A 60,948-nucleotide genomic window follows, 5' to 3' on the forward strand; every position below is an offset into this window, starting at 1 on the left:
TTTCTTTGTGGGTGTCTCAGAAATCCCACCTTTGGAGCAGTTGTCAGGGGTCTCAAGGCTGTGCTGTGCCTCTTGGTCCCATCCCTCTAGCACCTAGCGTTACCGTGCCAGAAGAGGTAAACCTTGTACGTTTCAAACCGTTTATCTCCTTCTGGGAATAATCCACTGACTCCAAACTGAGCCTGGCTTGTTTGTGATGTCCCGTTGTTCAACATAATCTGATTTCATACTTATCGGACCAACATAAGTGAGGTTTTTGGCTAAAAATGTAAAAATGGCTAAATGTTAAATCGCCAAAAAAGTCGTTTTTGCCAGCACAATGCTTTGCGTTACAGCTAGAGAGATGAAACTTTGCACGCTCCATGTGGGTCATGTGCTGAAGGTCTGACTTGAATTTCAGCCTTGTAGCTCCATGCTACCACCCACAACTCCACCTCTGAAGTGGGAGTGGTCAACTTTTTGAAAGTTTTTCCTTCACAGTTTTTTTTGTGAGTGTCTCAGAGATCCCACCTTTGGAGCAGTTGTCAGGGGCCTCAAGGCTGTGCTGTGCCTCTTGGTCCCATCCCTCTAGCACCTAGCGTTACTGTGCCAGAAGAGGTAAACCTTGTATTTTTCAAACCGTTTATCTCCTTCCGGGAATAATCCACTGACTCCAAACTGAGCCTGGCTTGTTTGTGATGTCCCGTTGTTCAACATATTCTGATTTCATACTTATCGGACCAACATAAGTGAGTTTTTTTGGCTAACATAAGTGAGTTTTTTTGGCTAAAAATGGCTAAACGTTAGCAATTCCACTGCTTTGTTATTTTACTATGGGGTGGAGGAGATAATCACGTACAAGAGGTTTCGGTGGGCATGGCTGTCGTTCCTTAAATTGGTGGACATCCAAGTGGTTGAGGGCTTTTGTTGTCCTCAATGCGGGCCTAATCCAAGGTTGGATTATCATCACCATGATCATCATCATCATCATCATCATCATCACTATTGCTATTATTATTATTATTATTAGTAGTAGTAGTAGTAGCTATACTAGTAGCAGCATTACAATTGAACACAACTGAACATATAACAACAGATATGTGCTCCTTGCAGGGCTGTGGTGATGGATGGCTTGGTTATCATCGCCGGTTTGCCAAGCAGCCCCAGGCTACACCGCCCACTCAGGACCAAGGGAAAGACCAAGGGAAAGAAGGAAGATAAGAATTTTTTAACATTGTACTGTATATGTATGCAATCCTTCAACTTTTCTGATATGTATTTACAAATGAACATCAGTCATAGTATGACATATGTCAAGATTATATTATACAAATATAATTATACAAAATAAATGACAGTCATCAATTTTGCTTTTCATTCCAATAGTCATAGTGATCGAATTCTGATCAAGTCCCCACACCTCAGGGAGGCCCTGAAGAGGTATGGGGAAGGTCTAACTGGGCAAGATGAATGGGCTCAACTTCTGGTGGTTGCAGAGAAGGAGGCCCCATTTATTTTGCCCCTTTTGAGGAATATGGCTGAGGAGGGCCACATCATGCGGTAATGGAGTCTCCAGAGTCCGTTGACTTGCCATTTACCGCATTGAAGACCAAATGGCTGACCGGTAAAAACTTCCTTCATGTTTTTGGTAGTACCAATTTCGACAAATTTTCTGCAACTATTGATTTCTGTCTACATTCTTTATATGGGTTTCAGCACCGGATGTTATCATTTATGACAATGCATGCAGGCTGCACAGCTTCAGCCTTAACAGGGATCCAGCTTTCTTCCAGAGCAGCTGGTTCCTCATAGACCGGTTGCACTGGAGGAATCACAAAGGTGAGCAATGTTCTGCAACACAATTTACTGCAATGCATTACACTTGTTGTTCACTTGTTCTTGTCAATGCAAGACAACGATACTATATTTTCTTCAATTGTTTGTGTGTGTGCAGGTTGCAGTGTTGGCTATAATGCTGACAGCTATCCTCAGCTGTCAGGCATAAACACCCAGCAGGCTGAGCAATTTAATGCACGGTTGAAACGGCTGAAGCACCATTTGCCGTACGTGACAAGGCAGCACTTCCTGCAGCATTTACGGCTGTATGTTTGGTACCACTCTAGGGTACGGGCTCAACAAACTGTGAAGTAAGTACGCTGGGGCACAGCGCCTCTCATCCCCCCACCCCAGCAGCAGCATCAGGAGCGGCTCTCACCCCCCACCCCCCTCCCCCATGAGGAGCGGCAGCATCATCAGGAGCGGCACCAGCAGCAGCAGTAGCAGTAGCTGCAGCAGGAGCAGCAGGAGCGGCACCACCAGCACAAACCATCACAGCAATTATGCTCAGTTGTTTCATGATGATGACATTTATCCATATCAACAAATCAACATCACATCTGGCCCACGTCTTAGCACTTCAGCAGGTGATTTTCTCTGGTGGATCAAAGCACGGGCTGGTCGATCAAAGCTGGGCTGCAACTAATGATTAATTTCATTGTTAATTTATGATTGTTAATTTATGATCAATTGATTCATCAATTGTCACAGCTCTACATAGTGGGAGGCGTAGTGGTAGTAATCAAGAGATCAAACAGTGGCTGACAAAACAAACACAAAAATTTAGCACACTAAATAGTTGCTATAATATCATTATTGATTATGTTAAAGCAAGATATGGTAGTCATCACAATATGAAGATAAAGCTCATACAAGATTTTTTTTTTATAGTAAAAAGTAAAAGTTATGACACCATCGCTCAGACCAGTACAAACACCTATACCCCTTGACAAAGAAGGTACAGAGAGAAGTACATACCGGTACATAGTTCCCCAGAAGTGGTTGTGCCTTACCAAATAAAAATGACAAATTCACTGTAATTAATCTGTAATTAATGTTCTGTGTTGCCTTCTTGTGTATAATAAAGTGTATTTTTCCCACCTGCCATCTTTTCTTTGACTTTACACAAAAATATCTATTATATGCTGTAAAAGAAATATAATAATAAGCAGCAGTAGCACCACCACCAGCAGCTGCACTACCAATAGTTAGAATTCTATTGTCACACTTTGCTCATATATACCAGGGATAACACGGGGCAAACGGTTCAAATGCGACATCCACAAAGTACCATCCACACAGCCATTCGGCTGCATTTTCTGACAGTTTTGGATGCACAAAAGTTCATGGATCAAACCAAGCACCTCATAACATCTATATTGTGCTTTTATCTGATATATGCAAGTGTTTTGATATGAAATAAACATGATTTGCATGACATCACCCTGCTGGTCAGTTTTGACCTACGCGACAGCCCTGCAAAGTACCATCCACACAGCCATTCGGCTGCATTTTCTGACAGTTTTGGATGCACAAAAGTTCATGGATCAAACCAAGCACCTCATAACATCTATATTGTACTTTTATCTGATAAATGCAAGTGTTTTGATATGAAATAAACATGATTTGCATGACATCACCCTGCTGGTCAGTTTTGACCTACGCGACAGCCCTGCAAAGTACCATCCACACAGCCATTCGGCTGCATTTTCTGACAGTTTTGGATGCACAAAAGTTCATGGATCAAACCAAGCACCTCATAACATCTATATTGTGCTTTTATCTGATATATGCAAGTGTTTTGATATGAAATAAACATGATTTGCATGACATCACCCTGCTGGTCAGTTTTGACCTACGCGACAGCCCTGCAAAGTACCATCCACACAGCCATTCGGCTGCATTTTCTGACAGTTTTGGATGCACAAAAGTTCATGGATCAAACCAAGCACCTCATAACATCTATATTGTACTTTTATCTGATAAATGCAAGTGTTTTGATATGAAATAAACATGATTTGCATGACATCACCCTGCTGGTCAGTTTTGACCTACGCGACAGCCCTGCAAAGTACCATCCACACAGCCATTCGGCTGCATTTTCTGACAGTTTTGGATGCACAAAAGTTCATGGATCAAACCAAGCACCTCATAACATCTATATTGTGCTTTTATCTGATATATGCAAGTGTTTTGATATGAAATAAACATGATTTGCATGACATCACCCTGCTGGTCAGTTTTGACCTACGCGACAGCCCTGCAAAGTACCATCCACACAGCCATTCGGCTGCATTTTCTGACAGTTTTGGATGCACAAAAGTTCATGGATCAAACCAAGCACCTCATAACATCTATATTGTGCTTTTATCTGATAAATGCAAGTGTTTTGATATGAAATAAACATGATTTGCATGACATCACCCTGCTGGTCAGTTTTGACCTACGCGACAGCCCTGCAAAGTACCATCCACACAGCCATTCGGCTGCATTTTCTGACAGTTTTGGATGCACAAAAGTTCATGGATCAAACCAAGCACCTATAACATCTATATTGTGCTTTTATCTGATATATGCAAGTGTTTTGATATGAAATAAACATGATTTGCATGACATCACCCTGCTGGTCAGTTTTGACCTACGCGGCAGCCCTGCAAGGTACCATCCACACAGCCATTCAGCTGCATTTTCTGACAGTTTTGGATGCACACCAAGTTGGGTTGATGATGCCATCCCAAACCCTCAAAAGCTTCCTCTGCCTTTAAGCCCATGTGAAATGTTTTTTGCCAAAGTTGAAACTATTGCTTTACGTTCTCATCATGTCATGCTCATCCAAATGTAGGCTATGCATGGTCATATTTTGCCCAGTTGAGGAAAAATAAAAATATTCAGAGGGTGAAATAAAATAGCATATGTTGTTCATCCGGATGCAGGGAAGCATCTCCAAGAATTTTTAATGCCCCAGGTACCCCGGTTACCTCAGTAGCGCCCCTCAAAGGTGTAAAAATGTAATATTGTGAGTTGCCAGAATTGTGGAACCACTGGTCAGATTTGTCTGAAATTTGGTATGCTTATTACTTAAGATATGTATTATAAATAATGTTTCTGTCATTTGTGTATCTCATGTGCAAAAATGGGAAAATTACATTTATTTTAACATATTACAAATGTTGCAAGCTTTTGACTTTATAGTCAAGCAGGTGATACATCTTAATAATTCAAGCATGTTTCTCATGTTATGTATAAAAATATTTTTGTAATTTTGAAATTATAGCTATTTCTGTAATTAGACTACGTGCCCCATGACGTGTAGCGTTCATTTCAACGCTGCTTTATAACAATGGCGCCGAATTTGTAGTTCATTAAAACGGTTTTGTATTAAAACATAAACAAAATATTGTTAGGATGCAAAACACTGGCACAGACGACTTTTGCTGGGTATAATATGTATAGAAATAGTTAAAGCAAGTTGGTACATGACTCACGACATTGGCATTCAATGAAAATAAGTATAATTCCACAAAATATCGAAAAACGTGTACTTCTGACCCTTGTTGCTAGGCAACGCCCCGTAGGCCTACCTGCTTGGCTGAAGAATAAGGAGGCTCGTTATCCTAATCTTTGCTGTTCAAAGCAAACATAAATAGATAACAATATAACACTTAAATTGAACAGGTAACAAATGAAGATGTTGGTCAGACTGTAATTAGGACAATAGCAATAGGCTAGGCAATAGGCTAATAAACAAATGCCCATTCAATCAATGATAAATAACAAGTTATAGTGCTTTACTGCTTAATGGACTAAGTGCATGTTGAACAAATGTGCCTTTAGACGCCTTTTAAAAACACTGTAAACTATCACAGGAACAGAGAGCAGTGTGCAACGTATTGCACCCACATGGAACCACTGAGGAAGTCTTGAATTTAGCGTTCATGAGAGTAGGCCTAGTCGACAGAACAAATAATCAGAAGACAGCATGGCGGTTGGGGAAGTACATCTTGATCATTGAATTGAAATAACAAGGAGCAGATCCAGTCAGTGTCCCATAGGCCAAAGTGAGAGATTTAAATGTAAAATGTAATGCTGGCTACTAGGCTACAGGGGGAGTATAGGAGAATAAGCCTAGGAGTGGATATGCATGTCCAATATCCATACCCCATGCATCTTCCTCCTTGCTTGAATGCCATGAACATGTAAAGCCCAAATTCTTTTGCCCGGCTCCTATTTGCAGATTTCTCATCTGCCTTTAACACCATTCAACCTCACATGCTGGCTAAAAAACGTATGGACTATTTCAACCTGGATCATCAGCTAATTCTGTGGATTACAGACTTTCTGACCCAAAGAACACAGACGGTGCTGGTCAACAAGAGGTTCTCTGACATCAGATACACGTCCACTGGCTCACCCCAAGGTTGTGTCCTCTCACCACTACTTTTCATCTTGTACACAGATGACTGTAGAAGCCGCCATGCTGATCGTCACCTAGTGAAGTTTGCTGACGATACTGTTCTCCTTTCCCTGCTACATGGTTCTGTCCAAGATCACGGGCCTGTCCTCAGTGAGTTTGTGGAATGGTGTGATAGCTCATTTTTGGAGCTAAATGTTACAAAGACCAAGGAGATGTTTATTGACTTCACTATGCGTGGAGGGAGCAGGACTGCAACTACAATCCATGGGGAACCAGTGGAAGTTGTACATGAATACAAATATCTGGGCACTATCATTGATGACAAACTGCGTTTTGACTCTAATACAGAGGTGAGTATGAAAAAATGTCAACAGAGGCAGTATTTCTTGAGGAAGCTTTACTCCTTTGGAGTGAACAGGAAGATTCTTAGCATTTTTTACACTTCTTTATTGAAAGTATACTGACCTTTTCATCCATGTGCTGGTTTCACTCCCTCTCAGTCAAAAATAAGAAACACCTCCAGAGCATTGTGAACACATGTTCTAAAATCATTGGCCACCCTCTTCAGTCTCTGACATCACTGCACGACAAGGCAACATTAAGGAAAGCCTACTGCATCCTAGAAGACTCTACCCATGTCCTACACAGGGTTTTTGAATGGCTGCCCTCTGGCAGGCGTCTGCGCTGTCCTCTGGCTAGGACTAACAGGAGGAAGGCCACCTTTACTTTTGAGGCTATTCGCCTTTTGAACTTGAATCCAAGCCCCCTCCAATTCCATCTTCTGGGACTACCCCCCCCCCTACACTCCTGTCTGTCCTATTCTTTCTTTGTCTGTCCTGTCTTATATGTTGTGTTATGTCTTATATGTTGTGTTATGTCTTATATGTCACTATGACTGCATAGAAAAATTGCCCCTCGGGGATAAATAAAGTTTTTTGAATTGAAATTGAATTGAATTGCTGGAACAGTTGGCTACATATAATGTATTTTCACTGTAGGCCTATTAAGACACATTATCTATGTATCTATCTAATTTTAATTATGGTAGCCATAGTACATGTGAGATTACAACAATAATAATGACTGTAGTAATACAAACTAAAATGACTAATGAGTAAATGAATGAATGCCTTTATTGTTATTGCATTGGGTGTTTGTGGTGCTGATGGTGTTTGTGCTGCTGTTGGTGCTGCTCCTGCCACTGACACAGCTGCAGCTGCAGCTGGTACTGCTACTGTTGCTGGTGGTGCCTCAACAAACTGCTGCACATTCTCTGACTAAGGGAAAAGCGCATCGTTGTTAGATATGTATGTACAAATGTCTTTAAACACAATGGTTGCACTTGAAATCATTCATCCTTCTCTTTTTAAGTATTTTCTGTGTTTTTAAGGAATGAAGCAAAACTACAGCAATTTAGACAGCTTGATACAATTGTACATATATACCTGGAGATTGAAATCTGCATTAAAGGCTGGAAGTGGTGATGCTGCTGCTGGTGCCCAGCGCCCTTGCATCATGGGGGTGGGTGGGGGGTCGTTGCTGGTGCTGGTGATGGGGGTGATGGTGGTGCCTCAACAGATTGCTGCAGCTCAACAGATTAAAGGAAAAGCGCATTATTGTTAGATATGTATGTACAAATCTGTTTTAGTCTGTAAAACACACTGGTATGCAAAAGGTTTTAGACAGGTTCATACAATTGTATATATACCTGGAGATTGTAATACAATATATTGTATGAGTGTACCACCTGCCTCAGCTTTTCAGCAGTGAAAGCTTTACGCCCACCAAGGCGGCCTGTGTTGTGGCAGATATTCAGGCCGAGACAAACCCTGACTCAGTGCTGAGATAGAAGGGTGTTAAAGTGTAATCAGATTCAGTAGTCTGCATCATTTTGATCTTTAAATAAGGAAATTGAAAACATAGAATGCCAGTCATACCATGTTCTTTTATCAGACGGCCAATTGCCATCCGGCAATGTGTGCCACTGATATCAGGGTCAACGTACGGCCTCTCACCCCCCAAAGCATCTGTAAGACAGTACGCTCAGTGTCATTAAAAACAAATGTTAAGGTTCCTTTTCTGAACTTCAAGAAAGGATTGACACAAAAACAAACCTTAACACCACTTTCATTTATACATACCACTTGACACACCCCTATTAGTGTATATATAGAGTATATGTTCAGCAGCTCAGCCTTCCTGTCATTGGTCCAAAAGGCCTCAAGATACTTTGGCCCTAAATGAACCGTAATCTAGGGTTAACCCCCCCCCCCCCCCCCCCTTAAAATCCATTATCAATTAGGTTTGTGTTGCCATGTCAATATAATTTGTATCAAAACTCAGGGCCAGATTGTGACCATACTAAAATAATTGTTCTTCCATTGAATGTCATCTTCGATAGATCTAATCTAGAGGCGATTGCTCTAAGACTACAGGGGAAGCGCAGCCTCCTCTAAAATATCACGGGATATCGCATCAAATAACACTATTACATTAGCTTCTAGCCTACTATATTCCAACTAGAACATGCTGAAAAATTGTTCATCTTCATGGCTAGTTTGTTCAGCAGTAGGGTTTTGCCGGTCATTTATCGTGATTTCGCACCCGTAAAAAAATTATACTTTACCTCTCTTTTAAAAGCAGCCTCCCTCCCTTTCTTTCTTCACTGTACCCAATATTAGCGGGTGCACATCTTTACCGTCTAGCTCTCCAAAGTCACCAACTTTAACATTACAGCTACACTGTCAGGCTAAAAAATACCCTGCCACTGATTGAACTCCACAAGGCCCGGCTGGCCCTCCTTCTCTTTTGCACCACCGTCCTCTGTCCCTTCAAACCTTTAATTATGAAGAAAATGATTTAACATTTAACATGAATTGAGACATGTCCCACTGTATATATTCTGAAAGCCTGACCTACTTTCCTGCAGACTTTTGCATATCATACGATCGATCAGTTGTAGGTGTGATTTAACATACAATAGGACATGTCCCACTTTCCTGCAAACTTTGGAGGACATAAATCTATACATGGCTCTATTTTGCATATTGGCGAACGAGGTACACATATGATACGTTTTGAGCTCCAACTCAAAGGCAAAGCAGTTTCAGCCATGCAAACCATATCCATAACCATACCTACCATAACCGTACCTACCGTAGATAGCCTAAATTATATATTTTTTGAACGCCTGTAGTGTGGAGATGTGATTTAAGCTATAATAAGTTATATTCCTCCCTTCTGTGTGATTAATAAAACCATATGCCAGGATGAGATCACTGTTCAGAGTGACGTGACGAGTGCAGGTAGTTTTTAGTGCTTAATAAAACCATATGCCAGAATGAGATTAAGCAAACATAAGGGTGGAATATACTGTAGGTTAGACATGTCTCACCTTGATGAGGCAAAGGAGCAGCACTGCATACGAGAGATCCCTCTTGAACTTCTGCAGGATGTAAAGGTAAAACTGTTAGAAAATATATGCTGGTGGTGTTGCTAGGGTAGATATGGTGGTTGCTATGCAAAATAACATGGTTGCTATGGTGGTTGTTAGGGTAAGCATGTTGGTTGGTATGGTGGTTGCTAGCTTGACATTATTCAAGTGGTTGCTAGGGTAATTAAGATGGTTGCTAGGATGTTGCTAGGGTAATTAAGGTGGTTGCTTGGGTGTTGCTAGGGTACATATGGTGGTTGCAATACCAAATAACAAAGCAGTGGAATTGCTAACGTTTAGCCATTTTTACATTTTTAGCCAAAAAACTCACTTATGTTGATCCGATAAGTATGAAATCAGAATATGTTGAACAACGGGACATCACAAACAAGCCAGGCTCAGTTTGGAGTCGGTGGATTATTCCCGGAAGGAGATAAACGGTTCGAAACGTACACGATTTACCTCTTCTGGCACGGTAACGCTAGGTGGTAGAGGGATGGGACCAAGAGGCACGGCACAGCCTTGAGGCCCCTGACAACTGCTCCAAAGGTGGGATCTCTGAGACACCCACAAAAAAAACTGTGAAGGAAAAACATAAAAAAAGTTGACCACTCCCATTTCAGAGGTGGAGTTTTGGGTGGTAGCATGGAGCTACAAGGCTGAAATTCAAGTCAGACCTTCTGCACATGACCCGCATGGAGTGTGCAAAGTTTCATCCCTCTAGCTGTAACGCAAAGCATTGTGTCTGCAAAAAAATTTTTTTTGACTATTTAAAGGAACACGCCACCCAAAATCAGTAGTAATATATGTTCTTACCTTAACTTTCACGAGTTGAGTCATACCTCTCCCGCGCCGGTAGGTGCACTCAAACGCTCTGTCGCGCGGCACGAATGTGTTAGCATGTTGCTATGCTAGCGGGCTCTGCCGTGGCCGTAGAGAGAGGAACATAGCAGTAATCAAACACCTCCACATTTTCCCTACTTAAATACAGTTGCACGAGTAGTTGATAAAAATGTGTACGTCACACAACATGAAACGTGGCGATTTTCCAAGCGAATAAACAGGAGAACTACAATGTGTGGCGCAATAGCACTTGGGAGTACTTCGACCTAGCGTGGTAATATTATTAACACCTAATTGTAGATCCTATCCACCACAGAGTTTAGAATCCATGCTGGATCGACCCTCAGCCTCTCCCTCCCCTCTGAGCGAGAGAGAGGCACACACACTAGAGATGCGCTGATGGGCTATTATTTCAACCATAACTGCATAGCAAAACTTATCATCCATCAGCACCAAAGTTTGTTGACCAATTTTCAAAACCGCACCCGCCCACCATCCGTTGTTTTAATGTAGGCTAGCCTATATGGGTGATGCAGCGCTGCTGACGTGAGGCTAGAAAGCCCTTGCCTGTTCTAGAAAGACTGATCTAATGCAACAAACTTTGGTGCTGATGGATGATAAGTTTTGCAATGCAGTTATGGTTGAAATAATAGCCCATCAGCGCATCTCTAGTGTGTGTGCCTCTCTCTCGCTCAGAGGAGAGGGAGAGGCTGAGGGTCGATCCAGCATGGATTCTAAACTCTGTGGTGGATAGGATCTACAATTAGGTGTTAATAATATTAATAATGTGGAGGTGTTTGATTACTGCTATGTTCCTCTCTCTACGGCCACGGCAGAGCCCGCTAGCATAGCAACATGCTAACACATTCGCGCCGCGCGACAGAGCGTTTGAGTGCACTTACCGGCGCGGGAGAGGTATGACTCAACTCGTGAAAGTTAAGGTAAGAACATATATTACTACTGATTTTGGGTGGCGTGTTCCTGTAACATGAAGCCATTTTTCAATTTTTAGCCAAAAAACACACATATGTTGGTCAGGTCAGTAATGGCATTGCTATGGTGGTTACTATGGTCATATTATGGTGGTTGCTAGGTTGTTGCTAGGGTAATTTGAATGGTTGCTATGGTGTTGCTAGGGTAGATATGGTGGTTGCTATGCAAAATAACATGGTTGCTATGGTGGTTGTTAGGGTAAGCATGTTGGTTGCTATGGTGGTTGCTAGCTTGACATTATTCAAGTGGTTGCTAGGGTAATTAAGATGGTTGCTAGGGTGTTGCTAGGGTAATTAAGGTGGTTGCTTGGGTGTTGCTAGGGTACATATGGTGGTTGCTATGCAAAATAACAAAGAAGTGGAATTGCTAACGTTTAGCCCTTTTTACATTTTTAGCCAAAAAAAAACTCACTTATGTTGGTCCGATAAGTATGAAATCAGAATATGTTGAACAACGGGACATCACAAACAAGCCAGGCTCAGTTTGGAGTCGGTGGATTATTCCCGTTAGGAGATAAACGGTTCGAAACGTACAAGGTTTACCTCTTCTGGCACGGTAACGCTAGGTGCTAGAGGGATGGGACCAAGAGGCACGGCACAGCCTTGAGGCCCCTGACAACTGCTCCAAAGGTGGGATCTCTGAGACACCCACACAAAAAACTGTGAAGGAAAAACATAAAAAAAGTTGACCACTCCCATTTCAGAGGTGGAGTTTTGGGTGGTAGCATGGAGCTACGAGGCTGAAATTCAAGTCAGACCTTCTGCACATGACCCGCATGGAGTGTGCAAAGTTTCATCCCTCTAGCTGTAACGCAAAGCATTGTGTCTGCAAAAAAATATTTTTTGACTATTTAACATTAAGCCATTTTTCAATTTTTAGCCAAAAAACACACATATGTTGGTCAGGTCAGTAATGGCATTGCTATGGTGGTTACTATGGTCATATTATGGTGGTTGCTAGGTTGTTGCTAGGGTAATTTGAATGGTTGCTATGGTGTTGCTAGGGTAGATATGGTGGTTGCTATGCAAAATAACATGGTTGCTATGGTGGTTGTTAGGGTAAGCATCTTGGTTGCTATAGTGGTTGCTAGCTTGACATTATTCAAGCGGTTCCTATGGTAATTAAGATGGTTGCTAGGGTGTTGCTAGGGTAATTAAGGTGGTTGCTTCGGTGTTGCTAGGGTACATATGGTGGTTGCTATGCAAAATAACAAAGCAGTGGAATTGCTAACGTTTAGCCATTTTTACATTTTTAGCCAAAAAAACTCACTTTTGTTGGTCTGATAAGTATGAAATCAGAATATGTTGAACAACGGGACATCACAAACAAGCCAGGCTCAGTTTGGAGTCGGTGGATTATTCCCGGAAGGAGATAAACTGTTCGAAACGTACAAGGTTTCTCTCTTCTGGCGCGGTAACGCTAGGTGCTAGAGGGATGGGACCAAGACGAACGGCACCGCCTTGAGGCCCCTGACAACTGCTCCAAAGGTGGGATCTCTGAGACACTAACAAAAAAAAAACTGTGAAGGAAAAACTTTAAAAAAGTTGACCACTCCCACTTCAGAGGTGGAGTTTTGGGTGGTAGCATGGAGCTACGAACTGAAATTCAAGTCAGACCTTCTGCACATGACCCACATGGAGTGTGCAAAGTTTCATCCTTCTAGCTGTAACGCAAAGCATTGTGTCTGCAAAAAAAATATTTTTCTATTTTGTATATTGGCGAATGAATGGGGCATTTGATGTTTTGAGCTCCAACACAAAGGCAAAGCAGTTGCAGCCATGAAAACTATGTATTTTCTGAATATGATGTACCATAGTAAATAGGAAGGTGTGACATGTCTTAATTCATATTAATTGACATCTACAGGATAGGTGTAACAGCGTTGATTCCTCTGAGAGAGTGCGTGTGTGTGAGTGAGTGAGTGAGTGAGTGAGTGAGTGTGTGTGTGTGTGTGTGTGTCTAATACTGTACATACCGATTGGCTCTGTATTCTCAAGTCCATGCAGGTCCTTCCCAGTTGAAAATGAAGAGGCCACATTATCTGAAGGAGATCAATAGGAACCTTGCTTTAAATCCCCATCCAAGAGCAATTATGCCTACAGTTAGTGTTCTTTTCAAAAACAGTCAACAACAACCATCAGCCCACCAAAAATACACACAACAATTGCACACACAACAACACATACACCACAGAACAACAACAACAACAACAACAATAGACAGCCACAGCAGGACAACACAAGCGGAACATAACATAATTCTGTGATGTTGTAATACCTCTATAATATTCTAGACGCTATAGTATTTCTATAGTAGTCTTATATATTAATTCTAAGACTGATTTCTGAACACTGGACACTCAGGTTAAAATAATATATACTACTGAACACTCCAGATTAAATCATATGTACTATACCCTTCCTTACATTGCTAACCTCTTCCAACTTACAATCACTGCCAGAGTCGAATGTCCGAAGAATGCCGAGCAATACATTTTGAGAGAAAGAAAATAAAAAATATGAATGTGTTCAATGCAAATGCAAGATGGACATACCAAGGACCACTGGTCAAATTATGTGGGATAGGGATTTGGGGTGGAAAGGAAAACACATCAGAACAGCTTCTTTCTGAAAGGGGAAGAATATTTTTTTCAATAATTCATTCATTTATTTATCTGACCACTGGGCCACAGGAAATCATCATGTGTTCACTAATACATGGATTGCCCTGTAAACAAGACAATTCTTTGGTGCCATGTTATTTTTGTTTCCCCATAACAGCTGGGCATCTCAACAGCTATAACCACAAACTCATGACTAGATGGCTACCTCAGTGCAGTATTGTATCGGCCAGTTGATTTATTTGAAGAAAATATTGTAGTAGGTCCGTGTAACGCTTTGCAGTGCTATGTTCTATTTGCAGAATTCACATTAAAAAATATAAAAAATAGGCTTAAAAATCCGTTATCCATTCTTTAGGACGGCACAGTAAATGGGTTATTGTTGCTTATTTTGATTTTCAATTGAGCAGAGTTACGGTTTTCTGTTCAGAAGTTAAAAATTGAAATGATGCGTCAATTTTCCAATTTCCCTTTTTTGCGCTTGTGGTTGGACTGAACCACGAGCACCGGGGGGAGAACACCATCTTGCTGGGCCAGGCTAGATGGTGGAAGAGAGCGCTGCCTGAAGTTGTTTGTGATTTTGACATTACTTTAGAGATTAATAACTAAAACAAGGCACGTTAAACATAACTTTCAGCCTATGTTGAACATATCTACAGTAGGCCCTAGCCTATATTTGAATACCATGGCCATGCCATACCAAATAATTCCCCAAAGCAGAATGCTTTGCCATCGACGTCAGTCTTGGCTATACCGGGCAGGCTATAGGCCTACCCCAAGCACTGTTTGACATGGCATTTTTGCTTATTTAACGCTTTACACTATAGACTAGGTTTCATTAGGCTAAACGAAGACACAACAGTGAGCCTAATTTATCAGTTTATCCATTTATTAATTTCAACAGCAAATAGCCTACATTGGCCTGTAGGCTAGGGCTCAAGTCCATTGGTAATGCTCATGTAGGTCTTCAAAGCCTCCCAGAACATAGGCTAGAACACGTAGGCCTACTCATAAGTGTCAGGACACAGCAATGTCTCCCTCTGCATCTGAGGTTCTGATCTCGAGCTGACATTATCAATCGCTTGGCACCTTGATGCAAGCTGAACTGTGTTTGATAGCCCTCTATCTCTACATCCGCTGATAAAATGTGATTACAACATGCACCGCGCGCCAATATGTATCAGCCCCCCCCCAAACATTAAAAAAAACCCGGCAAAAATCCAATATTAACTGAATTTTACTTTTGTTTCCAATCCAGTTTCTGTTTTCTTTATCTTGCGTGACTAATGACACATTTAGAAAATAGCAGCAATTATCTATTTGCTGACCAGTTAAAAAAAATTGAAAATTGGATTATTGAACACATTTTTTATTTGGATCAGATGGATGGAGCAAATAGAACAAAGCACTGCAAATCGTTACACGGACCGTAGTAATACTGCAATATTGTTATAATATCCATCTCTTCTAAGGTACTGCAACAGACAATGATAAGATTCAACGTTTGTTTTGAACTGTCCATTTTGATGAAGTTTGCCTATTGCCATTGCCAGCGCTAGCTTATTAGCTTTTTCATTGCGTGCATGTAACATCGATGTGTATAGAATGATCCATTCCATCATTGAAAATGTTTCGTTTTCTTATCAAAGTACACTAGAAAAGAAAATGGAAACATTACCCAATAGCCAACTATCAAGGTGAACAGTAAGTTATATTGACATTAAACGGGACATTGCTTACTTACATCACCGGCGGCATGGTAAGACACGGGGCAGGCAGACTGCTGCCAGCTGTTGTCTTAAAACCTAGGCCTATTGACGTGATCCTTGTTTTCTTATAATTGCAAAACTTGGAAGCGAACAAGGCAGAACAGGAGTTTAACTGACCACGAAAAAAGACATACTTTTGTACCAATTTACCAAGGCTGACCACAACATCCATCCCTATGCATCCATCTGGGCTGCGGCAGCCGAGGAGTGAACAATTATGTCGCAAACTAATGACATCAATATAGGACGTGATGGAAAATTTCTCCGATTTGAACTGGACTTTCGCCACTTTTTAAAAAAAAGTATGTCCGAGAACTTTATAGCAGTCACCTTCCAAACAGTCCACAAATCTCAAACAAACTACTAAATATATCGCGGATGTTTAACAAGGCTCAAATTAAAATATTACAGCTTTACCAGGCTATTATTATTAAAATTAGGCTCGCTCATAGCCTATTAAAGGCACGCTCGCTTATACCAATTAAAAAAACAAAACACTATCGCCAATAAATATTAAATATCCTACAGATGTGCGTGATAGGTCATGTTATCCAACTAAAATAGGGTAGCAGTTTAAACACACATTTTGAAACAGAAACAATAGCAAACACGAGCAAATGAACGGATTTAAGCTAGCCTACTGTAGCCTACCTGTGAAAACCATTGCAAGCTCGAGGAAGCCTATTTCAGGCTATCGCGCATGTGCGAATTATTGACAATTGCGTACATTACTGTACGCATTGGCGTGCACAGGTTTGCGTCCGGAATCATACGCATGGCGAGTGTGATCGGGTTGTATCTAGATGTGTAATCTGTAAAAGGCCACTCCACTGCAAGAATCCTCACTTCTGACGTATCTGAAACTCACCGATTTTCTCTGGGTGAAATGGTATCCCTGTAATTGGTGTGAGCATGACTCTCTCTGACCATGATGAATTTGTTATTGTAATATCCTGAGAGTACGTCATATTTGTAATTAGTCATTAGTTTGTCAACTCAACTTTGTGTGAGTGTGAGGTTTAAAGGGTACAGTGCTGGTGATAACATTACTGCTAGCTGTTGGCAGTGGGTCTGTTGTTATTGTACTTTAGTGCAGTTGTATAGCCTACAACTTACATGAAACTGTGGAACAGGTCTCATTTTGGGGAAGTACTTGAGGAATGTTTAGCCTTTAGTCATTTTGTCCACGACTGGTTGACTGCAGCTGCCTGCACCAACTTTAATAGTCGATTAGTTGATGAAACCCCTTGTGAGGATTGATCAACTGAGTCCTGCTGCTGATACCTCACACTTATTTTTGTATTTTTCAGTAAGGTGTTTGAACCTATTAATGCAGTTGAAAGATACTGCAAGGATCATTCCAGAATCATCAAATACATTGTGTTGGCCTTACTTGGAGCAGGTAGCATATCTTTTACATTCTAAATGGAGGAACCCCCATGTTCAATCCAAATCTCCACAGCTTGTCTAAACAAGTAATGACCATTAAATAACACACCTGACCCAAAAGCATTGTGTGAACCTGATAGATGAGATTCACTGGCCACTTTTTGCATATCTTGAAATCTCTTGACAATTAGGTTGGTTACACTGTGACCCTTTCACCTGGTACAAACCAAAACCTACTAAAAACTTAACACAAAACTTGAAAACGCAAAATTTGTTTGAAAATTAAAAGCAGTTAACTGGTTGATGGACAACCATGTATCACTCAACCAACTTTATAGTCTAACAGAGAATTAAGAACTTGCAAAGACAAAGAACAACAATGTAAGAATTTTTAAAGAACCAAACTTACAGAGTATGATGTAGAAATACTTACTACATAGATTCCTAAATAATTGTTTTTCTCTGAATTTCCTACAGGTTATGTTTCATATTTCATCACAGCATGTGTGATGAACATTAATAGGGCAATTGCCCTTGTAGTTCTCACCAGTTTGGCAGTAGTCTCTAAAGTGTATGACCTTGTAAAAAAGTACAAGGGAGAGGACATTAAGCGATGCTTCAAGCCTGCACACAGGTGTTTCAAGAGCAACCTGAGGTGGATCAAATGGTCAGTGAAATATGTTTAGGATCTTTTTAGTATTCTCTTTGTTATTCACATTCACATCAGAAACAATAATAATAAAAACTTGTTATGCACTTGTATTATAGGCTATTATTGTGTGCCATATATGTTTTCTTTATTACAGGAGGTAGTGTTTTATCTTAAACTTTTTTTTTTTTAAGTATATTTTGTGGGCTTTTTTGCCTTTATTTGGACAGGACAGTGAAGATTGACAGGAAGTAAGTGGGAGAGAGAGAGATGGGGTGGGATCGGGACATGACCGCAGGTCGGATTCGAACCTGGGTCCCCCGTGGGCACTCGGACCCGTACAGGCGCTGTAGCCTGCATGCTTGCTTGAATTTAAAATGAAATGTTCTTCTCATGCTTCAGTTGAAGTAAGGAGATTTTCACTCTGGATTCTGCAGGGTATTCATACTGGTTGTGCTTGGCCTGATCGTGACTTGGCTAGCGGTGGACACCAGCAAGCGACCAGAACAGCTCATATCATTAGGGGGCATCTGTATGTTCGTCCCGGTCTTGTTCCTCACCTCAGCCCACCGAACGGCGGTAAGGGTGGTGTTGTTTACTGTCAGAAGGGTGCTGGTATATAAAAGAAAGGAACACACCCCGTTTCTGCAGTTTACCACATGTTCTTATCTATTAACACATTGTGTAGACTTTGGATTTCTTGTGGACTTTATATCACAAACCTTCATAATGTGTTCACATGTTATAAGCTTCTCACACACATACATATTAAAACCAGATTTATATGTTTATTCTGCAAAATTAGGTGTCATGGCGACCTGTCTTTTGGGGCCTTGGTTTGCAGTTTGCAATTGGCGTGTTTGTGATAAGGACAGAACCAGGTCTCATTGCATTCAAATGGCTTGGAGATCAAGTCCAGGTAATGTTAACCAATGTGAAAAACTAAGCATCTTTAATATTCTGTTGATGTTTTCACTGCTGAACACTGAACTAAATAAAACACAGATTAGTTTTTAAGTTTAATCTTGCTATGGTGAAAGTTTGCATAAATGTGCAATCCTAAAATTGCAATGAAATTTTCAATCACAGCAAGACCAACAATGATCATTGTGACAGTAGTGGTTGTCAGTGAAATAACATTGTACATTACAATTAATTAAATTCTGACTCATCTGTCTCATTTCAGATTTTTTTGAACTACACCAAAGCTGGGTCTGAATTTGTGTTTGGAACAGAGCTCACTCAAGTCTTTGCCTTTCAGGTGAGTCAACACTAATCATTGTCTGGCTGTGTCATAGTATTTTTACAGCTGTCTGCTCCGGGTTTGCTATGTCCTCATGCTGTATGTGTGACTCTGCAGACATTGCCCATTGTGATATTCTTCAGCAGTGTCATGTCTGTTTTCTACTACCTTGGACTAATGCAGTGGCTAATTATGAAGGTAAAAGCCCCTGCCTGTTCACAGACTGGTTTAGAGCATAAGCGACGATTGAATGGAATGTGTAATGGCTAGGAGCTGCAACCACTCTCTCTCTCTCTCTCAGATTTCCTGGGTCATGCAAGTTACAATGGGCACGACAGCAACAGAATCGTTGAGTGTTGCAGGTAACATCTTTATCGGCCAGGTGAGGTGAAAGCACATGTAGTAAAAAAATCAAAATAAAATATATTTTGGTACACATTTGACAAAACATTTCCTCTAGATTTGATAAATTCCTGCCCTAAAACACTGGCTAACTTCTGACAGCTGATACAACATCTAGCATCTTAGCTTTGGCAGCCTATCTATTATAATTTCAATGAGTTACAGTATCTAAAGACTTCTAAAATGTCCCTCGGGATGAATAAAGTATCTATCAATCTATCTATCTAAGACTTAAAACAGGATGGATGGTGTGTTGCTGTTTCGGGAAAAGGCAATCTCCATGAAACAATAACATGCTTGTAAAGAACACCCACATGAGCTGATTCTGGCAGCGATCTGGAGTTGTTGTGGTGCAGATCTGTTGCATGCATGCTCCATCAGAACCAAATCTGTTATACTGTGTTACTTAAAACCTATAGAGGAATCAATATTAAAGTCATTGAATAAACTCGAGGGCACATACATAAGCACTGATGTGAGTCACTGTACATACTGGTGAAACTGATACTCTGTGGCAGGTGGAAGCTCCCCTGCTAATCCGTCCATACATAAAGGACATGACCCAATCAGAGATCCACGCAGTCTTGACAGGAGGCTTTGCCACCATTGCTGGAAGTGTCATGGGAGCATACATCAGTTTTGGGGTGAGGCTTAGTGTTAGAAAGGTTAAGTCATTGTTTTCGAACTTCTTCCTCTACCTCTCTTCCTCTTCCTCTCTTCCTCTTTGCTGGCCAGAGTGGCCACATGAGTAATAATACAAATAAAAGTCTCTTTTGATCTGCCAGATTAGCCTCTATTATCAAATTAGATATGGCTAATAAATCATCAATCAATCAAATTTAAATATTAAATATGGCTCATCTTCTCAGTGTTTATCATTGACTGGTACGCTGCAAGTCAGGCTTGTGATATCTCATCTATGGTCTCTCCATCCAACAGATCGATGCTGCCCACCTGATATCAGCTTCTGTTATGGCTGCTCCCTGTGCCCTAGCCATTTCCAAGCTTTCCTACCCTGAGACGGAAGAGAGCAAATTTAAGAACGGTAAAAATGTGAAAGTGGATGGAGGGTGAGTGAACAGTTCCCTTCCAGTAAATAGTTGAGGCAAGGAATGTTTGTCTTCTGAGTTCTTGTAAGGTCCTTGAAGCTGATATATGATGTTGAGTATATAGCCCACTGCATATTTCTCCTGCCATGCTCATCAGGTTGATTATCTTCATTTTCCCTGTGTTGTTATGCCAATCCTCATGGTTATTCTGAACTTCACTTTTTTTGAAAGGGGGCAGAAAAATATTTTGGAGGCCGCTAGTGGAGGAGCCTCAGCTTCCATTGGACTTGTGGCTAACATAGTCGCTAACCTAATAGCATTCCTTGCAATCCTCGCATTTGTAAATGCAGCTTTGGATTGGTTTGGGGTCTTGGTGGATTATCCAGGACTCACATTTCAGGTTTGTCACGCCTCCATTTCCCATTAACCAGATAACTTAGTCAAGGCTCACCTGCCGACCCTGCTGCAGCAGTCGTTCTTGATCGCAACCCACCACCTCCCCATTCTCCTCCCCGCCGCCTCCCATTCCGTCTCCTTGTGATAGGGGGTGCTCAGAGATCTTGCCGAATGCTGCCAGCATTGCCAGCGTAGCCAGTCTAGCGCGATCCGGCGGAGCACTTCGGGACCCTAGCCAATGACCTTGCCCTGCCAGCGCAGTTCTTGTCCGGCATGATGCTGTGATGCACTTCGCGACCACGAGCGGTAATGCCAGCGCAGAGCCGTCGTGTTCCCGAGAAGCTCGTCAGGACCCTGACTAGTGACCTACACTGTAGACAACCCTGACTAGTGACCTACACTGTAGACAAAGCACTCCCACATTTATTACCTGTAGTGAACGCTGCAGGTAAAAGATTTTCAGGGCACCAGATGGGGGTCAGGATGTCATGTTCAACTTCTAGAATCACTTGAAATAATATCTTAATGAATCAAATTGTTTGAGGTGGAAACTGCATTTGGATTCGAGCATTTCACAACTACACATGTGCAACATGCCTTTTGCTGACTGAGATAATGGACTGTCAGGTTGAACAATTCTGTGGCCTTTAAGTTCTTGGTTGACATCTGTGATTGTGCTCTTTCATGCTTCAGTCCTCCTGTCCTACGTCAGATGTAATAAATGTAGATGTAAGATCAGGGTTCCTACACATTTTCCATTTCAAAATTCCATACTTTTTCCATACTCAAATTTCCAAACTTCACGGTAGATTTTTCTGACCTATATTCTTGACATTGCGGCCACTTCTGGTTTGGGATAACTCGGTAAAAACAAAGGTATGGACAACTGAAGTCAATTAAAAAATTACACTTAATATTCGTCCATTTAGCTGGGTCATTTTTAGGTGTATCTTAGTTGTATCTTATAATATCTTGACGATGGGGACTGACAGTACACAACAGTAGGAATGTTCATTATGACCCGAGTGAAGTGATTAGTACTGCAAATGCACTAGTGTGGAAAAACAAATATTTCTCCATACCTTTGTTTCTTTTTTCCATACTTATCCAGACCTGGAAATTACTAAAATCAAATTCCATACTTTTCCAGGTTTTCCATACTGCGTATGGAACCCTGTAAGATTCTGTGGCTGTATGCTCTCTTCCTTGCCATTTCATTTGGACTTACCAGCTATGGTAGCAAACTAGCTAGAACTAGCTAGAATGCGGGCCAGTGTCTGACCCACATTCAGCACGGTGGTGTCTAGAAGGGATACAGCTAAGGGTTAGGGTTAGAGTTAGGTTACTTCCTGTCCTGATACTGTTTATTATGACCGCCGCTAGCGAAGCGGTCATATAGGGATTGTCAAAGTTTTTTTTTTTTTTTTTTTTTTTTTTTCCCCCCCCCCGTCATCTACTTCCTGAATTTTTGGTCAACGATACCCGGGGCACATGAAATTTGGTGGGTATGTAGCCCCACTAGACTTTTACGGAAAAATTTCGTTTCGCCCCCGGGGGCCACTCCACCCCCGTGCTGGGCCCCCCGAACCGCAAAAAAAGCAGTTTTTCCTAAATAACTACCTGAACCGTATGGTATGTTGGTCTCAAGGGCCCACATCAACCTGGCCCATAATCACTCATTTGTGATTTGCACCCCCCCGGTAAAAAATGAAAATGCAATATTATTCTGCTTTAATCGCCCCTATCTTCAGTTAAGATGTTCAGAACTGCACCAAATTGTATGTGTATGATTGACCTGGCATTCTCTGGGGGTATGCCAAGTTTCGTAGAATTTCATCCATGGGGGGGTCTAAAAAAAATTAGGTTATGTGTACATTTAGTGACTGTACACTCATTGGCCTGTAGATGGCGGTGCACACATATACACATGCACACACACACAGGCACCCACATACTATCGGTATTAGAACGGCCGATACATAATTACAAATTCAGTAGGATTAAAAGAAAGCCATAATAAATATTCATCACCATCATCATGGCTGCATTTCCAGTATTGGCGATAAGTAGTCGTTTGTCCACTAGATGGCGCATCGTTGCAGTGAGACGTAATTTTGTTGGAAGTTAAAAGTGGGTTGAAAAAAACAATGGACGCTTCCTACAAGGACTGTAATTTACCGCAGAGAACGTCTAATAAGGATAGGACGATGTTCACATGAAATGTAATTCCCATTTCTCCTTGAAGCCGACATAAATCTGAGGATGTTTATCGGACATGCTTGGTTTTTACTGCAGGTACGTTAATCTTATAATATCAATAAGGACCTAGGTAATGTTACCGTTAGCGTTGGTTTAGTGATGGAGGCCAATTTGATTGATTGCATTTGTAGAAAACTAGAAATGCGGATATACCAAGCAAATTGATAGCAGCACTGTAATTGTATCTTTCGACTGTCATTTGTTGCACGTGCTACAAAAATCATTCTGTGCAATGGAAGATTTACCAACGTTACTGATACAGTTTTGCCTATACATGCGTGAGACTAAGACGCCTGTTTATTTCGTTTTAAGTGCGTGCAGGGTGTGTGAGAGGGGAATCGATGTGCTTTGATTCATGCTGAGCAATTTACAAAAATGTATGTAGGCCTACTGACAAATAGTTTACATTAGAATACATTATAATTTCGCCCCAATGAGGCTATGTAGAAATGTGTTGCAATTTCAAAACCGCATTACTCAGGAACCACTTATTGCATAGAGGCATGCTTTATATCCTCGTATTCGGTACGGTTTGCTGTTTATTGTGATATTGGGTTTGCCACGTGTTGTGTGAAGGGTTAGTGAAATATTAAAACGAGAGTAATGGGTGTGCACTGTGTGCAAAATGCATATCTGATTAGCCTAAATTGCACGTTGGTTCAATGTTAATTTTCTCGCGAACCATTTATCACAGCAACTGTGGCACTATATCATTGGAAAGCTTAGATTCCGCACGTTCCGCATGTATAGGTTTAGTTTAGTTGAACCTCATCTGCCAGGTATTTGACCTAGGCCTACCAGGTTGACACTTTAGCGTGAAAAATAGCCTACTCAATAATACTCAAAGCATACCTGAAGCCGGGGAATGCGAGGGGAATGCGCCTGGGACGGCTTCTAAAGTAGCATCGCAAATGAGAGAAAATTTAGAAAATTCCACAGACAGGGGGTGCTCTTGAACCCTATCACCGTCTCTGAAAGCATAACCGTGGCTCAACAGGTAGATCTATAGATAGGCTAAACTCATTTTTCAGGCATCTGACCGACCGGGTTGACACTTCAGCGTGAGAAATCGGGGGTGTGGCGTGTGAGTGTGTGAAACTAATCAAATGCGTGTGTCTCACGGCCAATGCGTGAGAGTTGGCACCTATGGTGAAGTATCCAAACAATGACACCTTCATTTCATTATGGTTGCTTTAGCAACACACCTTACAGTTTTTCTCAGTCGCTTTGGTGCTATTCTCACATCACTATTAACATTTGCACAGCAGTTAGTGCATTTCTCAAAACAATTAGTACAAACTGCAAAACCTAGTGGATGACCTGCAAAAGCACGTCACTTGCTTAAAATGGATAGTCCATTCCTCAAAAGCAGGTATTCATGTCAATGAAACTGTCAGTGTCATCAAAATGAGAAGTCTTGACACCATCGTTTATGAACAAGATAGTCAAATGGCTTTGTCATGTTTTCATTATGACAGTTCTCTCAGTGTTTTCCAATGCAAAAAAAAGGTCAGAACTCGGTGACACTACCTGGACATGCTCAAGACAGCACTATACAGTACTTGTACAGCCATTTGAAAACTACAGTAAAGTTACACATTGCTGTAGTTAGGGGAGTAAGTGAGTACAAGACACTGAATACGTACATTTTTACTGTATCTTTGCAATTCTACAGTATTGTGATAGAATTTGATAACTAGTTCACCAATTTTGTATGTAATGACTCAAGCAATGAAATGAAGACTATTAGTTTTATTGGGAACGACTATTCAGTATCCATAAGTATAGTTAATTTTGACTGACATGACATAAACAAATGATAATGTTAAAAAACAGCAGAGAATTGTATGAAAGCAACTGATACATGTCCAAAAGCATTTGCAATTTGTTCAGAGGAAGGAGAAATTGCTACTATGATGTGCACAAATGACTAAATGTTGTGGAGGTTGAACTAATAGTTATGAGAATTTTCATTCTGATCTGAAAAAAGCACCAAAGCGACTGAGAAAAACTGTAAGCTACTGTGTAGTGGGTCCCATTTAGAAGTGGCTACTTCATTCGCTTTTTCCTTAACTCATGGATCTGCATGAATTTTATTACAACTTTTCGCCACAATATGGCAGTTTAAGTCCGCTTGATACTGTAAGGCGTAAGCCATTGGTTTCCAAAGGAGATTTTATTTGTGTCGCCAGCATAGCCTATTGACAATTTATGTTGTAAATAGGCCTATACCTTATAAGCCTACCTGTAGCTTAGGGAAGCTAACAGCTTTCTATTAGGATCTAGTTTGTTAGTTACAGTTTTGTCATAACTCCCTGATGCATTTTTGCATTTAGAATAGCCAGAGCGTGGATATCTAAATCGGAAAATTAAACAATATCGGGTGCCATGGACTAGGCTGGGTGAACCCAGCCTGATCTGCCCGCTATTTATTTTTTGATTTCTTAAAAGATTGAGCTTGGTCTGGTGAAAGCCAGACTAGCCATGGACCTCAGTTACACAATGCAAGGGAACATGAATCAGCCTATATTTGCACGAACAATAACGGACAACAGTTCTTCAACTTTGGCCCGTTAAAATGTGTATGAACAGTCTAGCGACGCATTTCATCAAGGCCCATTTGGACATGTCAGTTATTTGCACCACTGGTTACATGTCGTTTCAGACTACTGTTACTTAATTTGTGCATTAACAATAACGTTTCAGACTACTGTTACTTAATTTGTGCATTGACAATGAAGTATTACATGAACTAAAGATGACTAAAATCTTATGTAGAAGAAGAAACATTCACAAAAAATCCATCCATCAAAAAATGACCTTTGTTTTTGATAGCTGTTGAAAATTATGCTGATACCTTTTGCTTTTCCCAAATACAATGTAGCCTACAGGTGTAAATGACCTTTCATCAATCAGTTGCAATGGATGAACTGTGATGAACTGCCCTACTTGTGAATGTTTAGAGATTTTAAAGGTTTTATAACAATGCTACATCTTCTTTGGCTATTCTACAATCTATTCAACTTTTCAGCACCAGTAGGCTACTTTCTGTGCAGCCGCACACACACACTCAGGCATGCCAAACAAGCATACACAAAAGTTTCAAGAGTGGGGGATGGAGTAAAATATGGAGGCAAATTGAAGTGTGATTTATTTTCGCAGAACGGCTGTACAGGACTGAGCGGCGGTCATATTTTCTAGTTTCTATGGAGATTTCACTGGAGATTTCACTATCTGTTACGTGACTTCCGTTGTTAGCTGTATCCCATCTAGCCACGACCATTCAGCACCCCTTTCATGCTCTCCACAGTTAATCTGTTCCTACGTCTTCATGCCTGTGGCCTTCATGATGGGTATACCTATAGAAGATGCCTACGTGGTGGCCGAGCTCCTTGGTACCAAGCTCTTCCTCAACGAATTCATTGCTTATGAGAAACTCTCTGTGTTGAAGAGCAACAGGCTCAATGGCTTGACTGCTGAAACCATCTCTATGAGTAACCACCATTTTTTCCTACGCTTTGGAACTGGTCTCATGTTTAAAAGATCTCCCTGAACCCGTCAGTTTCTGTAAGGACAGATGTTAGGGGTTTATTGAAGAGCTGTGCCATCAGCTCTCTGAAATGATTGATAGCTTCTGGCAGTACTTCATAGATTGTTTTTTTAACTAGCATTTACACTACTTCATTTGGGGGGCAGTCATGGCCTACTGGTTAGGGCTTCGGGCTTGTGACAGGAGGATTGCCGTATCGATCCCCGACCAGTAGGAACGGCTGAAGTGCCCTTGAGCAAGGCACCTAACCCCTCACTGCTCACCGAGCGCCGCTGTAGCAGGCAGCTCACTGCTCCGGGTTAGTGTGTGCTTCACCTCACAGTGTGATCACTGTGTGTGTTTCACTAATTCACGGATTGGGTTAAATGCAGAGACCAAATTTCCCTCACGGGATCAAAAGAGTATCTATACTACTATACTATACTATAAGCTGCTTTCAGATATAACATCCGGAGTACAGTATATGCGGAGCTTTGTCAAATGGAGGTCCGACCCTTCGGATGAATCAGATATGATGCTGACATTATACGTCATATGTGGCCATTTCATACTCTATGGAAGCTGCACTATTGGCAGCAATGTCACTTGCGTTTGTTTCGCCATTTCCCTCTTTGCGCACCCTTCTCACCACTGACCAGTTTGCATGCCTGCACCTTGTATCCAAAGCTATGATGTTTTGCAAATTAATAGATATGATTTGCCACAGAAAGATTCTCTTGTCGAGATGCAGGAAGAGTGCTGGACATTGAAAGAGTGGATCTTCAATTATTTGTGTAACTAATCATTATTCTGCCAAACAGTCTATGTTGGCCATAATGTGCAATCTTTCTATGTCGTTACAGGTCAGGTCAGAAATGATTTGCACCTATGTACTGTGTGGCTTTGCCAACTTCAGTTCAGTTGGGATGATCATCGGGGCCTTGTGTGAGTATCACTGTAGAAGTCATTTTGGCTCCCACACTCCAGTGTCTATATATGAATTCTGATTCTGATGTAATGATAAAGGATTTACGGAGTTAACGTGTTTCACTGCAGCATCCATCTGTCCTTCAAGAAAGAATGACATTTCCAGGCTTGTGATGAGAGCTCTCCTAACTGGTACCTGTGTGTCTCTCATCAATGCATGTATTGCAGGTAAGAATTGCTCCATGTACGTGTATGTAACTGTCATAAGTTTGACTCACAACGCATGGCTCTGATAAAACCAAAAGTTCATAGTGTGTTCACTAAGATAAGATGGCCATACTGATAAGATAGCCATACTCACCTGCACCATAAGTTACTTTAGGCTAGAAGGTTCATCTTAAAGAATCTTGAAAATGCACAAGATTTGTAGCCTACAAATCTAGACGCACCCTAGCGGCAGTGAATGTAATTTGCAGCCAGGGTAGTCAAGCAACTCTCCGTTGGAAAAATGAAATGCTGGAAAAATGAAACTTCTATCAGGCCAATCACATCGTGTATAGAGTCGGCAACGGTTCCGTGTGAATTTCTTGCTACTTGAAAACAAAGAAGATGGATGCTGCTGCTGGAATCGCGACTCGAGTTAAGCTTTTTTTAAATTGGCAAAATTTTGATCAACTAGCTCCGCTGGTGGGAAAATGCATGGGACTCATGAGTTGTAGCGCTATCCTATTGCGTGCAGAGGAAATTTGAAAGACAACCGTTTAACCCGCCCCTCGGATTGAGCAGTGCCTATGGTAAGTTCCCAGACCCTACATCTTGATGTGGGTCTGGCTCGTCATGCTACAAGATTTGAGTGCTTAGCCCTTAACTCTTATATATGGATGGCTGTAAAAATACACTTACTTTGTGCCAGACAATGATTTTGCAGCGTTATCTTATCCAGGACTCCTCTTTGTACCTCCTCTGGACTGTGTGGAGTATTTAAAGACCTCTGTTTTTGAGAGCACTGACCCCAACATCGAACACTGCTGTTCTGACCTTTCAAATAGGTGAGTTTACCTGAGAACATGGTAGGGGGGCCTTGACCTAGATACAAGGTCTGGCCATGTCTACCCTTTAACCTGTAAGGTCACTTACCCCTCATCTCTTAACAACCATAATTGCAGTGCGGTGATCCACGGGACTGTGACATTTGAGGGTATCTGGAGTCAGGTGACAAACGCCACCATCTACTTTAAAAAATGCTGTAGTCTCTACAATGGGACCATGTGCTAGTAAACTATTTAAAGGTGTTTTTCACTTTCACTGAATTTACACACACACACACATATGAATATATACTGTATATATACTATATATATATATATATATATATATATTCAAATGTAAATTGGTGAACAGAATTGCACAATCTAAGCTGAGAAACTATTAGGCAAGATCTTTTTTGCCTTTGCCATATGCCTTTGTATATATTACTTTTTAAGAATTGGTAAAAAAAGTTATTTTTTTATTATTTTATTAAAATGATTTACCTTTATATCAATAAAAATGTACATGCCATTATCTAAATGACATTAATTTGTTCAAGGCATATCATTGCATACATTTATGGCAGAATGGACTCTCTTTATTTGTACTGTACATTTTTATTTTATAAAAACAATTGACACAACAGCACCACACACACTTACCTATCGCACAGGATCACAAAGAATTCTTACTTTTATTCTTTCTTTTTCTTTCTATTTTCCTCTCTCTCTCTCTCTCTCTCACAAACACACATGCATACAGAAGACACAAACACACACACACACTCACAAACGCTCAAATTCATACATGCTCTCTCTCTCTCTCACACACACATACACACTCACAAACATGTACACACACAGATAGACTGAGACATACAGATTCTGTATTATGAAATGATCACTGCGGAACAGTTATGTGACACACAGGCAATGCATCATCTCTTTTGAATCAATCTTCTACAGGAACCCATCTAGATTTAAGCTGTGTCATTCATAATGATATAATTCACAATGGCTCATCGGAAACAAACATATGGATAATTGTGATGTCTCAGCAGACAAAAGTTTTTCTGGGATGGGATTTCACAAAGAATTTGAATGTTTCAACACTTGACACCTGTTTTGAATATACTACATGTGCAGTATATTCACAAGTGAAAAAGTACCAAATTAATTTAGTAATTTTGTGTATAAAGTGCCAATGATGGACTCAATTTATTTATCTGTGTTAGCCTACAACACTGGCACTTTGTACACTCATTGCCCATAGACTGAGCTACTTTCACATAGACTTTCAAGTGCCTAGCTACCCCATATACCATTTCAATCCTATGAAAATGACTATGTGAAAAAATGTATACATTTTCACAAGTGACCTATGAAAAACACAACCTCCTCTTGTTTAAGCTTTACAAATCAAGCCCATCATATGTGGAGATAGCCCTGGCAGCAAATTAATTTGCTGCCGCTAGGGGCGCGTCTACATTTCTAGGCTAATGTGGAGAGCTCAAATATTTGGTAGAACATTAATCAATTATAGTATGTTATGGTTATGGATTTGGCAGACGCCTTTGTCCAAAGCGACAAATAAATACAAAACAACATAATATTTAAAATTGAACAGGGAACAGATTAGAATGTTGGTCAAACTATAATAAGGAGAATAGTAATAATACACAACAATATCAATTCAATCAATAGCCTAATAAAATAAGCAATGAAAATGAGGGGAAAAATAAAACAATAATGTCCATTCAATCAATAATATAAAAACAATGAAATGGTAAGACTACATTAAGGAGAATATCAATAATAAACAATAATGTCAAATTACAGCCTAATGACTTAATAACTTAATAACAGCCTAATAACTTAATTAAAATAGTATGTAAAACAAAATAATGATCAACAATTCTCACATTGTGCTAGCTACTATTGCAAAATGTGTGCTAATTGAAGATGGTTATGTTATTTAGGGAACCCGCCAATCCAACTTACAAAACGATAAGCAAGTAGGCTATCGTAAACGTGCTAATTACCAACCATTTCGTTCTTAAATTCTAAAACGTTTTTTTAATACTTCAAAATAACATTTGATAAATGAACCTTACATTTTTCAGTAGCCATAGGTGTGTAAATTTGAACAAAATCTAGTTTGGTTCTTACCGGGGCTTTTACTGCCTGAAATATCCGATTTTGTTTACCACGCTCGGAGTTTAGTGCTGGGCTGGTGGGTGCCTATTCCCAACCTTTCTCACGGCACATCAACGGTTAGCCCAAGAATTCTCGTCGCAAATCAAAATTCCACTGGAGCTCCAAGCGGATTTGTACACGCAGCCTTACAACACTGTTTACAGCTCTTCGAGTCACGGTAAAATGTCATTTTTGGTACATAGCTAATTTACATACACTTATAGTGTGGGTGCTTGCATTTATTTAGGTATCCGCCGTCTTGGTTTGTATAGAAATTAATATTAAGTGACACATACACGTAAGAGGTTGGAAATACGGGACGGTTGGTAATAGCTGACGTTGCGATATCAAGAAACAAGTGAGAATATCAAATGTATGTAGCAGTGGCAGTTGCTGCTCTTTGGAACAGGGGAAGCTCTGATAAAAATGGTCAATTATTAAATTAATATTATTAAGGTGCTATATTGTTCTTTGAGGGCAAAAATTATCCCCAAACCCAGAATAGACCAATCAGTAGACTATAGAGTTGGCATAGCAGACATGGCAGCTTGGGGGGAGTTTAGGCTAGCCTTCTAGAGTTATTTCTCTGTGTACGTTCATCTGCCTTGCTGTTTTATTTTTAATCTCCCCTGGTGGGCTTTTAAAATTCAAGTAAACATTAGCCTACACTGTTATATAGCGCGCTACCTAACTTAGCCTAAATACACAACTGAAACAAAAGCAAGCCACAAACTCTAACTTCACATTACGGTTTTATTTACAGTAGGCTATGCTATTTACAAAGACAAATAGAAACCGACTGTATTGCTCACAAATTATGAGAATTTGAGCTGCAACTTGCCTTGCCTCTCGACTTCACCTGCCAACACTTTTTTTCTTTATTTTTTTATTAGGTCAATTAAAGTATACAAACAGTATACAAAGAGTATACAATAATACAGTACAAAAGCATTGTTGCAACTACGCCAGGGGGATGTACATTACACAAAAATAATAATAAAATAAAATAATAATGACATCATAAAAACATATTGTAAAGCACAAAAAGTGTTTGTGTTTTGACAGCCTTCTTATTATTACTGCTAGAAATTGTTGATATATATTGTTTAACGTCTATACCAAATTCTGTAAAATTGGGTTTTTTATTCTGAAATTTAGACTTATGAATGTAGTATTTTGTCAATATTATTAATAAATTAATCAAGTAGAAATGAGAGGCAAGATTTCTGCTTTCATAAAAACCAAACAAGACATTCTCCCATTTCAAACTAAAGTCTAAAGAAGCTCGGCTGTCGGAATCCCACTGTCCCATTCACTCCCAGAGACGCCGGGCTTCGCCGGAAATGACGATTTTGTGGCGCTTGTCCAATAAACGTGTAGCTTTTCTGCACTGAGATCAGCCCACTCTGTAGTGCCATTGAAAGTCCAGTGAAGCCGAGCATCTATGGGTTTTTTGCATGTTTTTTTTGATAGATCGTGTTGTCACAGCAATGTATTAAGGTTGCGAAATCACGATAAATGACCGGCAAAACCTTATTGCTGAACAAACTAGCCATGAAAATGAACATGTTTTCAGCATGTTCTAGTTGGAATAGTAGGCTAGAAGCTTAGCTAATGTAATAGTGTTATTTGATGCGATTTTCTATGATATTTTAGGAGGCTGAGCTTCCCCTGTAGTCTTACAGCAAAATCGCCTCTGGTATGTAGCTAGGGTAATGCATTAAGCTACCCAGCCTAGAACTACAGTAGGCTACAGTGACTTCTCAGCTTCCATGTTTTTTTCTCTTGAAGCAGTTTGAGGAGGATAGATTTTATTGATAAATATACCTCCATAGACAGTAGGAAACTGCTGCAGCCAGGGAATTCTGAGTGCACAGGCAATAAGGGGATTCAACTTGATGTAGCCGCCTGCAGCGGTCTGTAGCTGACTGCATGACGTATGCACAATTCATACAGTCAGCTTATGATGGCTGCAGACGGCTACATCAAGTCGAATCCCCTTATTACCATACACAGTCACGTGTGCGATTGTATGCGGCTGTGTGGCTTTCAAATAATTATTAAATAAATAAATAAGGCCTACATTTACACTCAGCACACAATTTGATCCAAAGGCAATTTACAAAAAAGAGGGCGACTTACAATACTTTAAATTTTGTGTAAGCTAGTGTTACTCATTTTGTAACGACTCAAGAAAATGAGGTTCAATCAGTCGTCTTTATTGTGAACAGAAGCGAGAGACTAATGGTGCATTCATGGCACTTTGGAATGACAAGGACCGCCCCCGTGGCTACTTTGTTTTTCCCACAGCAAGTGTTCATGTGCTTTGCCGTCGGAATGTGACAAACACGGATGCCACAACAAAGGTTAAAACATACACTCACTAATCCTAAATAACCAACTGTATTTGCTTAAAATATAGTGTAAGACTAGTCTGGCTAACGTCAGACCTCATCTCATCGAAAATTTGCTCCATGGTATCCAGGCTGCCTAGCAGCGTGAATAAAATTGCGCGCGTAAGGCAACATGGGAAAACCCAGGCTAGTGTAAGACACTTGTGAAAGAAAGATATGCAGCTTTCAAGTGACAAAAACGGCAAATTCCCAAGTTCACATTAAAACTGTTGGACATGAAAGGCCACATGGACTACAAACAGGGCATGAAATTGGCACCCGCCCACACGCCAAATGCGGGTAACTTTTGTGATTGGCGGGTGAAACTGTCAATGTACCTGCCACGTTGGCGGGTAGCCAATAAGACAACACAACACTGAGCAAGGAGATGCACTGTCCAGATTGCCGTTTGTAGGCTATGGCTCGGAGAAAGCGAGATCAAACCCATTTGCAGGGGTGGGTAGTAGCCTAACGCGTTACATTTTTTTTTTTCGAGGAACGGCAAACGACTTTCCTTTTTCAAAACGGTAGCCTACTTCTACTCTTACTCAAGTACATTTTTGAGCCAATAATATACTCTTTTACTCTGCTACATTTCAATTGCCTTACGTTACGAGTAGCCTACAAGTTTATTATTGGAGAAAGTATCTCGAGGGAGAAAAGCGCACCTCTCTCCGGAGAAAAGAAACAGGGCTTCAGAATGCGTTAGCCCACGATTATAAAAGCAGCCTACTAACAGCTCAGTTAACACAATGACGTACAGTTGCTGCATCTTCTGGTGAGGCTGCCAGAGTAGCAACGAGACTAGAGGTAGGCTATGACATGACACGGAAACTTTCACGTATATTCATTTCTGGCCAGCATCGTTCAACAATCACATTGGACAAGGAAAGTAGGCCTGCAACTTAATTTACAAGCAAAGCAAATGCACTGGAAATCGAGCATACAAGTTAGAAAAAGCCTAGCATTCATTTATGTAGCCTCAATGTTGCAGGACATGACATGAGACGGTCGGCTGAGAAAACAGATAGCCTGCTCTGTCGCTCTGCCCGAGTGGATATGCCTAGGCTATTTTAGCCTAAATATAGGTTTACCCATAATATAGCCATTGTTTTTAGGTTACATTGTCTGTATGGTGGAGTTATAACCAGACTTCTAGCAATGCAAAGCAGAAGAATCCGCTGCAATGTATTGGAAGACTGCTTTTCAATCCATAGCCACGTAATGCTTATTTATTCTGGCTATGATAAAGTATATTAAATAAAATATATTTGAATTGGCCTTTTAAAATATGTTTGACTATATGATTAGCCTACAGAGGAGGAGAAAAGCAAATAGGCATAAAGGATACTTTTGTATCCCTTTAAAGGTCCATCAAAAATATAAAAATGTAGGCCTACAAAAAAAGTACTTTTTTGCTTTTACTTGAGTACTGTAATGTGTATTCTGTACAAGTTCAAGAGTCGTTCACCATTTTGGCTGGTAAAAAACCACTGTGGCAGGTGGATTTCAAACTTCACCTGCCACAGTGGCTGGTGGACAAAAAAGTTAACTTCAGGCCCTGACTACAAACGAACTACAACATGACGACAAAAGTGATGACGAGCCCCTAACTGGGCAACTCTGTTAGCAAAACCTGTTAGCTAGCCCCAGTTTGACTCTGGCTCACACATTACGTGACGTGAATGACACGGACTGATGTTTTCACTGGGAAAAAGTTTTTTCCGAAGCCCATGAACGCTAGGATAGACACAGTACAAGGGACACATGAGCAGGGCTGCCAACTCTCATGCATTGGCCGTGAGACACAAACAATTGATTAGTTTCACACGCCACACCCCCGATTTCTCACGCTGAAGTGTCAACCCGGTCGGTCAAATGCCTGAAAGATGAGTTTATCTATAGATCTACCTGTTGAGCCACTCGTGATCGACTAGTTATGATTTCAGAGACGGTGAGGGGGTTCAGCACCCCCTGTCTGTGGAATTTTCTTTCTCTCATTTGCGATGCTACTTCGCAAGCCATCCCAGGCGCATTTCCCCCCGCATTTTCCCGGCTTCAGGTATGCTTTGAGTATTTATTGAGTATTTTTCACGCTGAAGTGTCAACCTGATAGGTCAAATACCTGGCAGATGAGGTTCAACTAAACTACCAAATTGCTGTGATAAATGGTTTGCGAGAAAATTAGCATTGAACTTGCATGCAATTTAATCATATTTGCATTTTGCACACAGTGCACACCCATTACTCTCGGTTAAATATCTCACTAACCCTTCACACAACACATGGCAAACCCAATATCACAATAAACAGCAAACCGTACCGAATACGAGGATATTAAGCATGCCTCTGTGCAATGAGTGGATCCTGAGTAATCCGGTTTTGAAATTGCAACACATTTCTACATAGTCTCATTGGGGCGAAATTATAATGTAGCCTATTCTAATGTAAACTATTTGTCAGTATACATTTTTGTAAATTGCTCAGCCATAGATTATCCCACTATCCCACTTACAGAGATACATGAATATATTTCTAATGGCATGCTTCCTAGTAACATTAATGCAAACATATGACGAAAATCAAATAATGAGACACAAATATTTTTTTTCTTGCCTGACATAAGCCATATGCAAACATTCACATCATTCCCAGTATGTCCTGAAAAAGGAAGAGCATAGGCTATAGACTAGATGGCCATTACAATGACCAATATCTTATCTTAAATGAACTAGCTGAATAACACAGGTGACCACTTCTGCATAATTTCATGGAGTGCTGAAATGTACACACATTTTTGAACATTTCGGAACTGAAATGTAGCATATATGTTTTGTGGTTGTGAACTTATTGCAATATCACCATAACTATTCCACCTGTGTGTGCATGGTTATAATTCTGAAGTGCAAAAAAGTTTAGGCTACAGCACAAATATTTCCATAAAAAAAGCAAGTCTGACCTCTTTTTTGAAAGTGCACCCGATTGATGCATTTAAAAGTTAAAAAATACAAACATTTATTAAATTACAAAAAAATGACAAAACACCCTTAGGACGACACAGCATCAGATGAACGCAGGTTCAGGCCGAAGTCCTAGTAGTAGATCCCTTTGATACCAATGTTAATTTAACTCTGGGACGTGATGTACGTTTTTTTTTTTTTGCTGTAGCCTACGGTAATAATGCTGAATGAGCCAAACTAAAATTTCCTATGTAGCCTACGCAGCAAAATGTTGGTTGGCCCCACCAAATCTCACTGATCAATCACACTCGCACAAAAATCTTGAATTTCCCCTTGGGGATCAATAAAGTATCTATCTATCTATCTATCTATCTATCTATCTATCTAATACACAAACAGGGTAGCAACACTCAGTGCGACACAAGGGTTACACGAAAGGCAAAACTACAGTACACAGTAACACACTAATAAACCCAAAATAAAAGGTAAAACACCTCCAGTTTCCCCGTACCCCGCCCGCACAGCATGAGGGGAGTCTAGCACACATAGTCTAGTAGTAGACACCGACGCTACAGTATTTTAACTTACCTGGAAAGCTCTCGTCCGCCAGACCGTGTCGCTCCTTTGTCAAGTTGTGGAAATGCAAAAGGTAGCGGGATCGTTGTCCGCACTCTCCAACGAAACCTACTGCATTTCGTTGTCTCTGTACTTGTACTCTGTACAATGACAATAAAGTTGACTCTAACTAATCGAAATGACGAAATTGTTCTTAATCCTTTAATCCAATGAAAATGACATCTGTCATTCCCTTAAAAAGCAAGCAGCGCAACTTCAAACAGAGCATCAGTATTTTGATAGCTACACGCGAGACCGTATGGAACCGGTATTTACATCTCATGACAGTGCGTCTTCAGCTGTGCTTCATATGCGCCTTTAGCTAGCTATAGACCAGGTTTTTCTTGGGTCAGTGGCATAATGCTTTTTAGATGGTGTACGATAGCGATTTTTAGATAATGCGCCAGACCACACCGTAGGTCGTTAATTGGCGAAAAATTTGAGGAATAAGCTTTGCGTTGTGATAAGAATACCCTTTGCACTGTGTTTCTGATCATCAAAATAGGGCCTTTAATCTGCACAGCTTTACCAATATCAATCCTGGGGGTCTATTCCAGAAAGGCGGATTAACAAACACTGAGATAAAACTTAACCTCTGGGTTGTCTGAACCCATTGTGACTAAACCCGAGCTGTCGGTTCCAAAACACCGGTTACCAATTAGTTCAATCTACAGAAGCCAAGAGAGGCCATTGTCATATATATATATATATATATATATATATATATCAAGATAATTAATCGGGGAAAACAACACAATTATTTTGTGATCACGGGAAAACGACCGAGAAAACGTCTAGCTGCTACTGTCACGCCCTCTTTGCTTGACAAAGAGAGTACGAAGACGAGGAAGAAGACAGGTGTCAGATGCACAATGCAGTTTTATGAAGCTTTGAGAGAGATTGGGGTAGCAGAGGAGAACATCACCAGGATGATGGAGGACAAGGTGAGACATGTTCAAATTTCACAAACGTTATTGAAGGTGGCCTATCTGTGCATAAAATTGAAGCGTACCTGTTGTACCAGGAGCGTACCTATGTTCCCCGCTTTGTATGGGACCGGGGAACATAGGACCCTTTTTTAAAACCCTAACCATAACCATATCCTAACCCTAACACAGAGCGGGGAACATAGGGATGACCCCGTTGTACCTAGCAGGAGGCTAGTGCAAGGGACTACAGCTAGCTGTCAGCACTACAGTTTTCTTTTCCGCTGGTGTGGTTAATGCAGTAGTGCCTTGATTATTGCTGAATTCAAGTATAGTAAAATCATCTTTGGCTGCTGGTGCTAAGCCTGTTAGTTCATGGTTTTAAAAAGCTGGTCAGTAGCGCTAGCTGCTAGCACATACACAGTGCTGTCTCTGTGTCTAGCTGCTAAGATTTTTTGTCGGCTTCACACTCATCAGCATCCCAGATAACCTAGATAGAAAGATAAATAGTGTAACCGTTAGAGATTTTTTAGGATACACTTTAAAAGACATATTGCAAGGCATGCGCTTCTTCCGAATTTTATTGCAAATAGCCTACTATTCAATTATTTTCTTAGTTATGTTTGAAGAGAAAAGCTGTTGTTTTACAGTTTTTCTCAGTCGCTTTGGTGCTTTTCTCACATCACTATTAACATTTGCACAGCAGTTAGTGCATTTCTCAAAACAATTAGTGCAAACTGCAAAACCTAGTGGATAACCTACAAAAGCACGTCACTTGCTCAAAATGGATAGTCCATTCCTCAAAAGCAAGTATTTATGTCAATGAAACTGCCAGTGTCATCAAAATGAGAAGTCTTGACACCATTGTTTATGAACAAGATAGTCAAATGGCTTTGTCATGTTTTCATTATGACAGTTTATTCTCTCAGTGTTTTCCAATGCAAAAAAAGGTCAGAACTCGGTGACACTACCTGAAAATGCTCAAGACAGCACTATACAGTACTTGTACAGCCATTTGAAATCAACAGTAAAGTTAGAAATGCTGTAGTTAGGAGAGTAAGTGAGTACAAGACACTGAATATGTACGTTTCACATTTTTACTGTATATGCTCTTTGCAATTCTACAGCATTGTGACAGAATTTGATAACTAGTTCACCAATTTTGTATGTAATGACTCAAGCAATGAAATGAAGACTATTAGTTTTATTGGGAACGACTATTCAGCATCCATAAGTATAGTTCATTTTGACTGACATGACAAAGCAACTGATACATGTCCAAAAGCATTTGCAATTTGTTCAGAGGAAGGAGAAATTGCTACTATGATGTGCACAAATGATGTTGTGGAGGTTGAACTAATAGTTATGAGAATTTTCATTCTGATCTGAGAAAAGCACCAAAGCGACTGAGAAAAACTGTAAGAAAATATTTGCACAACAGTTTACAGATCTGACAGTAGGTGTCATTGTTTAACAAGATGATGGTAGGAATGCTGGTACATAACAGTAAACTGTTAACAATTAACATAAGAGGTAATAGTCAGGTCAAATAATTGAAATCTATGAAGTGGGGCCTTACCAAGAAACAGCATGTATTAAAATGTTTAAAATTAAAGTAAAATTACAGCCTTATGAAAATGCCTTATGAACTCCCAGTGTAATTAATGTGATTTTTATGGATTTTGGTGACAAGTGCACACATAATACATTTTGGTGTGTACCATAAAGGCAAAACTGATCCAACCATATAATCCATATATGTTCTGAAAGCTTATACGATCAGGATGTGATCTAACATCCAGCAGGATAACGCACCATGTCCCAAGGCTTGGATCATTTCGAAATGTTTCTTGATCATTACAATGAGTTCACTGTATTAAAATGGCAAAAGGGGGTCTAGCCTGGTGTACCTAATGATTGTTTAGGTGAGTGTATAGGTCTGATAATTTTTTTACACTCTCAGGTGAACCAAGACGTTATGGCTGCAAAAGAAGACAACACCTTGTGCAGGTGTATACCTCATCTGGGAGACAGAGTGTTTGCCAGGAACTGGACCAATGGCGAATGTCATGAAGAGAATCCTTATTGATCGGCTTCAGTCCAAAATGAAACTGCCCTGCAGTGGCATAGCACCAACAGGCACTCAAACCCATACTTGCAAACGTTTGGGCGCTGGGAACAAAAATGCAGAGAAAAGTACAAGAAAAATTGAAGTAGGATGGATGAACCATTACAATGGTCTTTTGAAACAGATTAGATGTCCAACTGGAGGTGGCACAAGAGAAATTATAGTCAGGAAAGGTAAAAACCATGAAAAAAATCGTTGAGGATGGAAAGACAATGTTTTTTCCTAATGGGAAATCCACAAAAGGGCATGTGGATGACTTTGAATTCACACTCTGTGTTATGGGTTCAGAGGAGCCTTTGGAAGACACACCATCTGTAGCAAGTCTTCGGCATAAAATACTTTATGTCTGCTTGAAGAAAAAAAAAATCCTGAAACTAATTTGAATGACACCTCGTCAGGACAGCTCATTTGCAGAGAACACTTGCCTTACAGCAAGCAAGACTTCAACTCCAGTCAGCCTTTCTCCAAGTGCTTGCTCTTCTACCATGACCCTCCAGGGTTCTTCAAGCTTGTTCCCTAATTGCCAGATACACTATATTGCCAAAAGTATTGGGTCACCTGCCTTGACTCGCATATGAATTCGCTAATTTCTCCCCACAGAAAAAACACAGTGCCTTGGGTGGGTTACAACTTGTTGATGTAAATCCAAATAAAACATATTCTTCAAGATACAGCCGGAATTTTGCCAGTTCTGGTTTGGCCTTCTTTGCCACTTGTCCCTCCGTGTTTTCACAAGAATTACCGATACGCTTCAACCACGACTCCATCGTTTGAGTTTTGACAGTGATTGACAGGTGATGCCGGGTGGCATGTGACAGGTTGGGTCGAACCATCCTGGTATGGGGGGGACTCTGGGTTTTTAGGATAATGAAATTGAATAGCGTACTGAAATATGAAATTAAATATGATATTTTCCTGAAATATTTATTAAATAATTGTTTTTAAAGTATTTTTGCATGGATTCTACTTTTTAAATATATGTATATTTTAAAATCTCACGTCCCCCCTGGAGTGCCTTCACGTACCCCCAGGGGTACGCATACGCCCATTTGAGAACCACTGCACAGTCATGTTGGAACAGGAAGGGGCCATCCCTAAACTGTTCCCACAAAGTTGGGAGCATGGAATTGTCCAAAATCTCTTGGTATGCTGAAGCATTTAGAGTTCCTTTAACTGGAACTAAGGGGCCAAGCCCAGCTCCTGAAAAACAACCCCATAATCCCCCCTCCACCAAACTTTACACTTGGCACAATGCAGTCAGACAAGTACAACAGAGTTTGGTGTGGATGAACTTGTCCAGCTAGCTAACTACCCAGCTACAAGAACAGACACATGGGAAATCAGTCATTGTTTTTTATATATATAATAGGGGTGAGTTGGTTAGGGAACATAGGGCTGTGGGAACATAGGCATGCTCCCATATAATGTTAGCCTGGGTACGATGATGGACAGGTGAGCAACAGCGCCTCGTCTATCACGTCATCTGAGCACGCTTAGGTTGATTATGTTTGCAACAAAAACCCTGTGGCTAGAAGGAGACAGATGGCTTCTAAGACTCCATATGGAAAATGCATATTATTTCAATGAGGTTTTATCACTGAAAACGATTATTTCTGAAAACTTTGGCCAAAGTTTGAGATGTGGGAAAACTCATGGTTTCACTTTCATCAAGGGAAAACGGCATGTTGCATTGTGACATGTTGTTCGTTTGAAATCTCTGATGGACCGCCTGTTCAAGGGATTTGCGACAGCCTTTCCCAGGTGTTTATAACATGTTTGTAGCATATCAGTGTTCAACAGAATTATTTTTAAAAACGGAGGGGATATCGGCTGTCAGTTTTTTTCTAATAGCCTACCCTACTACGTATCTCTTAGATTTTGCTAATGAGTGTTGTAGGAGATATTGACAGCACAATGACTTTTACAAAAGACCAGAAAACAATGTTAAAGTGATATTCCACCATTTGGGGAATTACACTCATTTTCATTTCATTACACTCATTTCACTACACTCAAAATTGATTTTTACCTTTCTCCAGTTCATCCAGCCGTTCTCAGAGTCTGGCGATAGCACTTTTAGCTCCAGCCCTAGCATATAATCGAATTAGACCATTAGCATCTCGCCTGCTAGCATCACGTTTAAAAGTGACAAGATTTCCGGTAATTTTCCTATTTAAAACTTGTCTCCTCTCAAGTTAAAAAGTGTAATAAGACCAACAGAAAATCAAATGTAGCGATTTTCTAAGTTGATTTGACATGGAACTATAGCAGGCGAGAAGCTAATGGTCTAATCAGATTCAATGATCTATGCTAGGCTGGAGCTAAAACTGGTATCGCCAGACTCAGAGAACGGCTGGATGAACTGGAGAAAGGTAAAAATCAATTGTTTAACTCAAGGGGAGGTGGAAAATGAGTGTAATTCCCCAAATGGTGGAATATCCCTTTAAGGCATTTGTGGAGAAGAAGGAAGGTTTGTGTGTTCTTCCTACATCTCACGGTAAGCTATTTCATTGCGCTGATTGGGTAGGTCTATCCAATTGAGTGCAGAGGCATTCCCCCGTATCGGTTGAAACACACCCCATAATTACGTCCCAATGGAGCAGTATCAGACTCATATTCTCACAAGAATTGAGTATGGCTACGTCAGGCTAATATAATGTATTTATGGCTATTTATTTTACATGACCGTTACACATCGTCGACTAACCTACCTCGCTATTTATTTTACATCATTGTTACGCATCGTATATATCTCTACATGTTGACTAACCTACCTCACGTCGACGTTTCCGAGTTACCTCGGTGTTGAGAAAGGTAGCATAAAATGAAAGTCATTCTACTCCCAACATTTGATTGTGACAGGTTTTTCAACTGCGCTTGCGCTGTAGCTCAACTCGACAGGTAGCCCAGTTTGACAGAACACCAGCTGAGATCTGATAAACGGGTCCGTACCACACACAATAAGCGCACCAGATCCGTCAAACGGATCCAGACCAATTTTGGACCATAGACTGTAAAAGAACGAATGGACGAAAAGGACGAACAGACTCCATTGTTTTCAATGGGAGGGCACTGACACAAATTTGAACGTTATTCCAGTTGAACCCCCCCCCATCGTACTGCACAGACTCAAACTTAACTTTGTGACATTAGCCATCAAACTGAATCTTGTAACTCGTCTGATAGATGGTTCACATAGAAATTCTTATCACACTTCACCTTCAAAGTTAAACATTTATTTTTATTATCATTAACATCATCAACACAAGGGATATCAGGTTGTGTTAATGTTGAAACTACCAGAAATGATTATCTTCAAACACAGTCATTGGTAAAAGAATAATCTTCTTTCCACTTTTCTGACCTAGCCTACTGTCAATCCATCGAAAACCTCTGAAATTATTAGTGCCGTTTTTTTAATTAGGTATAGGCCTACTTGCCTCTATGTAATGCTTTACCTCGGCTTGTAGGCTTAGCTTACATAGGTTTTGTTCATGAGTTCCGGGCTGGCTGGACTGAGCTTCTTATCCAAACAATACGGTTATACACCAATACGGTGCAACAGAAAAAGTTAGCTTCCCTACAACCGGACATGTTAAATATTCTTCTTATGGGAGCCCAATTTTACGTACGAGGTAGTTGAGCTTGTTCTGCCTTGTACTGTTTATGTAGATAATACAGAAGCTTTGTTGGCACAGGATGTTATATGAAATTAAGGGATTTCTAAAAAATCCTAAATGAATGAGCATTCACGTGACTGTTTTCCCAAGATATACATGATGTATACATATACACTGTATACGTGAACGCTACTTTTTCTAAACTATCTTTTTAATAAACTGTGTGTGTATCACATGTGATACAACATGTATTGTGTGTGTATCAGGATTTGTAACTGTAAAAATGATTTGTGATTTAACAAAAAATAACACAAACAATTTTAAGTATTACTCATTTGTCCTTCACTTACAAATATGTTCCACAGGTACTAAACCTTCCACAGTTGTTGTCTTTCAATTACGAAACTATTCTGTCATTACAAATCTCTGCCGCTCGCACAAGTATTTTCTGCAAGTATACGAATACTTTTGAGACTGTTCTGGCACTTCCTGTTGAATAGCCAATGGCGATGCTCAGGTTTGGCTAGCCAATCAGGAATCTAAGTTCACTTACCAATCACAGAGCCAGGAGTGTGTTTGAGCAGGGCGTTTTGTGCTTGCGCTGTGCACGTAAACTCCATGATGGTCTAAACTCTAAAGAGAATCTGTGATGCTGTCATGATGACAAACTTCTCTCCATTGATCTGTTAACTTAGCTCACTCTCGCATCTCAAGCGTACAATGACCATCCACATCATATTTTGTTGTTTTCCAGGCGAAATTATGTCCATTTTTCTCCCAATAGCTGGCCTCATGCAATGTGGACCTTGGTATAAACTAGCAACATAACCTAGCTATCAAAACGTAAACGCCATAGGCTAGTGACCTAAGCTTAACATACTAAGACTTCTCTGTCATGACAATCCACAGCACAATTTTAAGTTTTCCGGAGCAAATAGGCATATGGTCTTAATTTTCTCTCGCAACAGCTGGCCACTCGCGGCATAGACTAATACAGTGTTTTTCAACCTTTTTTTGCCACGGCACACTTCTGACACTTAAAATGTCCCACGGCACACTAACATCCTGTGTGAAGAAAAAATAAACATACCATAGCCTAAAATTTCAAATAATACACAGATATGGCCTTATGGTTTCTATGCAAGACCTGCTCAATAAAACAAGCGCTCTCTGTTTCATTTGTAGGTGACTATATCTAATTTAATTGTTGTTATGAACTGGATATGTGATGATTCTGTGAATACTGGATATGGGGCCCCCGTTGTACAATGCATACCACAAATAGTGGAATCATACAATCAGTGAGAGCATGTGGTTATAAATTCTTTGATGCAAAAGTTGCTTTTCTGGACCAGTGAGTGACATTTGGGTAATTTTCTGCGGCACACCTGATGATCTCTCACGGCACACTAGTGTGCCCCGGCACAGTGGTTGAAAAACACTGGACTAATATATACTTACCTTATGATTAGCTAACTATGCTAGTTTTCGACACATACACGACATGGACATACTTTTGCCCCGGAAGAATGCAGTGACAAGTGGCCTAAGCCTATACACCAGAGTCTTTTTTGTTACATTCACTGTGTGCCGTGGCTCATGAATCTGCTTAGAATATGGGACAGTTCACAGAAGGAAGTAGACTAATTTTAATAAACATCATTTTCAGATAGATCACAAGACTTAAAGCAAATTTAATGTAAGCTATATCGTTTTGCCAGCGTGTCTCCCGTGTGCACCATTGTGAGCATAACATCCTCGTTCTTCTGACAGTCGATCCTCTTCAACCCACGTGGGGTGGGGTGTGCTACCTCCTGACTCTGTGATTGGTTAGTGAACTTAGATTCCTGATTGGCTAGCCAAACCTGAGCATCGCCATTGGCTATTCAACAGGAAGTGCCAGAACAGTCTCAAAAGTATCTGTATACTTGTAGAAAATACTTCTGCAGCGGCAGAGATTCGTAATGGCAGAATAGCTTTGTAATTCAAAGACAAGCAACTGTGGAAGGTTTAGTACCTGTGGAATATATTTGTAAGTGAAGGACATATAAGTAATACTTAAAATCGTTCGTGTTATTTTTTTGTTAAATCACATATTAGTTTTACAGTTACAAATCTTGATGCACACACACAATACACTTCTCATCCATAAGGTGGTGCAAAAGTCTGTGCACTTGCAGAAAAGATTTGTAACTGTAGGACAACTTTTTGTGCGTAGAATATTGATTTGTAATTGTAGAATATGTTTGTAATGGTAAAATATTTTTAACTGTAGGATGATTTGTAGCTGTAAAACTGATCCGTACCTGTAGAATAGATTTGTACACACGTACTAATATTCTAATATTCTTCCATACCCCTGCAGCTTCGGAATATGTGCTAACTAGCAGAGGTCAGGGCACTGCATTAGTGCTATTATGTTCAGCCGGACATATCGCGTGATACAGGCGACAAATCAGACAACATTCAAAGGCCGATCTAGATATCTAAATACACAACGAGAACCTGGATTCAGAACGCAAACAAACATGTTTGGTAGCAAGTGACTGCTACGCTAAAACCCCCACTAGCTAGCGAGCTAGCCATCAAGAAACCAAGCCAAACACACTCACAATAAAACGATCGAGCAAACACATTGCTCAAGAGACCACATTGCTCAAGAGACCACATTGCTCAAACCACATTACAAAGACGAAGTTCACCCAAGAGTAGGCTACCCAGTAAACAAAATAAAGTCCCGGCGACGTCCCCTAAAGGTCCCCTGGCGAACGTCACCTTCCTCGACATTGTGTAGGGTTCCCTTGGCGGACCTGTGTTCGGGAAGTCTAAAGGACATCCCCGAGACTTTGAGGGGACGTCCTTTAATGTTCACCGCGACGTTATGCGCGCAACGTTTATATTTCCGCGATGGTAAAAAAAAAAAAACATGAAACGTGATTACACATTATTAGGCTACATCTTGTAGGCTTCATGAATGAACATACCGGTAGGCTGCTAGGAGAGAGATTGTCGTAACCTGAGATCGCATTTATGATTTACCTGACAATTACACAATCAGGCTACACTTACAGTACCTCATGTTTACACTTCGACCAGTCATGCTTGATGCACCATCACGTCCTCCTTACGCATTATAGTGTTAGTGAGTAGACATGGACCTTTATACCGGGCTAGGATATGATACTTTCACATCTACAGTGTCTTTTTCTTAATAAACTAATAAAAAATTTTAATGGGCATATCCCATAGCATATTGTTCAAAAACATCATCAGAGTAGGCCTAGGCTAGCCTAAGCTAAATTGTTCAAACCATATTGTTTCAAAATTCAAAACAAACTAATAATAACCCAAAATGCGTAAATGAATTGCAATGCATGCTGGGAAGCAAAACTCAACATGAAATAAAGTACATGAAATATAACTAGAATGCATTGAAGTTATATCCACTCTAAGGCGTTTTCTTGAACCTGTGATCAAACAGGGACAGCCTAAAAATAGCCTATGTAAGCCTATTTCCCTGGAACATTGCAGATACATTTTTTTATTGTTTTCTCTAGGCTATGAATGCTCTTTGTAGCCAACGTTAAGCTGAAAGAAATAGATTCAACAAAGCCAAGTTCAAGTCTAATCCACTGTTTATGATTTGGGGATATAGCATATACTGTACCAGGCCAAGCTCTGTAGTGGTTGATCAATGAAAAATATTGTCTACATGGCTTATTTGATGTTTTAACGCAGAAAAACACCTTTTGGTCAATTCTCGCCAGAATTACAACAACAGCCAAATCTCCAAAGAGCTACTGACAAAGTAATGTTTCACGATTCTCGCGAGATTTGTCTGGGCGCCGCTCTTGGAAGTTGTATGGCTGGTTTTCTCGATAGGGACTCGCCACGTCTATGCTGGGTGAACGATTCGCCTATTACAAGTTCTTTTAACATCAAATTGGCTTCGTAAAGGTGAAAATCTTGCATAGTTTGCCTTTAACAGAATAGACGGACTGCGAATCGTTAATAATGATTATAATGGTTTATTCACAGGGATTATTCATAATGATTATTTATTATTCATATTCATTATTACAGTAATGGTTTATTCATGTTAAAAAATATCTTCTCCTTAAAGTTACATTGAAATGTTACCATAAAGACATGCTTTAATATCATTCTTTCCAGAAAAGTTTTTTAAAATACAAGTTTAGAAAACACACAAACGCGTGCGTACACACACACACACACACACATAAACAAGCAAGACATGAATACTGGCCAAGTAAATGTCAAATGTTTCAGCACAGTGAACATCCTGTATAACTGCAGCTATGCACTGTTACTGAACTGCAGCAGGTTTCAGACCCAGCAATACACTCTGGACTGTCTAGGGGAAGATAAGGGTAAAAGTAAAACCTTTTTCTTTGGCTTATTTTCAACATAAGTTCATTTTTGCAACTAAACAATAAAAAAGAAACTGGTCCTCTTTCCCAAAACAGAGGAATGTCCTTCCTGCAAAACCCTTTTGGGTTTACCAGATCTTGAGGTGCTCTAGAGGTGTCGGGGTTATAAGCTCTTGAGACATGTTTATAGTTTGGTTTGCCGTAGGACTGTGTCCGAGTCCTGTTCCAGCTTTTGGTCGATGGTGGAAACCTCCAGCGGGCTTCCAGGCGCCTCCATGCGCTGCTTCTGAACGCTGAAGTGGACCCCATAACAGAAGTAGATCAGGAGACCTGAAAACACAAGGGGAAAAACATGAGAAAAAACCCAGCTGATACATTAGAGGTGCATAAATTGCCACTCTGACTTCACACACAAATTCACACTTAACCGTTCGTAAATTTTGGAGCGTGGATGGAATTATCGTGTGTTTATTAAGAGCGTCACACACGGAGCGTCCAGAGCGTTTCAGATTGAATTTACAAAGGCACTCTAGGAAGCCCAATATCAGAGAGTCCCATTGTGATATCTACAGCAGCAATCACAAAAGTGTCCTCCCCATACAGACAATGTAGAGCCTAACACAGCTGGGATAATACTTGTCAGTCAGTGTGTGTGTGTGTCACAGATTAGTGTTTGTAATGTCAACACATGAGTAGTGTTAGAGTGATGTGTTAATGGTGTTGACACAGGAGTGTAGTGTTAGTAGTAGAGATGCACTGATTGATCGGCTGGTGATCGGAATTGGCTGATTTTCACGTAATTGGCTATGACCGCCGGCGACTGGCTGGTCAGTCTGAGATATGCCGATTTTATGCCGGTCAAATGCACTCGCACTCCACACTTGAAACATCACCCAGCTGAGTTTGCAAAGTTTGAAGAAGCTAGCGAAGCGAAACACTCAGGGCTGGATGTACAATGAAAGAGCTAATACTGAGTTTTTCGATCTGCAGCAAGCAAACGCCGTGCATTTCCATATTGCGTGGAATTTACTAAAGTGTCACTTTATTACGTAAACAGCGCTCATTTCCCCCTCTACAACACAAATTGCGTGCCCGCAGCTGAATGGAGTTAACCGATTACTACATTAAAAAGAATCAAAGTTTAGCGATCATATGTGATAATAAGATGTCAACAAGCAGCGACATACAGAGTAGGCCTAGTAGTTGGGCAGCCGTGGCCTACTGATTAGCGCTTCGGACTTGTAACTGGATGGTTGCCGGTTCGAACCCCGACCAGTAGGCACGGCTGAAGTGTCCTTGAGCAAGGCACCTAACCCCTCACTGCTCCCTGAGCGCCGCTGTTGTTGCAGGCAGCTCACTGCGCCGGGATTAGTGTGTGCTTCACCTTACTGTGTGTTTACTGTGTGCTGAGTGTGTTTCACTAATTCACGGATTGGGATAAATGCAGAGACCAAATTTCCCTCACGGGATCAAAAGAGTATATACTTATATACATACTTATATATATAGTTCTACTCCACTTAAAACAAATACTTAAACTATTTTTTTGCACATAGACTAGGGCTATGACTTAATAGATCTAATAGGTCTAGCAGATTGGGAAGTGGATATTGTGAAAGTATTAGAAAGGCAAACAAAAGCTAAAGTTGCTTTTGACATAGTAGCCTACAATGAAGAAAACCGATGCTCTGAATACTGAATCAGCTGTCTCTGAAAGTTTGTATAATTGACACATTTAACCAGAATTTGGATTACACCTGCCTTTAGTGTTTGTTGACACAGGAGTGTAGTGTTAACACAGGAGTGTAGTGTTAGTAGTGTTGACACAGGAGTGTAGTGTTAGTAGTGTTAGAGTGTAGTGTTAGTAGTGTTAACACAGGAGGGTAGTGTTAGTAGTGTTGACACAGGAGTGTGGTGTTAGTAGTGTTAGAGTGTAGTGTTAGTAGTGTTAACACAGGAGTGTAGTGTTGACACAGGAGTGTGGTGTTAGTAGTGTTGACACAGGAGTGTAGTGTTAGTAGTGTTAACACAGGAGTGTAGTGTTAACACAGGAATGGGTAACGCTTTAGAATAACATGTGCTTATTAGGTATTAACCAGCAGTGTAGCTCAATAAGTAGCGATGCACTCTTTGATGCAGGAGACCGGGGTTCGATTCCTGCTCACTGCAACAATTTTAAAGGTGCATTTCTCACAGCTAAACCAAGCTATAGAGAGATAGAAGGTTGGGCTTGTGGAACTATAGGCTACATGGTCCTCGCTTTAGATTGGGGGGCTGTAGGTAAGAAAGGTCTTATAAGCGTATTAGTTATCCACCTCTTTGTCTTATACACCATTAACAAGCATTAACAAGCTGCTTGTTAACACTTACAACTGTTAACAAATATGCTTGTAAGTAACCTAAAAGGCTGCTTATTAACACTTACAAGCTGCATGTTAACAGTTAGTTAATGTTATTAAAGGATAACAACAGTTAACTAACTGTTAGTAATGAATTGTTAACTGCTTATTATGCACTGTTAATACCTAATAAGGACATGTTATTATTAAGCGTTACCCAGGAAGGTAGTGTTAAGAGTGTTGACACAGGAATGTAGTGTTAACACAGGAGTGTAATGTTAGTAGTGTTGACACAGTGAAGTGTTAGTAGTGTTGACACAGGAGTGTAGTGTTAACACAGGAGTGTAATGTTAGTAGTGTTGACACAGTAAAGTGTTAGTAGAGTTGACACAGGAGTGTAGTGTTGACACAGGAGTGTAATGTTAGTAGTGTTGACACAGTAAAGTGTTAGTAGAGTTGACACAGGAGTGTAGTGTTGACACAGTGAAGTATTAGTAGTGTTGACACAGGAGTGTAGTGTTAACACAGGAGTGTAATGTTAGTAGTGTTGACACGGTGAAGTGTTAGTAGTGTTGACACAGGAGTGTAGTGTTAACACAGGAGTGTAATGTTAGTAGTGTTGACACAGTGAAGTGTTAGTAGTGTTGACACAGGAGTGTAGTGTTAGTAGTGTTGACACAGGAGTGTAGTGTTAACACAGGAGTGTAATGTTAGTAGTGTTGACACAGTGAAGTGTTAGTAGTGTTGACACAGGAGTGTAGTGTTAGTAGTGTTGACACAGGAGTGTAGTGTTGACACAGGAGTGTAGTGTTGACACAGGAGTCGTACTCACCAATTGCCATCCAGATGGAGTAGCGTATCCACGTCTGCCCGTCCAGCTGCACCATCAGGTAGATGTTGACAAACAAGCTCATCACTGGGAGCAGAGGGACCAATGGCACCTACACAAACATAGCAGGAAAACATAAACAGGTAAACAGTGAGTTTCTAGGTGTGGAGAGCCTCTGACTGAAAATAGGTATATTGTACGAATCAACATTATCTACAATATTTTTCAGTCTAGGGACATGTTTAAGAGCTCAAACTGCCTCTAGCTCGATACAATACAAATTCAAACCAACATAAATATTACATCACCCTACATACAGACGGGTTGCTTTCAGGCTATAAACAGCTGACTGTGTTTTCACTACAAAACAGCATTATCATTTCAGCGATAATGGATATATACTCTACTGCCCTGAGCTAATAAACAATGTCGGCCCTCTGATGTGGCCTAGAGTATCATAGAGGCCTCAGATATAGTCGCTGGAGTTAGGGGGTTGAACTGTTTGTATCAACTCTCCAGGCTAATCATCCACAGAGCAGAGGCCCACAAAAGTAGGATCAAGACATCCAGGATAAGTGACTGAGCTGAGCTCAATGAATCCAAAACGAGAGCGTCCAGGCTTATTTGGTTGCACAAAGACAAGCCAGGATGAGCAGAAACGGACAAAGTCCTTTTAGGCAAGTCCCTCCACTCGGCGGCCATATCACAACGCTTTTTGGGCACTCATCGGGCATCCTATTCGGCAGAAATGCGCGTGCGCAAGGCTTCACGACACCAATCTTGCTCCAGCGGCGAGTTCACAACACATGATTGGCACAATGTCTTCACAACACACCATATGATTGGCTCAATGTATTCACATCACACCACATGATTGGCTCAATGTATTCACATTGTTGACGTTTTGCAGAGGAAGGGGTGGGATATGTGTAGACAGCGTTACAAACTAGCCCCATGCATTTCTATGGAGGATTTTTTGAGTGCTCTGTCTCATCATTAGAAAGTCTCTGAAACGGATTCATCAAGCCAGGTGAAACCGATCCTGGATAAGGGCGCGCTCACGGCTCCCTCAAATACACCCAGCCACCGATCACAGATCCACTGATTCACCATGGCAAGTAGAGTGGCTTCATTGCTTCTTCTACGGTGTAAAGTAGGGAGCCATAGCCTTAACAGCAACACCTCTGTTTAGGAGAATATTGCAACTAGTGTCGCAATCACCACACGCGAGTATGGTTACAGCACTCCCGTGACGTCACATTGCCGCACGACAGGTCGGGAATGGCGAGTATGTGAAAGACATAATTAAAAAGAAAGTGATAAAGCATAAGCCACAGTGATAAAGTAAAGCAATCTTCCCTGATGACGACATTGGTCGACTGGTGAGGGACCAATATGTGTTAAATTAGTTAATATGTGTGCTTTAAATTTAAGTTAAATATGTCCTGCAGTGGCAGAGGAATTTATATAATAATATTCCGTCATTTTATATATAGCCTTATAGTCTACGGGAAACTGTAAATTATGTAATGATTGCAACATCATCTAAAAATCATCATTTACCCAAAATGATTGAAATTAATGATCACAAACGTTTAAATAATGAGGGTGGGTGTACTGTAGTTATATGTGATAACAATGTGTAGTGGGCAGTGGAATAATTATTGGTTTCCGTTTGTGGTGACTGCTGACTGAGATAAGGGATGAGATTAAATAGATCCTGGAATTTAGCCTGGTCTGGAGCAGGCTAGCTCCACAGAATAAATCTCCATGGTAACTTATTCCATAACATATCCTACTGCCCCCTATCCCGCTTTTGTGCAACCGGATCGCGGATAAATTGAGCCAGGATAACCAAGATATCCCGGCTTAATCCCTTATCCTAGTTTTGTGCAACGGGCCCCAGGAGGGGTTTCCAAGTACGGGGTTTAGTGACAAACCTTGGTAAGTTAACTCAGAGTAAGCGATAAACCTCCTAATAGAAGAGATGTATGGCTTCATTCTCCTAACAACACAATGCCATAGGGCTCTTGTTGTAGGAGGTTTACCACTTACTCTGAGTTAATTTACCCAGGGTTGTCACTAAACCACGTACTTGGAATACCCCCAAGAGTGTCATAGGAGTGTGTGTTTATCATGAAGGCTGTCATGCCGCAGTTCTGGGGCTACCTCCAAACTGCAGAGTGTATGTGTGTTTGTGTGTGTGTGTGTTTACCATAAAGGCTGCCTTGGCGCAGTTCTGGGGCTATCTCCAGACTGCAGTGAGTGTGACTATGTGTTTATTTACAATTAATGCTTCTCTGGTGAGCTGTACGGCTGCTTCCAGACTGCAGTGTGTATGTGTGTATTTACTATTAGTGCCACCTTGGCACAGTTCTAGCTGCCTCCAGACTGCAGGATGTGTGTGTGTGTCTGACTGTGTCTGTATGTGTGTGTGTGTGTGTTTACCTAGCCTGGGTGTTCCCATGCTGCCTTGTGCGCGATTTGATTCACGCTGCTAAGGCAGCCTGGAGACCATGGAGCAAATTTTCGCCTGAGATAGGGGACCAATCACAGAACAAGGGGGAAAGCAAGACGCATTTGATAGACATCCGTGGCACCCAATAAACGGATCTGGGCATTTTTTTCAAATACGAGAAAATGAACGTTTGGTTCCCAGACCACATCTCATTGAGAAGTGGTGGCGCTAGTGTTTACCATGAATGCTGCCTTGCTGCAGCTCTGCGGCTGCCTCCACACTGCTGCCAGGGAGAGCAGCATGAGCAGCCCTGTCACCACCACCAGCAGGATCATCCACCACTCGCCTATCAGGTCCAAGCCCCTGCTCAGAATCACACTCAGCACCACCGTCAGCACGACTGCAGGGAAGGACACACACACACGCATGCACACAGACACACAGACACACACACATGCACAATATGTAATACAGGTATGATATTGTCATCTTTACGTGTTACAGTACAGTGGAACTAGGATACCTTTTTGGAAATGGGGTTGTGCCAATATGATATGCTGTAATCAACACATGGTGATATACACACACACAAACACATAGAAGAACATACACACACAAACACATAGAAGAACAGACACAAACACAGAAGAACACACACACAAACACAGAAGAACACACACAAACGCATAGAAGAACACACACACAAACACATAGAAGAAAACACACACAAACACATAGAAGAACACACACAAACACAGAAGAACACACACACAAACACACACTTACTCATAAAGACGGTGAGCAGGGACACAAATTGTGAAGTCTTCGGGTTGGGTGCTGATGGGGGCTTCTTGATGCTCCAGGAGGAACTCTGTTTCTCATTCACCTCATCACACGCACCAGGCTGGTATCTTCACAGTCACAACACACACACACACACTCATTATTATACTTAATATATGGCTGGTATCTACACAGTCACAACACACACACACACACACATTATTATACTTTACATATGTCTACTATCTGCACAGTCTCAACAGTCAACACACACACACACATTAGTATCTGTATAATCATAACACACACAGTCATTATACTTTATGTATGGCGGGCATGCGCAGTCATAACACACAGTTATTATTATACTTTCTGAAGTAGGAGTATTATATGATTCCAGATAAGGATCATGCTAATGTCACTGTTATGAGGCCCACAGACGGACCCCGACCCAGACCTCAGGATGAGGATGCAGACAGCCACCAGTGTGTAGGCAAAAAGAGTTCCAATGGACATCATGTCCACCAGGGCCTTCAGGTCAAACACCAGGGCCATGATAGCTGCAAGTCAGGAAAGACGTTATATTAATGCAGATCACTGTCAGTTAATGCAGATTAAAGGGGCCCGAAGGACAGACAGACTATGGGCCAAGAAACAGACAGGTGAATGTGTCAAGAGACAGACAGGCCGAGAGACAGACAGGTGAATGGGCTGAGAGAGAGTCAGGTTCTCACCAGCGACGGTTCCGGAGGAGATCGTGGCGATGACGGGACTCTGACGGGCGCTCATGTTGCTCAGGGGTTTAAAGAGGAGCCCGTCTCGAGCCATGGCAAACAGAACCCGGGGCATAGGGAACATAGAACCCAGGAGACTGCAGAACACACACATAGGTGCACAGGTACAGAGACATACACACACAGGTGCACAGGTACAGACACACACACACATGCAGGTGCACAGGTACAGACACACACACACGTAGGTGCACAGGTACAGACACGCACGCAGGTGCACAAGTACAGGTACAGACATACATGCACAGGTACAGAGACACACGCACAGGTACAGAAACACACACACATGTGCGAAGGTACAGACATACACACACAGGTGCGAAGGTACAGACATACACACACGTAGGTGCACAGGTACAAACATACACACACACACACAGGCACACAAACATTTAAGTGGAGTCAGCCTGAGAAAGAGTGATAGAATGCTGACTAATTGATTCTATAGGATCGCTGACTTACTGGCTGTGGGATGTACTTACATCAACACAATAAATAACTAAGGCAGTTCAGTTCAGGAGTAGAGATCAGTCTTGGGTTCACATCCTCATTAATGACTGAAGAGGCAACACTCATGAGGCTAATGAGTAGCTTGATAGTGAAGAAACTTTGATCAGGCTTGAGGCTGTTTGTCTTATGAAGAGTAATGGCCTCAATATCACAGTAATACTTGTAATGCCAACTGTGTCCACAGGGAAAGGCTGAAAGCTTTAAGTTTGTCATCTCCTCTCCCTCCTGTGTCTGAATGAAGTGATTGGTGTATGATCCGGGAGACCGCACCCACCTGGTGGAGAGGGCACAGAGGGATCCGACAGCCACAACATACTTGGCGGGGCCCCAGCCCACATATTCAAACGCCACGGGCAGCGGGCTCTGGAGACTCAGCATGAAGTATGGCATCATGAGCGTCAGTGCAGCTGACACGCCGAAGTACGCCAGGAAGCAGATAAGCAGAGACGCCACGATGCCTATTGGGATGGATTTCTGCGGGTTCTTGACTTCCTCTCCTGCGAGAGACAGACAGACGAGGTCAACTAGAGGTAGACGACTCACTAGCACAGTTAGGAGGAGGGACCTCGCCTCCCCTACAAGACAAAGTACAAAGCAAAGATTCTAGAACAGAGCTCTGTTCTAGAATCTTTGGTACAAAGTCAGTCCATGAGCAAAGTCCTCGTGCATGAACTAACGGCCTCATGTGGTTTGAGAGGCAGTTTTTAAGCTCACCCATCGCTGTTTGTGCTTAGGATCATCTCATGGTAGTTTCAGATAGATTGTGTATGGTTATTAAGCAAGCTTTAGTTATACTTTAGACTTTGCACTTTGCCCTGCATTTAATTGGAGCCCACAAAGTTACCCTGAAAATGAGAGATATGGAGGGTTGGGGCAAGGACAGATGTGTAGATAGATAGGACCTGTGGTGGCGATGCAGTCGAAGCCAACAAAGGCGTAGAAGCAGGTGGCCGCCCCGGCGATCGTTCCCTCGATGCCGAAAGGGAAGAAGCCGCCCGAGCCATAGCTGAGGTTAGGCACAACCTCTCCAGTGATGTTGCTGTGGGGGGAGGGGGAGGTTGTTATTTGAACTGTTTCACAAGACCCCAATAAAGGCTGTCTCGCTGTAACATCCCAAAACCCCCAACATGTGGGTGAACCAGTACCTCTGTCTGTCTGCCTGTCTATCTATCTATCTAGATGAGGTGTCTCTCGGTCAGGTTTGGGGTTAGACACCTACTCTGAATTGGTATTGTTGAGAATGAACTCCGGGGTGAGTTGCCAGTTGCTCAAATCTCCCTTGATGAAGCCAGAAATGACGACGAAGATCAAGACCAGGACGTTGATAGCAGTGAAGATCTTGTTAACTGTGGCGGACTCCTTAGCTCCGAACGCCAGGATGCCTGGAGGAACGAGGCAGCACAGTGTCAGGGTGACCCGAGGGCATCACACACACACAGTCCCCTCCCATTCTTACCCATGTAACACAGTTAGTATGACTCAGCACAAACACAATCATACTTAAAGACTGTAAGCCCTGTAAAAGATTGTAAAAGAAAATAGTTTTATTGTTATTGTAATCTCAGCATCACTGAAAATGAGGACTACACTTAATGAACTTCCGAGATTAAATAAAGGTTGAATAAATGAATAAATTATTGAAAAGATAAAACGATCAGTAAAAGCCACTGTAGGCCTATTCTGGTTGTGTAAATAAACCAACCAGCTTTCACTGAAATGCCAGTTGGTTAACACCCTTTAGTTAGGAGTGCCCTGTGAGTCTGTCCCCGCCGTGTGTTCAGGTTAACACCCTTTGATCAGGAGTGCCCTGTGAGTCCCCCACCCACCGGCCAGCAGCATGATGAGACCCGCTGCAAAGAAGTCTGGGTAGGGGGCCAGACCCGACAGGTTCATGGGCAAGTTCTCCCTCAGCGCCGTGGCGATCTGGTTCCCGATGAGTTCATCGAATGTTCCGCTCCATGCCCTGGCCACACTGGACGTGCCTGAAGATGGTGACACAGCAGATCATAAAACAATATGTGTGGCCTAATGGTTAGCGCTTCGGACTTGTAACCGGAGGGTTGCCGGTTCGAACCCCGACCAGCAGGCACGTCTAACGTTATGTTATTCTGCTTTCTGGTATCCTGGCAACAGCATTCTGTGTTGCTATCTTGCTAGGCCGTCCGAAACAAAGTTTGTAGCTGGTACCTTGATGCCTGCAAAGGCAAGTGACTCGTTAGACAGCTGAGGGCAGTGAGGCTGCAGGCAGCTGCCATCCGTTTCGGACAGACCCTCTGTCTTCAGCATACAAACACAGATGCATTCTCTCCCATTCACATACACAAACACACACGCACACATATGCAAATACTGGATTTCTGTCAAATTTCAAACAGACATACACAGGCACACACACACTCAGCCTCTCCCCCACTGAAACACACAGACATACACACTTTCCTTACTGTTCGAACAAACACACACACACACACACACACACACACTTACCAATGATGTATGACAGCAGTAGGTTCCATCCGGTCACAAACGCCCACACTTCCCCAACGGTGACGTAGCTGTAGAGATAAGCCGAGCCTGTCTTGGGGACACGCGCCCCAAACTCAGCGTAGCACAGCCCGGCAAACACGGAAGCCACTGCGGCAATGAAGAAGGAAATGATGATGCTGGGTCCGGACACGGTTCGTGCCACCTCCCCCGACAGCACGTAGACCCCCGCGCCCAGTGTGCTGCCCACGCCCAGTGCCACCAGGTCAAGGGTCGTCAGGTTACGCCGAAAATTAGACTCCTCGCCATCGGGTTCCAAAGGCTTCCGCCGGGTCAGGCTCTTCAGGAAGGACAGGACGCTCTCACAGGGCATGGTTCTAAAGGATAGGAAGCCACTCATCAACATTTAAATGTTCTCACATGGCATGGTACTGCAGAACAGAATCCCACATATCAATATTTAAATGTTCTCACATGCTGTGGTTCTAAAGGACAGGAATCGTACATCAGCATAACTGCTATGCTATACTACATACACACACAGACACACAAACACACTTCGCCTTTCCCTTCACACTAGTGTCTGAGGTGGTTCAGGTTCAGAGGTGAACATACATCTTATCCTACAATGACCACTCAACATCAGTCATTTAGCATCAGTTTCATGTGATTGGCTGTCATCTTTGTCATTCAGCTTTCAGTGTGATTGGCTCTCATATCTCATATCAGCCCTACCCTATGGTGTGCTAACTTGCCAGCGTGTATGAAAGAAAAAAGGAGAACTCCAAAGAGAAGAAAAAACTGATGTGTAGGTGACGTCAAGTCTCAGGCACAAGCTTTGTTTTTAGTGAACTCTGTGATTGGTTAATGAGTGACAAGTGCATTTCAGTGGGCATGGCCATAATAGCTTACGGCAAAGTTTGATAAATGAATGAATAAATAATTAATAAATAATAAGTCTACCATTACTCAACAGGTAAATTAGGAGCTACTTTAGCAGCCTACTGCAAAGATTGATATGCTGTATACATAAATAAGTCTACCATTACCCAACCTAAGTTGAGAGCTGTAATAGCCTACTGCAAAGATCGATATATAAATACCTAATGAAGTCTACCATTACCCAACGGGTAAGTTAACCCATTTACTCCTAAAATGCCTGCTTAAAACGCCTATGACTCTCTGTGACTCATTTCAGGACATTCTGTCATTATACATAATGGGGATGGGTCCAGGGAACAGCTACCGTTGATCTCCTGAGCCACCTATGTCCATTCACCCACGTCACACACTCACACACACACACTCACTCACACACAAACACACCCACAGCCGGTGTCTATAAAAAGCTTAAAGAACATGACTGCACTGCTCTTTATCTTATCCCTCTTTATGATCCTAACCTTGAAGGATTATAAAAGAAACTCCTCCCATATCCCAGTCATCGCCATTTGACCAGGGAAACAAATATAATTCCTTCTTAACAATATTTCAGTCTTAAAATAATATCTCATGACAATAAACTCATCACATTCCACAACAAATACCACAGTGGTTGATGACTCTGGTGGTTACTTCTAATGCCAGCTGGCACATCACTTGAACCAAACACAATAAAATCAACACCTAACCCAAACCCAACTAAACCATCACCTAACCCAACTAAACCATCACCTAACCCAAACCCAACTAAACCATTACCTAACCCAAACCCAACTAAACCATCACCTAACCCAACTCAACCATGACCTAACCCAAACACAACTAAACCATCACCTAAACCAAACCCAACTAAACCTTCACCTAACCCAACTAAACCATCACCTAACCCAAACACAACTAAACCATCACCTAACCCAAACACAACTAAACCATCACCTAACCCAACTCAACCATGACCTAACCCAACTAACCCATACTGACCACACATCACCTGGCAACAGCACTCTGAGGTAGTGGACAACGTGATGTTCCTACTGAAGACAGTGCTGTTATTATAGGTACTGGAGACACTGACACAGTATGAATGATGAGGTTATTACAGGTAATGGAGGCATTGAGATATGAGTCTAAAAATGAGGTTATTAGGTAATGGAGATATGATGGGAATGTTTACAAGGCTGTGGTGGCTGGCAGGTGAACCTATGATAGCGGGACAGTCTATTACTGAGCATCAGCCAGCTGATAGCCCCACGTGTACAAAGCTCACCCCCCACTAACACACTGAGTACAATAATACCGGCCCCCATCAACATTCAGCCCCCCATCAACACACAGAGTACAACACTAACCCCCCCCCCCCCATCAACACACAGAGTACAACACTACTACATCCATCAACACACAGAGTACAACACTAACCCCCATCAACACACAGAGTACAACACTACCTCCATCAACACACAGAGTACAACACTACTCCCCCCATCAACACACAGAGTACAACACTACTGCTCCCATCAACATTCACCCCCCCATCAACACACAAAGTACAACACTACTCCCCCCCCCCATCAACACATAGAGTGCAACACTCACTGCCCCTCCCCCCCATCAACACAGTAAAATGCTAATCCCCACCAACACACACGCATGAAGCTTATGAGTACAGCGCTACCCCTCCCCCCCATTAACACACGCATGTTACGAATACAATGCTCACCCCCCCCCCCCCCCCCCCGCCCCCAAATCAACAAACGGAACAGGAAATCAGTCTTAGTGTATTAGCGTTTTATCACTCACTAAACTGTACAAAGTATATCTC

At 41.4% G+C, this 60,948-nt stretch overlaps 2 protein-coding genes and 2 long non-coding RNA genes across 17 annotated transcripts in view; 2 read left to right on the forward strand and 2 right to left on the reverse strand.

The window, feature by feature from the left end:
• Positions 1-2,915, forward strand: part of LOC143112036 (uncharacterized) — an 8,873-nt gene extending 5,958 nt beyond the window's left edge. For 5 of the 6 annotated variants that reach the window (XR_012984658.1, XR_012984659.1, XR_012984657.1 and 2 more), the window contains 3 exons: positions 1,093-1,603; positions 1,696-1,818; positions 1,934-2,915. This is a non-coding gene — a long non-coding RNA (uncharacterized LOC143112036). Of the gene's footprint in view, positions 607-1,092; positions 1,604-1,695; positions 1,819-1,933 lie in introns of all 6 variants that reach the window. The other variant, XR_012984660.1, reaches the window with a different exon arrangement.
• A 4,429-nt stretch (positions 2,916-7,344) lies between these two features.
• Positions 7,345-16,677, reverse strand: LOC143112330 (uncharacterized). 9 transcript variants are annotated; one of them, XR_012984713.1, is made up of 8 exons: positions 16,539-16,677; positions 14,053-14,125; positions 13,474-13,539; positions 10,125-10,241; positions 9,624-9,674; positions 8,167-8,256; positions 7,675-8,069; positions 7,345-7,506 (listed from the first exon to the last, which is right to left on the reverse strand). It is a non-coding gene; the product is annotated as an uncharacterized LOC143112330 (long non-coding RNA). The 9 variants fall into 9 exon arrangements; XR_012984714.1 differs by lacking the exon at positions 16,539-16,677 and adding an exon at positions 15,863-16,327; XR_012984715.1 differs by lacking the exon at positions 16,539-16,677 and adding an exon at positions 14,327-14,365.
• A 326-nt stretch (positions 16,678-17,003) lies between these two features.
• LOC143112124 (sodium/nucleoside cotransporter 1-like) lies at positions 17,004-29,005 on the forward strand. Its single transcript, XM_076274368.1, has 17 exons — positions 17,004-17,020; positions 17,198-17,289; positions 17,754-17,943; positions 18,363-18,504; positions 18,731-18,844; positions 19,112-19,186; positions 19,286-19,366; positions 19,470-19,550; positions 20,089-20,214; positions 20,510-20,640; positions 20,851-21,019; positions 26,585-26,768; positions 26,847-26,860; positions 27,667-27,748; positions 27,860-27,958; positions 28,674-28,779; positions 28,897-29,005. The coding sequence occupies exons 1-17, from the start codon at positions 17,004-17,006 to the stop codon at positions 29,003-29,005; spliced, it is 1,812 nt and encodes a 603-aa protein (XP_076130483.1).
• Positions 29,006-47,883: 18,878 nt separating this feature from the next.
• LOC143111516 (cationic amino acid transporter 2) lies at positions 47,884-58,557 on the reverse strand. Its single transcript, XM_076273762.1, has 11 exons — positions 58,188-58,557; positions 57,527-57,682; positions 56,920-57,082; positions 56,603-56,739; positions 55,975-56,197; positions 55,131-55,267; positions 54,854-54,956; positions 54,400-54,524; positions 53,853-54,013; positions 51,159-51,267; positions 47,884-48,317 (listed from the first exon to the last, which is right to left on the reverse strand). Exons 1-11 carry the CDS (start codon positions 58,555-58,557, stop codon positions 48,172-48,174), a joined length of 1,830 nt encoding a protein of 609 aa, XP_076129877.1. The 3' UTR covers positions 47,884-48,171.
• Between the last annotated feature and the right edge of the window lie 2,391 nt (positions 58,558-60,948).

Source organism: Alosa pseudoharengus, unplaced genomic scaffold, assembly GCF_046254945.1.
Source record: "Alosa pseudoharengus isolate Yale_2024_CS ecotype anadromous, Long Island Sound unplaced genomic scaffold, YU_APseudo_1.1 YU_APseudo_1.1_scf_8, whole genome shotgun sequence".
In the NCBI taxonomy this organism is placed as follows: domain Eukaryota; kingdom Metazoa; phylum Chordata; class Actinopteri; order Clupeiformes; family Clupeidae; genus Alosa; species Alosa pseudoharengus.

What these genes read in the sequence shown, in the direction of transcription:
- LOC143112124 (XM_076274368.1), top strand. An exon ending in CTCAAGTCTTTGCCTTTCAG is followed by an intron (nt 19,187 to 19,285) that starts GTGAGTCAACAC and finishes GTGACTCTGCAG; the next exon opens with ACATTGCCCATTGTGATATT. An exon ending in ATCCAGGACTCACATTTCAG is followed by an intron (nt 21,020 to 26,584) that starts GTTTGTCACGCC and finishes TGCTCTCCACAG; the next exon opens with TTAATCTGTTCCTACGTCTT.
- LOC143111516 (XM_076273762.1), bottom strand. Translation starts at nt 58,557, where the DNA reads ATGCCCTGTGAGAGCGTCCTGTCCTTCCTGAAGAGCCTGACCCGGCGG. An exon ending in CCTGCTCACCGTCTTTATGA is followed by an intron (nt 54,014 to 54,399) that starts GTAAGTGTGTGT and finishes CCTTCCCTGCAG; the next exon opens with TCGTGCTGACGGTGGTGCTG. An exon ending in CTCCATCTGGATGGCAATTG is followed by an intron (nt 48,318 to 51,158) that starts GTGAGTACGACT and finishes TTGTGTTTTCAG; the next exon opens with GTCTCCTGATCTACTTCTGT.